General features: G+C 42.5%; 1 protein-coding gene and 1 long non-coding RNA gene across 2 annotated transcripts; one reads left to right on the plus strand and one right to left on the minus strand.

Moving 5' to 3' along the window:
• The first annotated feature begins 1,606 nt into the window (after positions 1-1,606).
• Positions 1,607-47,629, plus strand: cd81a (CD81 molecule a). Its single transcript, XM_030048157.1, has 8 exons — positions 1,607-1,798; positions 19,978-20,092; positions 33,612-33,709; positions 34,329-34,403; positions 35,857-35,973; positions 39,346-39,444; positions 40,921-41,004; positions 44,820-47,629. The coding sequence occupies exons 1-8, from the start codon at positions 1,733-1,735 to the stop codon at positions 44,880-44,882; spliced, it is 717 nt and encodes a 238-aa protein (XP_029904017.1). The 5' UTR covers positions 1,607-1,732; the 3' UTR covers positions 44,883-47,629.
• LOC115356869 (uncharacterized) lies at positions 21,312-35,271 on the minus strand. Its single transcript, XR_003928032.1, has 4 exons — positions 35,259-35,271; positions 34,043-34,048; positions 31,288-31,294; positions 21,312-21,377 (listed from the first exon to the last, which is right to left on the minus strand). It is a non-coding gene; the product is annotated as an uncharacterized LOC115356869 (long non-coding RNA).
• Positions 47,630-56,887: the final 9,258 nt, after the last annotated feature.

Here is a 56,887-nt window from a genome sequence, read left to right on the forward strand (position 1 = left end):
TGATTGTGCTGAACTATTAAACTGTATTAGATTTTACTAAGCTGTATTTTACTGTACTAAACTGTATTTGACTGTATTAGACTGTGCTAAACTATTAAACTGCACTAGACTGTTAGACTGTAGACTGTAATAGACTGTAGTAACCGGTACTAGACAATACTAGACTGTACAAGACTGTATTACACTGTAATAAATGGTACCAGGCTGTAGATTGTACTAAACTGTGCTAAACTGTATTAGACTGTATTAATAATAATAATTCCAATTTTATTTATAGAGCACTTTTCAGAATCAGTGTTACAAGGTTCTTCACAGACTGTACTAAACTGTATTAGTCTGAATTAGACTATATTACTGTGCTAGACTGTATATTGTACTAGACCGTACTACACTGTATTAAAAATGAATGTCTTAAGCTGATCTAAACTGTATTAGATGGTACTAAACTGTTATTGACCGTGTTAAGACTAAACTGTATGACACTGTCCTAAACTGGACTGTATTATACTGTATTATACTGTAGACTGTGGCAGGCTGACATGTACAGCGCCTGCAGCAGCGACATCACAGCCTGACCAGCTCATCTGTTTTGGTGTAATACAGCACAGCTACAGGAAGGTGTCGCTGTTGTCTCCACAGGCCGTAAAACAGGGTTGTAGGCTATCCCATAAATCATCTGACTGCTGCCGAAGGAGAAAAGAGAAGAAAACCGAGGCGGAGTCTGAGCTGTCCGTCAAGCTGTCGCAGTGACACGCAGACAGACAGGAAGCGGTGCCGCGAGGCCTTCAAAATAAAACCCGAAAATCTCACTTTCATAGAAGAAAGAAGTGAATAGTAAGATGCACCGAAAAGCAAAAACATACCACATGTTACACGTCGTCTCTCACAATACAGTCCTGTTCGGCTGCAGCCTGTCCCAGCATGCAAAGGGCTTACAAAGAGATAGACAGACACTTCAATTCACACTTTAAATCAACAGGTGAATAAGAGCACGACCTGCAGACACACTGGAAATGCATTGAAATGCATTGACAAAGACTGCAAATCAGGGACAAAGACCGCAAATTAGCTGAAGCTAGACGTCTTACATACATCACATTTTCCCTTTTTTGTGGCAATGTTGTATGTATCGCCCCTGTCAAATAAATATTAAATAAAATTATAACAAAACAATATGGTGATCTTACTCCCATCTGCTGTAGCTAGGTCTCTCTTTAAAATGTATAATTGGGTATTGTGTATTGTATTGGGTACTGTGTATCTCCGGGAAAAAACATTACTTAAGATCCGCACTAGTCGTTACAATGCTAAACACAGAAAAAGAAGAAATAAAGAAAAAGCTTCAGTGGCTCAAATAATTCAAATCCATGTGGTGATGCCAGGAAAAAAAAAATAAAAAAATAGACAAATTAAAAAAAAGAAAAACCAAAACAAACCAAACATAAAGCAGCAGCGAAAAGCGAAGAAATTGTTTAATTGTTTTTTATTTATTTTGATTTAATTACGTATTTATTTTGTGCGGTGGCCGGAAGTGCCGTGTGTGTGCGCGCGGCGGCTTGACGTCGCCGTTTGCTCGGAGGGGAGGGCAGAAGCTGGGTGTTGCCTCTCCCTGCGAGCACAAGTAAGGATTCTCAGCCGTGACTCTGCTCTCCAGACGCCGCCTGGCCTGCTGCTGTTGTCCCGTTAACTCCGAGCGAACAGAGGAAAAAAAACCGTCCAAAAACCCGCAACCATGGGAGTGGAAGGCTGCACCAAATGCATCAAATACCTGCTCTTCTTCTTCAACTTCATCTTCTGGGTAAGAGGCGCACTGTTTTCCAGCAGATTGTGTGTGTGTGTGTGTGTGTGTGTGTGGCGCTCAGTTCACTGGGCAGCGCCGCCCTCTCTCAGCCCTCTTTTATTATTATTATTATTACCATTATTATTTCTGAGTGGGTTTCTTCAGCCTGCCTGTCTGCCTTTACCGGGCAGCGTTGCTCTAAATCAGCAGCAGTGTACTTCAGCAACATGTGATGTGCACGGTGTGTTTGCTGTAGTTATTATGGAGGTTTTTTTTTTTACCGCAATCTGCCTATTAGGACTCGTGGTCAAAGCAGCGCGAATGAATTTAACGCACATGCTCCCATATGCGCCCTTTATTCCAGTAAGAGCCGCCTGGCCGAGCTGCTTGGGGGGGGTTAAGTCCCACTGTAAAAACACTGGGCTGAGGTGAAGGAGGTTTTAGTTCAACTATAGCCCAAACCATGTGTGAGGTGAAGGATGCTGTCCGGTTTCAAACTACAAATCACGCTGATGAGGGGAGAAATATCCCAGATGAACTATAATAATAATAATAATAATAATAATAATAATAATAATAATAATAATAAAACATAACGGATGGGGTTAAAGCTGTAGAGCTGAAGTGAAAGATTCTCCAGTTTAACTATAAAACATGTATGATTGGGTTTAAAATCGCACTAATGAGCTGCGGGATGTTTAATGTTAACTATAAAACACGGTGGGTGTTTTGTTTGGCTCTGAGTCACAGGGGCTGAGGTGAAAAACAGAGGTAGAAAACACATGCTCAGAGGTTCAGGGGGAGTTTAGTTGTAATTTTTCTGGGCAGATGAAGCCGAGGGGCTGAGACATAAAGGAGCTGTGTGGATGTGAAGTCTCTGCTTGTTGGGCGGCAGTTCAGAGTTTTTTTTTTTTTTTTTTTTCTTTTCTTTTCTGAGCTGGAGGAGGGCTTTGTTTGCATTACATCCTCCTCCCCAGCCCCTCCGTGTGTGTGTGTGTGTGTGTGTGTGTGTGTGAGCGCGCGCACGCGGGTGTGTGTGTGAGTCTTGGTGATTTCCACTGGGTGAGTCAAGGTCTGTTTTGGTGATGGATCATGGAAAGATTTCTGAGCTTTTACTTCACTTGTGTCAGAGCCTTCAGACAGCGTGTTCATCTGTCTGTCTGTCTCTCTATCTGTCTATCTACCTGTCTGTCTGTCTATATATTATATAACCTATATATGTGTATCTGTCTATCTAGTTAAATAACTGTCTGTTTATCTGTCTGTCTGTCTATCTGCCCAATTGTAAAGCAGCATTAGTCCTACTCCATATTTTTAAATAACTCACTTACAGTGTCCAGCTTATGTATATATAGGTTTGTTCCTTTTTTTTTTTTTTTTTTTTTTTTTTTTTGACCAGCAAAGTTGACCAGCCTTGTGATTGGCTGCCAAGAGCGGCCAATCGGAGCCCGTGTTGGCCCCAGCGTCTCTATCTGCTTAAAGGGAAAAAACAAAAAAACAAAAAAGAACCACCCAAGAATAAAACAGGACCGAGAAATGACTGAGCTTTTACTGTCAAGACGTCTTTGTCCTCACAGCGCCGCTGGTCTCAGTCCACTTCATTTAATTTTAGCAGCAAAGGGCAGACCCCTCCCCACACACACACACACACACACACAAACACACACACACACACACAGAGCCCCACCCACTCGGCTAAAAGTGATTGGAGCTTTTTTGGCGACATGTGAGCGTCTGTTTCTGAGGCGCCGTGTTTAGTTTTATGTCCTGGGTCTGTTGGTTAAAGTGAACTCAGATGTCGGGGGAGCCGACCAGTCAGAGGCGATATTGATACGGATCAGTTTAAGCTGCCAATAATCAATCATTTGTTCCTATAATCATGATTGTAACCGTTAAAGCAACTGATGGTTTGAGTAAATAGCTGTTACTGCAGGTTTGAGGAAGGCTGTTCAGTGTTTAGATATTAAAGATGCGCTGTACAAAAAAAAAAAAAAAAACATGGAATAAACCTAAAATTGGTCAGTGAGTCTGGTTGACAATGAGAGCCATGTAGACTCAACTGTCAAATGACGCAAGTTTCTCATAATTTTTTTTTCTCCGTTAAGTCTAATACATAAATCAGGTCTATACCTTTTTATATTAAATTTACAAGTGATTAAAATCGATGTATTGTGCAAAATGATATGAATAAAAAAAAAATACATTTGTCAAAAAAGAAACAACAGCAAAACAAGAAACTTGCAGTAAAAACAACTTGTACATTTTCATGAAACTAAAAACAGTTTAACAATAAAAACATGTACACCTGTAGCGCAGGTTAAAGGCTTCCCATAGACAACCACTGATTGATAGATCGATAGTTTATTGATTCCAAATTAGTAAATGTAGATTGCACAGGAACAACAGCACACAAAAATAACACTAGAGGAGATAAATATATATCTTTAGAAAAATTAAACACAAGAAAACAAAATTAAATAAAGTAGGCATATGATATATAATCATACAAACTTGTTCATATTCGTTCATATTAAAAAAAAAAAAAATGAAGTCCAGGCCGAGATGCGAGCGTCTCCGGCTCCGTCAGGTGCACAAACGGGAAGGAAGAAGCTGATTGGTGCTCGACTTGAGGACTTCCTGTCACATGGTGTGCGGCCCTAATGAGGCCCTCGCCCTGACAGCTGTGTGAGTGTGTGTGTGTGTGTGTGTGTGTCGTGTCGGGGCGGCCCAGCCTCAGATCATCAGCAGGACAGGAATATTCCGGATGAGTCACAGCCGAGCGAGCGAGCTGCGGCTTCCTCGGATGGCTTTCCCAGAGCGGGGCGGGGCCGCCAGCACCGAACCGATTTTATTTACTATTTTATTCCTATTTTCATTACTTTGAATCACTTTATTTTTTATCTCCCCTTTTTTCAAAATATTCTTACATGTTTTTTTTTTTAAGTTTTCAGCATCACATTTTTTTAAAAACTGCATAGATAAATTATAATTAAATAGATTCATAAAAGATAAAAGCACATGCAAAAATGAAGATATATTGCTGTCATGCTGCTGTCAGATGTGTGATACGGACTTCATGATTCAATGCAAATAATAAATAGAAATAGAGTGGAAAGCCTTCATTGTCATTGTGCCAGTAAACAACAAAATGAGCAGCGTTATCCTCCTGATCAGTGCAAATTCACAAGACAATTAAAGACAAGATGACAAGCACGCGTCCAATGAATATGAAACTAAAGTCATCATCATCATTTTGTTTATTGAAAACCCTGGAAAAACATTGTCTTTTTCAACAGTGCTGAGGTTACGTATAAAACACAGTCACAACTAAAATCAAACAGCAGTAACAGGAGAATACGTGGCAATATCAGTGAAAACGAGGTCAAATTACTAAAACAGGAACTGACGGTGAGATTTCCACAAAGTTTATAACGTTCTGTTTGTGTTGACATTGTGCAGAATGTGTCACTTTAATTCTGTGTTTATTACTGAGGTTGTAGTTTGCAGAGGTCTGCTACTGGACTGCATTATACTGAGAGGGGTTTCTGATTTTTTGTCCTTCCGTATTTATATACAATGAGGGGGGACAGAATAGTGGAAACAGCTGTCAGTAAAGTGCAGCACTAACTATGAGCTCAATGCCAAACACAGAAGTGAATGAACACCTCTGTTACCGTGACAACAAGACAAGCTGAGCATTACAGGCAGCAGGAGAGGAAACTTTATGGCACAACAGCTGGATTAGATTAGATTAGATTAGATTGTGCAGGTGAAGATGATGAAGTGGACGCTGAGTGTATAAATAAAATAATAAGAACAATAATAAGAAAAAACAAATACTATAAAAACGAATGGATATTGCACTTGAATGAATGAAATGAATAAAAAGTAGCTGGTGTCACTTTTCATGTTTCGGACCCACTGATACATCCTGTCATGTTGTTGTATTGTGATGTATTGAATTTTTAATGTCTCGCCCCTCCCTGCGCTCAGATCTGCCCGTGTGGTAGTGCACTGCAGCAGAGATCTGACTCCTCCTCCCCGCTTGAACACGTCCCCCATTTTAATTACATTGTGGCTCCTCGGGGAGCCCTGTGGAGAGAAAAAAGCCCTCCTGCCTCCATTAGAGCGGACGGACGAGGCCGATCCGTCTGAGGAGAAGCTGGAGGCGCAGCTCCGATGAAAGTCTGGAGGCCGCGGGCTCTTTAAGAGGGAAACCTCCTGTTTCCATAAATTACATCCGACACTGAGAGGGTGAAGAGGTTAAGGGGGGACGGGAGAGAGCTCTCTTTGTGTCTCTCTCTGTGTGTGTGTGTGTGTGTGTCTGATGGGAGCTGCACCCCCCCCTTCCCTCTAACACGCCCTGCACTCTACAACTCCTTGTCCTCTGGACGGCGGGCAGCAGTGAGAAATAAAGGCTGGAGGCTGCAGCCGCACTGATATCTGCTCTGCTTTTGTCCCTGATCGATCACAAATTTACTGCACGATCGATCAATACCACGCTGGTCAGCTTGTGGTATAAGCTCTTAACCTGGACTGATCCTGAAATGTCTGGATCTCTCCTGAGCGTCCCGTGGTCTCAGAGCTGTTTTCACCGGGGTTTTCGCCAGAGGAACGTCACTAATGTAATTTTTTACTTGTAATGCGGGTAATTCCAGTGGAGCCTTTAAACAGGATCAGAGAATCCAGTGAAAGCACCGACCTCGTCCCATCAGGTCATGTATCGAACATCAAACATCAAACAGTCCATACAACAGGACTTTTGTGAGTTTTTTTGACTTTTTTGAGGTAGGCCACGCCCACGACCCCGCCCCCTGTTTGACTGAAAGGCCTGAAAAGTGAATCTGGTCGTCTTTGGTTCAGGAAATGTGGTGCCGCTGTGGTTCCACCGCTTCCTGACTGATGGACAGCTGAAGAGACGATGGAGAGAGAAAATCCAGAGGGACATCCAGTTGTCCGTACAAATCCACACTGCAAAAACTCAAAATCTTACCAAGATTATTTGTCTTATTTCAAGTCAAAAATGTCTTATTCCTAGTCGAAATATCTCATTACACTTAAAATAAGACATGATCACCTCAGAAGTAACTTGTTTTTAGACAATTGTCTCTTGCTTTGCTTGTTTCATTGGCAAAATTTGTTTCTTGTTTCTAGCTAATTTTCACTTATTTCAAGTGAATTTTCATTTTTTCCACTGGCAAATTTTGCCAATGAAACAAGCAAATTTTCACTTGTTTCAAGTGAATTTTCACTTGAAACAAGTGAAAATTGTCTAAAAACAACTCACTTCTGAGGTGATCATGTCTTATTTTAAGTGTAATGAGATATTTTGACTAGAAATAAGACATTTTTGACTTGAAATAAGACAAATAATCTTGGTAAGATTTTGCGTTTCTGCAGTGCATCCTGAAGTCCTGATGCGTTTTATAGTTTGTTAACAAAAACAAAAGGCTGCTGTGTTGGAATAACTAAAGCGACCTGTAGCGGATGAGATGTGACAGCCAACAGAAAATATCGGAGCCCTCCTCATCCTCTTTGTCTCCATGCCACCGTACGAGTGGATGAACATGTAAATAAGGTGAAACCAGTTACTGGAGGTGGCAGTGACCAAAAAGAACGTGTGCAGCCTGAACACAACAAAACAACAGAAGTCAAGAGGCTTTTTTGTGAACGCCACGCCCGCTTTTCAGGCCAAGGGACGTGAAAATACAGGAAGTTTCTCCTTGGAAGATGAGTAACCTGGAAACCCCAAGCATCTTCTTGGAAGTTATGTCACTGTGGCAGACACTGATTCATTACAGTTCCCCGTAACTTCTAAACAATGGAAAAAAAAAAACCCACAACTTGTAGATAGGTATGCTCAGGTGTCAAGGCGCTTTTGAACAAAGAGCTGTTAAGTGCTTTGAAATGAAATGAGATGAGGCCGGGAGGCACCCGAGCGCATTCCTCCTCCAGCGATCCACATGTCGGATTTTCACTGAAAGCTAATCTCACCTGCTTTGGGCCAATCCCAGCCAAAAGTGAGTCGCTTCCTCTTTGCCACATGACTGATCTTTCCCCAGAGTTTCATACAAATCCGGTGAAAACTTGTGGAGATATTCTGCTAACAAGGAAAAACTAAAAAACATCACCAGCGTCCAACTGTGGTGAAGGTGGTGATCAACAGAGGGATTTAGAGGGAAGGTGAGAGGATGAAATGCCAGCAGGTTATCACCAAACCAACGGAGATAAAGGGAGGAAAGGCCTTGAACGCTGAAAACACAGAGAGCGCAGTAAGAAAGCAGGAAGGGAGAGTTTGTGAAGTGATGAGTGATGAAGGAGGACGTTCATCCTGATCCAGACTCGTTACTGAACGAGCAGCCGAGGGCTCTGGTTCAGGACGGGCCGCAGTTTGTTCTGTTTCTCTGAAGGAGCTCGGTGACGGCGTGGAGTTATTAATAAAAGTGAAAGCATTTTGAGAACAGCATGTGAAGTCCAGATGGAGCCGATGGAAAACACCTGAGGCTTCTCGGTCTTTCTTTCACTTTCTCCTTCTCTCTCTCTCTCTCGATCTGAGTTGAGATTTCGACATCACAGCGGGTCACAAAACACTTTTTTACAAGTCAAAACAGGTCAAAACAGTTTTCCAAAACTCTCCAGGAAGAATGCAGGAAATCTCACTGAGAATCAGCTGCAGGTGAACGGTGCAGATCTCCAGTCCGACCTGTTCCCTTTACTGTCAAAACTCAAAATCTTACCAAGATTATTTGTCTTATTTCAAGTCAAAAATGTCTTATTACTAGTCAAAATATCTCATTACACTTAAAATAAGACATGATCACCTCAGAAGTAACTTGTTTTTAGACAATTGTCTCTTGTTTCAAGTGAAAATTTGCTTATTTCATTGGCAAAATTTGTTTCTTGTTTCTAGCTTGTTTCTATCTACTTATTTCAAGTGAATTTTCACTTTTTCCACTGGCAAATTTTGCCAATGAAACAAGCAAATTTTCACTTGTTTCAAGCGAATTTTCACTTGAAACAAGAGACAATTGTCTAAAAACAAGTTACTTCTGAGGTGATCATGTCTTATTTTAAGTGTAATGAGATATTTTGACTAGTAATAAGACATGTTTGACTTGAAATAAGACAAATAATCTTGGTAAGATTTTGAGTTTTTGCAGTGTTTACTGTCAAAACTGATGTAACACTGAGGAAAACCTGTGAAAATAATGAAGAAAACTGACTTTTAGACGACAGACAGTCACTCACCTGATGCTTAGCAAAATAATCCATTCTGTCTTTGTGTAACTGTGGGGGAGAAAATGGGATTCTCATCACTGTACGGCATGAAAAAAGTAAAATAATCAGTTTTTCTGCTGTTTCACCCTTTAAAACCCAGCAACCTTTGGGCACCCTGTTAACAAAATTCACTTTATTTGTTTTTCTTTTTCTTCACTTTGGGGGCCAATATATACTTTTATTTTTCTGTCATTTTCTGGTAATTTTCTTGTAACATTTTAATAATTTATTGCTTATTTCTTCAACACCTTTTTTCCACATTTTTGATTAAAATCAAGTGAATTTTCTCAGTTTTTAACGCTAATAATAATGATAATAATGTAAAAACCCCTCCGCTCAGGTTTCACAGTGAAACGAGAGCAGAACAGGCTTTTACAGGCAAAAGAAGCAAATTATCTCTGGTGTACATATTTTTCCTTATCAAGCACAAACCCACATAACCCTCGGTGCAGCATCGGTGTGTGTTCCCTGTGTTTTCTGGGTCAGTGTGTAACAGCTGACCAAACACACACACACACACACACACTGTCTGCTGCTTGTTCAGTTTTAGGTCGTGTCTTTGTTGTCGTGAGCGTCTCATTTCGTGCATGACAGCGGCGGCTCGGCCACACGGCGTCTCCATGTCGACCGCCTCCAGGATTTGGACAAAAAAACTCAAATATGCGTTGAGACACGCTCGTAATCGACCATGACGAACTGTAAAGAAAAAAGAGGAGGGGGGGTTTCCTCTTCCTTCTCCAGACAGAATGGCCTGAATATCAGAGAAACCTTGTTGTGAAACATGAAACTGAATAATTGTGGCTTGGTGCAGATCCACAAGCAGAGGCTGCAGCAGTTTTTTTTTTTTTTTATGTCACAAGCTGGGGAAAATGTGACATTCATCTGCGGCCACATACAAAACATCAAACAGATCCCCCCCCCAAAAAAACTAAAACAGCAGCTTCAGTTTCTGCACCAAATCTGATCATCACAGGCTGAGGTAAATATTCCCAAAAGTCATAAATATGCAGAATTCCCATAATCCCTAATCAGTCCAGGTGTGTTCATGCCTCATTTGGCTGTTATTACCTTTCACATATCACAATCACCATCAGAAATACTCCACTGATCCCCAAAGGGAAGTTGGGTCAGTTGAAGGAAAGTAAAATAAGAAATATTAAAATATGTGCATTAGAAATTTGCAAAAAGTACATGTATGCAGTAAAACGTGTGCATTCATTCTACAATAATATGACAACAATATATGCAAAAAATAAGACAACTGAATAAATGTAAAAAGTCCACCTATATACAGTATACTGCACTGTAGCTAAAATTAAATGACTTCTTGACGCCAGTTTCCTCCCAGCTGTAATTGTCGATATTGAAACACATTTTAGCGTTTAGAGTCAAAGTATAAGTTGAGGTGTGAAACAGGTTGAACTTCTGAGATTCTACATTTTTTTTATTGTTAACATGAGATTATGTTCGTTTTAAAGTCTTTAAAGTCGCAAAATCATCTAAAAAACACCCCAAAAATGTCACAAAAATCTCAATCCCATAATCAGCCAAAGCTGTAATCATCAAACTGGGCTGATAAAATGTCACTTTATAAAGTATATCGGTGCGTGCCAGTCTAAGTGTCTCTAATTGATTAAGGAAAGTATGATTGGTTAATGTCCTATCGGGCAACTAATCAGTGAATCGACAAATCGTTTCAGCGCTCCAAAGGTATATCTGATGAGCAGATGAGCTGCGTGCTGGGATTCTCTTGGTTTTAAAACTTGTTTTAATCAATAGAAAAGATCTTTTATGTCTTTAGAAGATGTTAAGTTGTATAAACGCACGTGTTTCTTCAGATATGACGCCGATTCGACCGTCCGCCGCGTGTCTCTGCTGTCAAATCTGAGGAGGAAATTCCCCCCCGGGGCCCAAACGCATGTGTGTTTTCCCTCCGCTGACCCCAACCTGGCAGCGCTTTGGAGGGGAGCTGCCAGCCCGACCCCCGCGCCCCCGTCCCCCCTCCCCCCGCTGTCCCACCTGCCAAATCCCAGTTTAACCCCAACATCAACAAACCTGCCGGGAAAACCCCCCCCTCTCCTCACGTCTCCCTTCCCGTCGGCTGGTGATGAGTTCATTTCCGGGTGGTTGCTGGTCCCGGGTTTTGCTGCCAGGTGTGTGTTGTTGTGTTGATGTGTTGATGTGTTGTTGTGAACCAGCAGGGCATCACCGCCGTGGAAACAGGGGGAAAATCTCCTGCTTGGTTCAGATTGTCCTCCAGCGGCAGGAGACGTTCTGGTGTCAAAACGAGCCTCGGCGGAAGTAAAAACTGAGATTTAACATGCAGAGGCAGTGAAAGTTGTTGAGTTTGTTTTTTAGAAAAGAGAACGTGTGATTCAAAAAGGACGAAAGCACAAAGAGTTCAATCTGGATTCTTGGAAGGAAGAAAAAATGAGATTATTCCACTCCACCAAATTACATTTAAAATAAAGTGAATTACATTACTTCAGCAAAAACACAATAAAAGGGTGCCAATCAGGAATTATGCTTAAATAAAAAACAACAAGTCCCAGTACCTATTTTTAGCGGAAATTAGACACGTCCCTCTCTGAACTGGAAAGTAGATCCGGCTGAACAGAGTAACCTTTCGCCAGGAAGAAATGGCCTGATAAAAGCGTCACAAACACAGTTATAATTACCTGTTGAAAAGGCTGAAAAAACACAACACAACACAACAAGAGCCTTCACCTCTTTTGCTGCGGTTTTTGGGCTCATTTCAGTATAAAACCTTCATCAGGGCATCATGAGCAAATTGTAATTACATGAAAAAAAAAACACGTACTGGGACTTTTATACTGTGGTGATGCTGTGTGTTGGTTTCTGTGATTTTATTTTGGTTAGGGTTTGGTTAAGGTTAGGAAACTTTAGCAGGCTAACTTTAGGAAACACGCTAAAAACAAACTGGTTCTGCTTGGATGTGGATTTGAACTCGTCGACCTGGACTCCGTCGCCCCCTGTAGACCACCTCATGTTACTGCTCTTTCTTCCGTACTTGGTTAAGGTGAGGAAAATGTTGTTGTTAAGGTTAGGGCCAGGGTTAAGCGACATTAGCAGCTGAATGTTTCAGAAATACTGACACTTGTGCAGCACAACTAACGAATATTAGAGAACATTTGCTAATACTAGCTGGCTAATGTTAGCTACCTAAAAGAAAATATATTGTTTAGCTTTATTTGCCTCAGTGAAAGTCATGTTGAAAGTCATGTTTTGCAGTGCAGACGGTCGCTGCACTGCAAAAACGCAAAATCTTACCAAGATTATTTGTCTTATTTCTAGTCAAAATATCTCATTACACTTAAAATAAGACATGATCACCTCAGAAGTAAATTGTTTTTAGACAACTGTCTCTTGTTTCAAGTGAAAATTTGCTGTTTCATTGGCAAAATTTGCCAGTGGAAAAAGTGAAAATTCCCTTGAAATAAGTGAAAATTAGCTAGAAACAAGAAACAAATTTTGCCAATGAAACAAGCAAATTTTCACTTGAAACAAGAGACAATTGTCTAAAAACAAGTTATTTCTGAGGTGATCATGTCTTATTTTAAGTGTAATGAGATATTTTGACTAGTAATAAGACATTTTTGACTTGAAATAAGACAAATAATCTTGGTCAGATTTTGAGTTTTTGCAGTGTGTTCATCAGTCAGTTAGTCCGCTGACAGAAAATCACACCATTATTATTTTTAAAACAAGATGAATTCTATTAGTCATTTTATCCAGTAAAAAAGTCCAAACATTGTGTGATGGCAGCTTCGCTAAGATTCCAAGAGCGTCATCCTCCTCTCCGTTCATAGCTTTTTAAAATTAATATTTCACGTTTTTTTGTGGCTGCTCAGACTGAGGAAGACATTTGAAGAGGTCACTTTGGACTCTGACACTTTTTTCACTTTATACACTGAATGTTTCCTCACGCCTGTCGCAGTCTGGATGTGATTTAAGTGACATTAAAATCTGCCGCTGGTACTCGTCACTGTTTCACGGAGTCCCCTGTGGGAGACGACCACCAGACCTCGGCTTTATTTTGATCAGTTAACACACTGAATGATTAATTGAGAAAATGACTGATAAATTAATCAATCATGAAAACTCTGGCCGTCCTGCCGCTCTGAGCCCTGTCCTGCCGCGTGGACGGGCCCTGCTGACGCCGCCTCGTCCTGTTCCTGTGTGGAAACCTCCACCGGGCCTCGCTCCGTCCAGTTTGTGCCGGGAAAAGCTCGAGAAAAGGGACATCAAACTAGTTAATGAGGTTACTTGAGATTTGTGCGCTTTTATCAGAGACTGGAGACAGAAAAAAAAAAGCCTCCTGTTGTTCCGTTTCTATTATTAATTAACAGGGAAAATGTGCAGTAATCCACCCAAGGCCTCGTTTTGTTGCATCATGGGAACGGAGCTCTCGGGCCGCCCCGTCCAAGTAAACCATGAGCAGCACTTGGGATCATTACTCCTTCGGTGCAGGGAGGTTGTGAAAGCCTCTGTTGCTGCAGGATTAGACTGATTAGAGTGTTTCCTCATTTCCACACTCGCTGTGGTAACTCTGCTCCTCAGCTTGTGGGTTTATTTTGCAGCCCTGATAAGCAAAAAAAAAAAAAAGTTACCTATTACACATTACTTAAAAAAAAGGAATGCACTGCTTTCATTAGGCTCTGTCCTCCCTGTGGAAAGTAATGTGTAACTCTTTGCATTACTTTTGCATTTCTCTGCAACGTCACCTAGTTAACAATACAACAGTTAAAGGAATACGGCCGTGTTTTGGGCAAAATACTCTTTTTCCCACACGACTCCCATAGACTAACATGAAGAGCTGCCCATAGGAACTGAACCAGCGAACACACATTGCAAAAAGTCAAAATCTTACCAAGAGTATTTGTCTTATTTCAAGTAAAAATGTCTTATTTTTAGTCAAAATATCTCATTACACTTAAAATAAGACATGATCAGCTCAGAAATAACATGACACAAGTGAACAAGTAAAAATTTGCTTGTTCACTTGGCAGAATATGTTTCTTGTTTCTAGCAAATTTTAACTTGTTTCAAGTAAATTTTCACTTGAAACAGGTGAAAATTGTCTAAAGACAAGTTATTTCTGAGCTGATCATGTCTTATTTTAAGTGTAAAGAGATATTTTGACTAGAAATAAGACAAATAATCTTGGTAAGATTTGACTGTTTGCAGTGCACAGAGGTGGAAAGGGTGTCTTAGTCTGGGGAAGTCAGGAAAAGGGGATATTGCCCAAAATGTTAGAGAGTTATTTAACGATTGTACAGTAGAAAGAGTCAACTCTTCCTCTGCTGTGTTCGGTGCTACGAGCCTGTCCATCTCTGCGTCTGTGTCCCGTGGGAAGTGGAGCTGGTGCTGCCCGGGTCGGGGTCGGGGTCGGGGTTGGGGTCGGGGTGCTTGCACAGCGTCGCTTGGGCTCCCCTGCGTGCATGTCGCCTTCGCTGGTGCTCGGAGAGTTTTGCAGCAGCGGAGAGCTGTTTCTGGCCTGAGCACGGTGTGCACTTTACCAGCACATTCTTCTCCTTTTACACAACAAACTGGAAGTAATGAGGACATTTGCTCCGCCCCTCAGAAGCTGCAGACCGCTCTGCCATTTTAGCCCCGTCTCCTCCACAAACTCCAGCTACACTCTCTGAGCTTGCTGTGTGTGTAAAGGCCATGTGATGATTTCTTTCTGTCTGCCCGTTATGCAGATAACGCCTGATCAGTAACTGGAGTATGACTGAAATAACGAGCAGCACATCGCTTCTTGTAAGTCTTGAGTTTCATTCTGAGTCGGTTCAGATCAGCTTTGAACACACAAGTGAATAAGTGATTTTATTTGAGTAGACGAGGATTCTTTGATTAACTTCCCTGCTCCACACGTGAACCAAAATCTGTTTTCATGAGTGAGCCTGAAGCCGGGCCACCTGACGCCCGCCAGCCGCAGCCTCAGCGCCTGCGTTTGGTTGGGAAGGAGATGATAAATCAGCCGCTCTGATTGGGCGCGACAGGTGGAGGCGACATGGCAGCATGACTTGAAATAGCCAATAAGGGCTGCTGGAGGTTTGTGCTCTGTGCTGTTAGGAATCCCACTGGAGTTCTGGCTCGGTTAAAGTCGGGGTCCTGACAGGGTGAAGAGTTACGGGCGGCGAATGAGCAACAGGCCAAATAGTTTTATGACTAATCACAACGCTTGTGGGCAAATCTTGGTGGGATACGTAACAACGCCTCTGCAATAGCTCTGTGTGTGTGTGTGTGTGTGTGTGTGTGTGTGTGTGTTTGTGTTTGTGTGTGCACTAGGTTACAGTCATTACAGTAAAGACAGTGTGACTCCATATAGACTCAGAACATCTGATGCCCAAGGCCAGAGATTCCACTTGTGGTCTGTGTGTGTGTGTGTGTGTGTGTGTGTGTGTGATTTGGTTTAGATGTAGTAATGAGCAGAGACACACTGCCACGCCCAGACAGACATTTGAATGCTTCAGTTTCCACTAAGGCTCTAATGTTGATTTTCATTGTCCATTAAGCTCTCTGTGTTTTTTTTTTTTTTTTTGTTGGTTTGTTTTTTGTACGAGTGGTCTTGGGAAGTGCTCAGAGCCCAAAGTGATGCCTTCAAATGTCTTCCTTTGTCTGAGCAGCAGCCAGAAAGTGGCAGCTGTATTTGATAAATGACTAAAACAATTACTTGATGATCAAAATTAAAATCAGTTTCTGTGGAAACAACAAACTGACTCATCCAATTTTTCAGAATAAATCTCAAATATTTAATCAGAAAATGGAAAGGCCGGGTCCAGCAGGATACTGGATCTCAGCACTAGTTGGGCTCTAGTTGGGCTCTAGTTGTGTGCTGGTTGGGCTTTAGTTGGGTACTGGTTGGGTGCTGGTTGGGCTCTAGTTGGGCTCTAGTTGTGTGCTGGTTGGGCTTTAGTTGGGTACTGGTTGGGCTCTAGTTGTGTGCTGGTTGGGCTTTAGTTGGGTACTGGTTGGGCTCTAGTTGTGTGCTGGTTGGGCTTTAGTTGGGTACTGGTTGGGCTCTAGTTGGGCTCTAGTTGGGTGCTGGTTGGGTGCTGGTTGGGCTCTAGTTGGGTACTGGTTGGGCTCTAGTTGGGCTCTAGTTGGGCTCTAGTTGGGTGCTGGTTGGGCTCTGGTTCGGCTCTGGTTGGGCTCTGGTTGGGCTCTGGTTGGGTGCTGGTTGGGCTCTGGGTGGGTGCTGGTTGGGCTCTGGGTGGGTGCTGGTTGGGCTCTGGTTGGGCTCTGGGTGGGTGCCGGTTGGGCTCTGGTTGGGTGCCGGTTGGGCTCTGGTTGGGCTCTGGTTGGGTGCTGGTTGGGCTCTGGTTGGGCTCTGGGTGGGTGCCGGTTGGGCTCTGGGTGGGTGCCGGTTGGGCTCTGGTTGGGCTCTGGGTGGGTGCCGGTTGGGCTCTGGGTGGGTGCTGGTTGGGCTCTAGTTGGGTGCTGGTTGGGCTCTAGTTGGGTGCTGGTTGGGTGCTGGTTGGGTGCTGGTTGGGTGCTGGTTGGGCTCTGGTTGGGCTCTGGTTGGGCTCTGGTTGGGGTCTAGTTGGGTGCTGGTTGGGCTCTGGTTGGGCTCTGGTTGGGCTCTGGTTGGGTGCTAGTTGGGTGCTTGTTGGGCTCTGGTTGGGCTCTGGTTGGGCTCTGGTTGGGGTCTAGTTGGGTGCTGGTTGGGCTCTGGGTGGGTGCTAGTTGGGTGCTTGTTGGGCTCTGGTTGGGCTCTAGTTGGGCTCTGGTTGGGCTTTAGTTGGGCTCTGGTTGGGCTCTGGGTGGGTGCTGGTTGGGCTCTGGGTGGGTGCTGGTTGGGCTCTGGGTGGGTGCTGGTTGGGCTCTGGTTGGGCTCTGGGTGGGTGCTGGTTGGGCTCTGGTTGGGCTCTGGTTGGGTGCTGGTTGGGCTCTGGTTGGGTGCTAGTTGGGTGCTGGTTGGGCTCTGGGTGGGCTCTGGTTGGGCTCTGGTTGGGTGCTGGTTGGGCTCTGGTTGGGCTCTGGGTGGGTGCTGGTTGGGTGCTGGTTGGGCTCTGGGTGGGTGCTGGTTGGGCTCTGGGTGGGTGCTGGTTGGGCTCTGGTTGGACTCTGATTGGGCTCTGATTGGGCTCTGGTTGGGCTCTGGTTGGGTGCTAGTTGGGCTCTGGGTGGGTGCTGGTTGGGCTCTGGTTGGGTGCTAGTTGGGTGCTGGTTGGGCTCTGGTTGGGCTCTAGTTGGGTGCTAGTTGGGTGCTAGTTGGGTGCTGGTTGGGCTCTGGTTGGGCTCTGGGTGGGTGCTGGTTGGGCTCTGGGTGGGTGCTGGTTGGGCTCTGGTTGGGCTCTGGTTGGGCTCTGGTTGGGTGCTGGTTGGGTGCTTGTTGGGTGCTGGGTGCTGGGTGCTTGTTGCTGGTTGGGTGCTTGTTGCTGGTTGGGTGCTTGTTGCTGGCTGGGTTCTGGGTGCCTGTTGCTGGCTGGGTGCTTGTTGCTGGCTGGGTTCTGGGTGCCTGTTGCTGGCTGGGTGCTTGTTGCTGGCTGGGTGCTTGTTGCTGGCTGGGTGCTTGTTGCTGGCTGGCTGCTGGCTCCGTTCGTCACCCACAGAAATAAATCTGATAAAAAAGTTCGAGTGTAATCCGGGATTCTCCCTCTCTGTTTTATTCCTGTTGTGTGTCAGTGGAAACCCTTGTGGTTTAAAGCAGGGAGTTTACATAAAGTTAATAAGTTACTGTGTGGTATCACTCTAGTTCTGTGTGTGCGCATGAGTGTGTGTGAGTGTGAGTGTGTGTGTGTGTGTGTGTGTGTGTGTGTGTGTGTGTGTATGTGTGTGTTGAGTGAAATGCCAACAGTCTTGGCAGCGGCGGTGTTGATCTGGTTGCTAGGCTGCGCTGTCCTCAGCTCAGGAATGGACCTCACCACGAGAGGAGGGTGTGTGTGTGTGAGTGTGTGTGTGTGTGTGTGTGTGTGTGTGTGTGTGTGTAGATGGGGGTGGGGAGGGGCTCGGTGTCTATTTCAGTTCCCGTCTCTACACAGAAACAGTTTTAGGTCGGAGAGGCTCGTCCTCGGCCTCTGCAGCGACGCAGATCTGTCAGGAGTGATAGAGGAGAGTCTCAGACACAGACGGGACAATATATTGAAATTCAATACGTCACAATGCAACAATGTGACAATAACGCGCGGCGGCCCAGAAAAATGACTGTTGACACCAGCTCCATTTTATTCTGCTGTGGTGATCACAAAGGAGACGACTCGCCTTTCACAGTTTCACAATCTCCCCAGCCGCATTACATGATCCGACCTCTGGAATGAAGGCATTTTTTTTTTTTTTTAACTTTACTTCCTAACAACACGGCTGTTTATAGACAGATCTGTGGGTCAGGAGGAAGACAAAGACAAGAATCAAGTTGTTAAACAGGAATCAGATCATAAAATATATTTGTCGTCCCATCACGTGTTGCAGATATGAAAACCCACGAGGAGTGGTCGGTCTGTGGTTTGTTTTACTGTTGCTGTGTGTGTGTGTGTGTGTGCCGAGGTATATGTAAACCCTACATATGTTTAGGATTTCTTTCACCAGTGATAAACCAGGCTATCCTCATGTTTTTACTCATGTTCAATCTCATTTTGCTGGGGACCCCTGAAAGCCTCTCAGGGACCCCTGGTGGTCCCGGGACCCCACGTTGGCCCCCCCGCCGTGGTACACCACAAGAGCTATGGCGGAAGCAGAAAATGCACGGTGCAGCCGAGATCGGAAAACAAGACTAAGAAAAAAAACGAAACGCGCCCAGGAAGTCTCAGCTCCACACGACGTGACACCAAACTGAACTGAACAAACTGAATCAGGACGTGGAGCTGCAACAGTCACTTTTATCATTAATTCATTATTATTTAATTCACAATAATAATCATTTATCACCGTCTGCCTGTAAGCCTGCCTGGCTCTGTAGCGGTTCAGTAAACTCACGGTTTGGTTTGGTTTGGTTTGGTTTGTGGGTTTGGGGTCACGGTTTCGGTTTGCTCTCTTTGGTAACAACACAAAGAGAAAACCACCACCGTCTCTAGTGTCCTGTTCTATTCTATTTTTTGTTTGTTTGTTTGTTTGTTTGTTTTTTATTCAGAAATTGGAGACAACAAAATGAAATTAAAAAATAATCTTTCAAAGGCAAAAGTGCTGCTTAGACTATTTAAAAAAAAACAACATAAAAATACTTTCACCGTGTTCATTAACTCATCAGCTCAGTGTGTGTTGGAGGCTCTCATACAGTGTGTGTGTGTGTGTGTGTGACACTGCACTTTGTTGAGTGTTGTGGATTTAACAGTTGTTTTTTTGTTTTTGTTTTTTTTTTTGGATTTGGTTTTACACCCCTAGTCTATCACTGCCTGTCTGTCTGTCTGTCTGTCTGTCTGTCTGTCGATAACGGATGACTGGTTCCCTAAGATCAGTGAGATGCTAAGACTGCCTTCCTTTTCTCTGTTCACGTCTGTATGAAATGAACTTTGTGTCTCTGGCTGCTGATCAGACTGAGGAAGACGTCGCTTTGGACTTTGATCGCTTCCAATCAGACTTTTTTTTTTTTTTTTTTTTTTTTTTTTAAAACTCCTAAATGTTTCATCATAGCTGCTGCGGTCTGGATGTTATCTCATCAAAGATCAACCAATGATTTAGAGTTTTTAAATTGGCATGGGCCCGCCCTGGGACAAGGGTGGGGCCGTCAAAACGACCAGCCAATCAGCAGCCAGCAGCTCATTAATAATGAATGAGTGTCTCCACAGCAGCTTGTCAGATTCTAGGTTCAACAGGGTGGGTGAGGACGTTATTTCCTCACAGTTTTCTGCCATTTCAGACAACAGTTCATCATATAAATGGCTAAAATGAATAAACGTGGACAGTCGCCTCCCTCTAACCGCTGTGTGTTGTGTTGTGTTGTGTTGTGTGTGCAGCTTGCAGGAGGTGTGATTCTCGGCGTGGCTCTGTGGCTCCGACACGACCCCAAGACCAGCAACCTGCTCGAGCTCAAGTTTGAGGACACCCACGCGCCCAGCACCTTCTACATCAGTACGTATCCCGCCCGCCTGACCCTGCCCCGGCTCTGGCTCCGTCCTGGCACCGGCCTCGCAGCGCCGCCATGTTTCCGTCTAAGGAAAAGTGGAGGCCGGGGCGGTCGCGGCCGCCAGCTCAGTGAGCGGAGCGCTCTGCGGCACGCTCCTCCATCACGGCTCAAACACACCAGGAAAATGTTGCTGTGCTCTTTGGTGTTTTTTCCATCTTGACTAATATCGCCGCGCTGCCTGCACTTTCCATGCAGCCGCGTTCAGATGCTGAACGTAAGTCACGGGTCCCTGTGGGTTTTAAAACATATCGGCTAACCACCGGACACGAGTCTTCATTAGTTCATTAAATATTAACAGAAACTCCTCAAGATGAGCATTTGCACATCCAGGGTTGGATAATGGGGTGAAAATACATCACCATACTCATAAAGAGTACCTTTTTCTGTATGAATACATCTATCATAGTATGACTTGTTTGCAAAATCAGCTGAAAATGAACTAAATGTTTTTGAGGTGATGTCAAACAAAACCCTAAAATAATCCTGGAAATGCGTCACGCTCGATGTCAAGCCCAGGGAAATGAGATCATGTAGAGACGATGTCAAATGTGGAGGAGAAAACAACTTAGAAAACATGATGTCTTTGTTTTCCTTTCTTCTTCTTGGACCCAGCATCATGTCTCTGTCCAGTGTTTATGTATATGTAGTGACTGATCCACATGAATTATGAATAGCCAAAATAAGTGGAGCTCATTCGCTCTATAAGGCCCCTATTGATTAAGATGAATGTGATGTTCAGGATTGATTTGCCGTTCATGCTGTCTCATCCATCATGCAGATGTTTTATTGGATCAGTCCAACAAGCTCAGGTCTTCAAAGCACTTAATGTGGAGGTTAAGACCTTATCAATGTTAGAGCTCTTCCAATATGGCTTTGATGTTGGGACAGAGAGCAGTTTGATGGAGCCCGTCCACGCTGCTCCGAGCTCCGTGTGCAAACACAAACTCGTCCAGGGTTTCCTCCAGGACTTTTTGAAACTGTCCGAGTCAATATGTTAAATTATTATTTGTTTTAAAAATGTAAATTAATTATCAAACAGACCTAACAATTCAACTACCAATGAATGAGCAGTAGTGTGCCTGTGATAACAAAGATTGAAAAATAAGACAAAGTGATACGTCTTCTCTGAATAGACAAGCTAAGCCAGTGTGCTGCCGTTAGCCAGTGAAAATAGAGTCGAGTGGCGACTCTTCGCTTTGATACACAATCTATGTCAGTGCGCCGCTGTAGCTGGAGAGTTTCTCTGCCTTTTGGACTGGTATGGTGCTGGTGCAGGTGTTGTGATGTTTTTTCTTGGTGGTGCAGGTGAAACCACTGGAGGGGTTGTGCCACCCAGATTCGCTTCCCTCCATGTAATTTTCCCCAGACATATGTTCATATTCCACAAAAAAAAAAAAAAACAGCATTTCATTCAAATTATGTCAAATTCTGCGATATTCCGCGTAAAAAATAGATTCCGTTTTATTTGGCTAATTCCGCGATTCCGTGATCGCTGAAATTATAAGCCCTACAATGTTAACATTAATGATAACATTAGGGTCGTTTTCACAGGCTTGAACAAAAAACTGGATTAAATTTAATCTTGCCTAGGCACCTTTCTCTTGCCCTTTTCAAACAGGCGGGTGATGACTCCGGTGTTCATTTTTCAAAATAAAGTTAATTGCAATGTAGTGTAACATTTCATGACATTTAAATTATCATTTCAAACTCTGATTATAGTAAGTATATGTGCGCAAATATAGGCTATATATATGCATATATATATCCATTCATACAATATACTTTAAATTGTTTTAACATCTCAAAAAAAAAAAAAAAAACATCATTTTGAAGGCGTGGCGGCTTTTATTTTGCCGTGGCGGTGCGCCACCATCAATTACATGCAGCGGAAACCCTGTCGTCTCTCTCAGTGTTCGCATCAGAGGCTCAGGCTTTACGTTTCAGACGGATAACACACACACACACTCAGCTCAGAGAGGGGACGCCCGCCGTCCTGCCCGGGATGGACGGGAAGTCGAAATGGACATGGAATGGACTCTTACTTTCTTGTTTTGATGCATTTCCTGTTGAAACAGGAAGTGTGGGCGGGACGCGGCACAGGGACGCGTCACTCACGGTGAACAGGATCTCAGTTTGGGGGAGAAACACACTTTTATTTTGAAGGGACGGGTGGATGAGAGAGAATGTTTACAGATTTGTGAAGGTTTGATTGGTTGAAATTTTAATTTCCAGCCACTGGAGCAGAATGATGATGTCACCGTTTGAGACGCCGTGTTTGACAGGAAGTCGGGGTCATGTGAGGTCGTTTCATGGGGGCTTTAATTAGGGATAATTCACGACGTGGCGCAGCTCCTCGCCTCGAGCCAGTTCTTATTTTTCGGTGTTTGACCGGCTCTGCAACTGTGGCCGCTTTAAAACCCAAGTTACAGACTTTTCTATTTTCCTCTGCTTTTAGCTAATCACACTGCAAAAACTCAAAATCTTACCAAGATTATTCGTCTTATTTCAAGTAAAAAATGTCTTATTATTAGTCAAAATATCTCATTACACTTAAAATAAGACATGATCACCTCAGAAGTAACTTGTTTTTAGACAAGTTTGTCTCTTGTCTCTTGTTTCAAGTGAAAATTTGCTTGTTTCATTGGCAAAATTTGTTTCTTGTTTCTAGCTAATTTTCACTTATTTCAAGTGAATTTTCACTTTTTCCACTGGCAAATTTTGCCAATGAAACAAGCAAATTTTAACTTGTTTCAAGTGAATTTTCACTTGAAACAAGTGAAAATTGTCTAAAAACAAGTTACTTCTGAGGTGATCATGTCTTATTTTAAGTGTAATGAGATATTTTGACTAGAAATAAGACATTTTTGACTTGAAATAAGTCAAATAATCTTGGTAAGATTTTGCGTTTTTGCAGTGCAACTCTTAATGGTGCTTTCATGTATTTAATTGTTTCAGTTTTAAACTTCTATTAAATTGTACTTTCATTTATCTCAGTTAAATTTTTCTTTTTTTAATCCTTTTTTTGTCCTTTTCCTTTTCTTTTGCCTCTAAAGCCCTTTGAATAACCTCTGTGTGATTAGGTTCTATACATATATAGAAAAAAAAAACTTGCTTTTCCTTTCCTCATCACCTTGTTTCCCAAGTTTTTAAAAGGCTTTCAGAGTTTCAAAGAGTTAAATCAGCTGTTTCGACGTGGTGCACGGACGCTGACAAATCGTAGTGAGATCAAACCAGGAAAGAGGAAAATGTTTAAACGATCCCTCGTACATTTTACAACAATTTTAATGAATTTATTGCAGTGAAAATAAACGGTTACTGCTGAGGACGTGCCTGGAAGCCCCTCGAGGGCCCCGGACCTCGCTTTGAAAACCGACCGGAGTTAGACTACAGCTCCTTCCCGAGGGCCAGTGAGCATCAACACGTTCCTGTGAAGCTCGGCGCTCCAGAGATTAGACCTGACCGACGGCCAGACCTCGGCCTCTCAGCATTCAGGCTCGGTATCTGGGGCGCCGAGCGAAGCCATGCAAATTAAAACAAAGGCAGAGGAGAGGAAAGCAGGGCGCTGGTAGGAGAGAAAAGAGGGCAGGCGGAGATAGAGCGAGGAAGGAGGAGGAGGAGGAGGAGGAGGAGGGGAAAAAGAAAGAGGGAGAGAAAGAGAGAGAGAGAGGGGGGAAAAAGAAGCGAGACAGCACAACACAAACGCTAACCACAACCAGATGGGGAAGTGAAGGGGGGAAGAGCAGTGGAAAGAAAGCAGCGAACGAGAGGAAAACTTTCACCAAAGAGGAGGAGGAGGAGGAGGAGGAGGAGGAGGAGGGAGGGGCTGTGAGGAATTTTTTCCTACACTGACCAGGCTTTTTTTTTTTTCCCCTCCCTCCTTGGGAAAGAGAGCGAGGCTTTATGTAACGGCAGGATGTGATCATTAGGCCCGTTGGAGAGAAAGTCCCCGAGAAGCTCGGCGAGGATTTCTCCGCTGAACAACGGCCGCGGAAAAACAAACGCACCAAAACACGAACGCTCCAAAAAACAAGCGCACCCAAACACAGCGCTGCCCTCTTCTTCTTCTTCCACTTAGACGTTGCTCAGAGAAATCCTCCTCCGTCACGATGGTGCAACCGTCCTCTGTCCTCATACTGACTGTCTTCACCGCTCCACCTCGCTGCCTCTTCTTCCTCTTCTTCTTCTTCTTCCTCTTCTTCTTCTTCTTCTTCTTCTTCTTCTTCTTCTTCTCTTCCTCCAGTGATTCAGCAGGAGGATGAGTCAGTGCGCTGACGCAGACACGAGCGCTCGGTGTAACGTGGGTGTGATGGAAAGGTAGCCGAGCGGCCAACTTGACAACGTCGCAACACTTGACTTGTGGTGGGCGTGTGTGTGTGTGTGTGTGTGTGTGTGTGTGTGTGTGTGTGTTAGGGCCCCTCACGCCCTCACTGTGAGGGTGTGAAGTGTTTTTTTTGTTTTTTCTGTCCGAGCGGAGCAGGGTCGGGCCGCCCTGCTCTTCATCACAACATACTTCACACCAGGCTGGCACCGTGCAGCCGGGGTCACTGCAGGTCACACACACACACACACACACACACACACACACACCGCCCCGTCACACTGCTACTATGGTTTTGTAGTTTTCATTAGTTTTTGTTTTTATGTCATTTTAATTTTAGTTTCCAGTCCAGTCCAGTCTCCAGACTGGGTTCACTGGTCCCAGTTCAGTTGTTGTTGCTGTCAGTGTCAGTGGGAGTCAGTGGTTTTATTCTAATCTGGCCGCTGTTTGTCAGATTAGCTCTTCACTTTGTAAAGGCAGAAACTCCCAGTCATGTCCATAAACATCACACACACACACACACACACACACACACACACACACACTGAGCTTAGTTCAGTTTTGTAAGAACACAAGATCATGTAGGCTAGTTTTGTTTTGTTTTTTTTATCTTTTTTTTTTTTAAAATAAAGTCTAGTTTTTATTTTTATTTCAGTTAAACTGAAATGTTTTCCACTCCCAGTTTTAGTTTTTAGTTTCGTTTTAGTGAACTATATGTGGCTCTCAAATGGGGGTACACATCCCCCTGGTGGTACGCTGGAGAACTGCAGGAGGTACATGAGATTTTTTTTTTTTTTAAATGTTGATTTAAAATTATCAGTCATGCTTAATTTCTAAAATAATTAACCCATGCTATAATAAGTTCAATAAAAACTGTAAATGTCAGTTTGATAAATCCCATGTTCTCCTCAGTTCTCCCTCTGGGTCCCTGAAGGTGTCAGATGTGTGTGTTTGTGGTTTCAATCTGCTGCCGTGGTCGTGGAGCGAGGACGTTTGTTCACTCTGAGACCAAACAAATCCAGAAAGTGGATCAGTGGCTGAAGCGCAGCAGCGATCCCTAATAACCTCGGTCCAGACGCCTTTCACAAACATTTGACTGTGAACACAAAGCAGAGTCCCTCCTGACGTCAGACGGGCCCTCGGTCGAGGCTCCGCAGGGTTTCGGTCCAAAACATGAGGAGGCCTGAGGTCTGAACTCATGGAGCGTTTTGGTGAGACAGCGACAGCACGGGTGTGATTCCTCATGTTCCCGAGTGGCTCAGCTGCTCCAGCACTTAATGAGGAGAACAGCTGCACACACACACACACACACACATGCAGGGCCACCAACTTTCCAGTGGTAAAATATCTCGCCTCCCTGGTATTTAACCAAAACTCAAAACATCAACGCTCAGCTTTTCTGTCATTTAGCCTCAAACTGACGGAGGAAAAATCAGCGACTCGAGCCGATGTTCGAATAACACACACACACACACACACTGAGTCAAACTGACTTAATAAGAACTAACTTAACTTAACTTAATTAGACAGTATAAGCAACATATTCGTCAAGGATAACACAGTAACGTCCCTGAACTGCTTCCTTCAGGGTGACAGAAAAGTGAAACAGAAAAGATAAGAATAAAAACCATAAAAATCTGCGTACACACAATAAAACACTTTAGTGATCCATAAAACTCAACTCCAACTCAAAGAGAGATAAAGGTACTGTAAAAATATTCCATAAAATCATAAAGTATATATATATGAAGAGTTCATTTGCAAAAACAGATATCTCCATTTGAATTTATTAAACCTTTTCAAACTTTTTTGAATTTTATTACAATTTACTTTATATTTATTTCTATTTTTTATATGTTTATTTAGCCTGGCATAATGTTTATTGTCCTAAATCATGCTTTGTGTGTGTGCATATATACAGTACAGGCCAAAAGTTTGGACACACCTTCTCATTCAATGCGTTTTCTTTATTTTCATGACTATTTACATTGTAGATTCTCACTGAAGGAATCAAAACTATGAATGAACACATGTGGAGTTATGTACTTAACAAAAAAAGGTGAAATAACTGAAACATGTTTTATATTCTAGTTTCTTCAAAATAGCCACCCTTTGCTCTGATTACTGCTTTGCACTGCAAAAACTCAAAATCTTACCAAGATTATTTGTCTTATTTCAAGTCAAAAATGTCTTATTCCTAGTCAAAATATCTCATTGCACTTAAAATAAGACATGATCACCTCAGAAGTAACTTGTTTTTAGACAATTGTCTCTTGTTTCAAGTGAAAATTTGCTTGTTTCATTGGCAAAATTTGTTTCTTGTTTCTAGCTAATTTTCACTTATTTCAAGTGAATTTTCACTTTTTCCACTGGCAAATTTTGCCAATGAAACAAGCAAATTTTCACTTGTTTCAAGCAAATTTTGGAAAGCTTTTGCGTTTTTGCAGTGTGCACGCTCTTGGCATTCTCTCCATGAGCTTCAAGAGGTAGTCACCTGAAATGGTTTTCACTTCACAGGTGTGCCTTATCAGGGTTAATTAGTGGAATTTCTTGCTTTATCAATGGGGTTGGGACCATCAGTTGTGTTGTGCAGAAGTCAGGTTACTACACAGCCGACAGCCCTATTGGACAACTGTTAAAATTCATATTATGGCAAGAACCAATCAGCTAACTAAAGAAAAACGAGTGGCCATCATTACTTTAAGAAATGAAGGTCAGTCAGTCCGGAAAATTGCAAAAACTTTAAATGTGTCCCCAAGTGGAGTCGCAAAAACCATCAAGTACATAACTCCACATGTGTTCATTCATAGGTTTGATGCCTTCAGTTAGAATCTACAATGTAAATAGTCATGAAAATAAAGATTGAATGAGAAGGTGTGTCCAAACTTTTGGCCTGTACTGTATATGTGTGTGTGTACTCCAAGCAGTATCAGTGAAAAAGGTGTATTCATTTTAAGGATGGCTTTTATCTGTTTTTGCAAATGAACTCTTCATATGTCTAGCCGTCCATAGCTTTTAATCTGCATCAGAATGAAACCCAAACCCGGCCTGGATGTTTATCGAGTCGTCTTCCTCGCAGGTGAGCAGGGCCAAGACGAGCCCCTGGAAGTAAATATTTGAAGGAGGAAAAAACCTGCTTGTCTATTTAGTCCGGCTGTGTTTCCCGGAAAGTCACGGCGAGGCGGTTATTGTGTCTCCCAGAATACCAGAAAACACACGCGAGGACGAAGCGCGGTGTCAGCACAGCACAGCGTCGCACAGGAAGCCCCACGGCTGCGGCGCTGGGTGCTCCGTTTATAGCCCCGCCTCGCCGAAACACAAGCACAGACAGCAGAAGCGCAGCCGAGGAAAGGCTTTTGTGTGTTTGTGTCGCTCAGAGCCGCTGCAGCGTCCAGGCAGCCGCACGGCCTGATGGGAGTCTGACCGAGACGAACCCTCCGGGGTCACTTTGACTAAAACCGCAGGAATAAGAGCCGTGCGTTTTGGCTGCGATAACCTCGGTAATGTTAAATGGTAAATATGATAAAAAGCATCACAGCAAACAGCGATAGACCAAATCTGATGTTTGGGATTTTAGAAAAAACAGTGGAAAGTGGAGGAGGAGCCGACGAGTTCAACCCCTGAGAGCCTTAATCCTGTTTCAAAGGCAGGAACATTTTATTGTGTTAAGGGAAATTCCCCAACGTTTTAGGGAAAAAAAAAAAAACAACTTAATAAACACAATTAGCATAAAGACGTGAGGTCTGCAGGAGTCGTCAGCCTCCCAGCAGCTCTGAGGCTCTCTGATGTACACAGAGGATCCTGTGGCTTTGAAATACATGTCTTGGAATTTAAAAAAAAAAAAAAAAAAAAAAAAACGCTAACGACTCCCATAGGCTTCAAGTCTTCATGCTAAGCTAACAGGAAATGGTACAAAGATGGTGTCCAACATCTGGTCTCAGTCTGAGGAAGTCGGGGGAAAAAAAGGGGGATTTTGTCCAAAAACATTGGGATTATTCCTTTAAATCGTCTAAAGAAGGCCCTTAAAGTTGAATCCTGCGTTCACTTCATTCAGGTCAAGATGTTTAACATGAAAGATCGAAACGCCTCTTTTCATTTTCTCATGAAATTCAGAACCAGAAACTTTCTCGGCAGCTATCAACACTGCAAAAAGTCAAAATCTTACCAAGATTATTTGTCTTATTTCAAGTAAAAATGTCTTATTTCTAGTCAAAATATCTCATTACACTTAAAATAAGACATGATCAGGTCAGAAGTAACTTGTCTTTAGACAATTTTCACTTGTTTCAAGTGAAAATTTACTTGAAACAAGTTAAAAGTTTTTACTTGTGACACAAGTGAACAAGTAAAAATTTGCTTGTTCCACTGGCAGAATATGTTTCTTGTTTCTAGCAAATTTTAACTTGTTTCAAGTAAATTTTCACTTGAAACAAGTGAAAATTGTCTAAAAACAAGTTACTTCTGAGGTGATCATGTCTTATTTTAAATGTAATGAGATATTTTGACTAGAAATAAGACATTTTGACTTGAAATAAGACAAATACTCTTGGTAAGATTTGACTTTTTGCAGTGAAGAAAATGACACATGCTTGGTGACTGGCTTCTTTAAAGCGGCTTCCTTTTCTCTGATAAGGAAGTTTATGTTCAAGCAGTTAGAGAGATAAGATAAAAATGTTATGTTAAAAAACATATTTACTGATCACACCTTCTGCCGTACATGTGCAGTTGGATTTCTGCCATATGTGTGGTATACTTTCATTTTGAGACTTTTTACCTTCATAAAGTGTTTGGGGAAAAGACAAGAAGGCATTCCAGCGTGAATGCCGTTCCTGTGTGTTTTTTCCTCCTCAGAGGTTTGACTTTGAAAGCAGCATCGGCGTTATAAAGCCGGGAACAGGAAGCAGCAATAAAGAAAGGAAGGGTTTGACTGCTGGGTGCACAATGGAGGGGTGACTTCACCGCCACCGCCGAGGAGCGCAGCTCCGAGGAGCGTTCCTGTACCTGCTGGGACGTCCACGCTCTGCCCCAGCAGCACAGAGGAAGACACAAACACACGGCTTTCCTCTCAAGAAAAGAAAAGACAGAACAAGAGTCGTCCTATTTTCATATTTTCATCGCAGACAAGACTCCAGATCCACTGGCTATTATTGTCATTATTGATTTATCAGTCTAAAACTATTAATTTGATAAAGATATGAACAGAGAAAAGGACAGTCTGAGCCTCGTCCACTGATCTTCTGATTAATAAAAAAAAAAAAAATCAGCTTTTCTTTAGTTTTTGAGTGGATACTTGACCGTTTAAATGTGAAATATATATATGTGTATCATCAGTCAAGCTGATATTCCAGCTTTTTGTAGCATCGTGAAGTGAAGATAAGGCAAAACAGTTTTACAAATCCAGTGAGTTTCAGGATAAAATACTGAGAATGATTTTTATTACCTCTGACAAACAGGTGAAACGTCTGTGATTCCGACCAATCGGCTTCAAGGCGGCGATGCAGTGGGCGGGGCTTAGCACAAACAGGGCAGGAGCGGTAACCTGACGGGACGGGTGGGCGGGCGTGGGTCAAGGCGGCACCGACTACATTTCTACACTGTGTGGCAGAAAGGGGCGTGTCCCGTGACGGCAGCATTGCTTAAAGGGGGCGTGGCCTATCACAAACAAACCACACCCTCTTCCTTCCCCCCAAAGCCACCACGAGTTTGTTTTGTGAGCACACAGCGCCGTTTCCGTTAGTCGAGTTTTCATTTTTATTTCCGTTTCCTAAAATGTTTTTTCACACCTGGTTTCTGGTTTTAGTCAACTACAGGAACCTTGACTGTGATTGGTTGAAGGGGGCGTGTCCTATGACCTACAGAAAGGAAGTGGGCGTGGCTCCGTGCTGACGGAGCTGTAACCCAGCTGTGACTTTAGCATCGGTCACAGACTGCGGCTCGCTCTGTGGCTCGGCTCGAACGTTTCTGATTCCCTTTTCACTTGGTAACGAGCTCAGAAATGTCCCGACAGACAGACAGACAGGCAGGCAGACAGACAGGCAGGCAGGCAGACAGGCAGACAGAACAATGTGGACGTAAAGAGCAGCAGTCACTCTGGCTGAGCCGCCTGTCAGCTTTTATTTACAGCCGAGCGATTTAAATAAATATCCTGACAGCAACAGACAGATGGAGGACAGACAGAGAGACAGACAGACAGACAGACAGAGAGCATGATGGGAGACGAGGCCTGAGCAGATGAAATCAAGATAGACAGGAAAAGACATTCAAGTAAATGGAATTATTGAGAACATTTTCCAAGAGAGCAAATGGATGAGAGAGAGAGAGAGAGATGTATCAGAGGAGGGAGGAGGTGTGAGGGTGTATTGACCCACCGCCGCTCCCTCCTCCCCCCCTCCCTGCCCCGCCCCGATGATGTCATCTTCCAGGGACCTCCATCTTTGCGCCGCCGCCCTGTCAGAGCCGGCCGCCGCAATCAAGGAGATGGAGGGAGCAGTTGGTCAGTCGCCAAGATATCGATTTATAAATTAGGCCAAGTGTGTGTGGAAGTGTGTGTGTGTGTGTGTGTGTGTGTGTGTGTGTGTGCGTGTGAGGCGGCTTTAGTGGCCCACAATCTAATTATGTGTGAGCTGACGTTAAGCAGGAGTAACGACGCGGCGCCGCTCGGCCTCCACCCAGGAGCTGCAGCACGACGCTCTGCTGCCAGCCAGCGCGCCGCTAATCTGTAATCTGTAATCTATAATCTATAAGCATGATTGCACCATGTCAACGTTGCAACATGACGTTTCTCAGCACACAGGACTTTGGTGTTGCGGCAGAGGCCCCAACCCAGGAACTGGTGGTTTTATCTGCAGAAATCTGTTCTTTTTTTTAATTCATGTCATTCTTTTGTAATAACTGGCGGTGGCCGGGCTGCAGGGAGGAGGAGGCCGTTAGACGCTCGTGCACGTGGTGTGAGCGTGCACGTCGCTCTGAAAGCAGCAGGAAAAGGCTCGGGGTCAAAGGTCTCCTGGATTATTCGAAAAGCCCGGCAGCGCTCGGCGTCTCACTGACTTCTGATTCAGCAGCTGTTACTCCCCTGAAACACCGAGACGACAGAGTGTGTGTGTGTGTGTGTGTGTGTGTGTGTGTGTGTGTGTGTGTGTGTGACCCCAGCAAACACATCAGTTCATTCACAAACATCTGATGGAGCTTTTCATTGGGACGACCTGCCAGCATCAGTCAATCATCATCAGTGATATCTACATACTGTCTTTATCTCTGTTTCAAAAGCCTAATATATTATTATTATTATTATTATTATTATTGCTATGGCACAAACTGTGTATATTACATTGCCAGAGTTATCTTCCCTGAGGGGTTTTTAGGCAGCTCTCCCTCACGTTTCCCTGCTGATTTTATTGTGTAGCTTTTATAAAGTGGTGTGTGTGTGTGTGTGTGTGTGTGTGTGTGAGAGCGAGGGAGAGAGAGAGAGAGAGACAATGGGTGAGAGGATTTAGGTGAAATTATTTCCCAGAAGTGTTTTGTGTTTTGTGTTGAGTGGTGAGGCGGCTCCCCGTGTAAACGAACAGCAGAACTGCTTCCTGTGAACACGCCGACGCCGTGACTCACCTCGTCCTGCTGGCACACACACACACACACACACACACACACACACACACATGCAGCGCAGCGCCCCCCCTGCTGGCCGCCGGCCGCTACTGCGCGAGGAGACGCCTGACCTGAGGGTGAGGATGACTCTCTGAGTCTCTGGGTTAGGGTTTAGGGTTAGTTCCTGTCAGGACAGACGACGTTAACCCTTTAAAACCTGAGCAGGTGCATCTGGTTTCTTTTAAAAACACAGAAACAGGCAGCAGAAGAAAATGACCCAAAAAATAGAAAGAGGTTAGTTAAAAGGTACAAGAACATGATCAGAAAATCAGACCAATAAAAGATTTTTTTTTTAAGTAAAATGAATGAATGAATGAATGAATGAATGATTGTTTATTTGGTATGAATGACAGACATACAAATGAAAAGGAGAGGTAAGAAGTCAAAGGCTTATGGTAAACCTGCCCCTTGCAACTATTACATTTACAATCAGTCATGGTGTTAGAGACAAGATCAATAGGCTGCTTTGTGTATAATACAGAGACCAATTTGAAACATAACTAAGAAAGCAAATGTAATTAAATAAGTCAAACAGACAGTAAAATAGGATGTTTTTGCAGAATTCTTACATTCATATCACAGTTCATGAGAAATGAGGGAGAGCTTACTATAGCTCAGTAAAGCAATTATATAAACAAAGATAAACAATGAAAAGCGAGAAATTATTGATAAGTTAGATTCACCAATAAATATTATAACTTAGAATACGATAGTTTAAGTCTACATGGAAACTTCAACAGCCTTCAACACATCGAAACCCACAAAACCTTCATACTCAAAAATATAAAAAACTTCATACCCAAATAATTTTGTTCTGGACTTTTTTCTCTCTTTCTCATCTCTCTCTCTCTCATGCTCTCGTTTTTTGTCCTTTTCCAGTTTTTTAGATCACTTTCTTTCTTTTTCCTGTCTTTCTTTCTTTTCTTTTTTCTTTTCTTTCTCTCCTTTTTTTCTCAGCTAATTTCCAGGTCATTTTCCTGTAACCTTTTTCTAATTTCTTGCAAATTTTCAGCTTATTTTTTTCTCTTTTCTGTTTTTTTTTTTTCAGTTCATTTATTAATTTCTTGCAGATTTTCAGGTTATTTCTTGCTAAGTTGCTCATTGTCTTTTTTCCCCCATGCTTTTGAAAGAAATCAAGCCAAGTTGCTTCATTAATATGAAGAGTGTTTCCTGTACGTGCACCAAAACTACCAAAAAATAGAAAATTAAATACAAAAAAAATAATTCAGTGTTCTTCAGGGATTACAGGAGGAATCCCCTGCTGGTTTCATGTTTGATCTGTTAGTCTCTCCGTTTTCAGCCGATCCAACTTTTCTTATTTTCCTCTTTAATTCACCAGTGAAATCTGTTGAGATGGAAAAAAAAAAAAAAATCAGCGTCTCATCCACAGTTTCAGTTTGAGCTGAGACCCTCTCTCGTTATGCAATATTATTTTTTTGACTTACTAATTTTTTGCATCTCTCTCTCTCTCTCTCTCTCTCTCTCTTTCTCTCTCTCTCCAGGTGTTCACATCCTGATCGCTGTCGGCGCCGTGATGATGGTGGTCGGCTTCCTCGGTTGCTATGGTGCCATCCAGGAGTCCCAGTGCCTGCTGGGAACTGTGAGTGTCACCCATCCAGCTGCAGCTCCAGTTTTCAGTTTTCAGTCAATCAATCAATGTTCTGTTAATTGATTAGCATGTGACGTGTGGAAAAATAAGGCAAAGTCTGATTGGAAGTGATCAGAGCCCATAGTGATGTCTTCCTGAGTCTGACCAGCAGCCAGAAAAAGGAAGAATTAATTTTATTATGATATTTAGCTTTTTTTTTTCTTGGTAACAGAAAATAAAATTGTCAGTGGGCATCACTTTAAAACGTGACATAAACCTCAACTTGTCCTCAAATGAGTGTAAAAGGAAAAAAAGTACTGTTTTCACGCAGAGAGCCAATGAAACAACCCACTCTGATGTGAGTGAGACTTTCAGAATAAGGGCCCTCCTCCTAAAGGTCTGTTTTCTGTTAGGTTTAACGGTGCAACGGCGGTTTTGGATTCGCTCCACAGCTGTGAGCGCGCTGGCTTCTCAGAAATGTGGCCTCTTGTGGTTCACGTCTGTCGTTACGCAACCTTTTTAATGTCCTTATTTTACACATGTAGCTTGTTTCTCATGCACACACACACACACACACACACACACACACACAGGGTGCTGTTGATGATGTTGCTCTCTGCTCTGTGTGCAGTTCTTCGCCTGCCTGGTCATCCTGTTCGCCTGCGAGGTCGCCGCCGGCATCTGGGGCTTCATGCACAAAGATACTGTACGTCTCACACACACACACACACACAGGTTGTTTATCTTTGCTGTTAAGTCGGAATCAGAGTCAGAGTCGGAGTCAGAGTCAGAATTGGAAATGCTTCCTTGATCCTTGAGGGGAAATTGGGTCATTTCCAGTGACTCAAATTCTCCAGAAAATTCTCCAGAAAAATGTCCACAGCCTCTCGTTTCCTTAATGATTCTATTCCTCTGGTATTCCACTTGTTTCTGTCTTTCATGTTTCAGTTCTGACTTCAGTGCCGTTTAACACAGAGAGGCAGCTTTATTTGATGGCAGAGGTGTTTAAAGAGTTTTACTGGTTGAATTTTCTTGTTCACACCTTCTGGTTCAGCATGATGTCACTGCTGAAGACGCAAAGAACAACAAGTAATGGGATTTAGATGTAAAAGCACCAAAAAACAAAAAAACAAAAACAAAAACAAAAAAAATCCAAATTTACAAGGATACAAGGAAGTTTATTGGTCATCATACAACAGGTTGTATAATAAAATTAAAATGTGGTTCCCTCTTGATTGATTTATTAAACATGGCCTTTCTCACAGCATCAGCACATTTGCTGATGAATGACGTCACTGATGTGTATTGTTTAAGGTCGATATGGTTCTCCTGGGTAGCAGCATTTTTGAACATTTTGTTTTATTTTTCAAGTGAGCAGACAAAATATTAGTAATGTAAGAAGGATAGGCAAAATAAGCTAAGGCTTCTGCCTATACCTTTTCGGTCAGTGTTTATTTGTATATATTATATATTCACTGCAAAAACTCAAAATCTTACCAAGATTATTTGTCTTATTTCAAGTCAAAAATGTCTTATTCCTAGTCAAAATATCTCATTACACTTAAAATAAGACATGATCACCTCAGAAGTAACTTGTTTTTAGACAATTGTCTCTTGTTTCAAGTGAAAATTTGCTTGTTTCATTGGCAAAATTTCACTTATTTCAAGTGAATTTTCACTTTTTCCACTGGCAAATTTTGCCAATGAAACAAGCAAATTTTCACTTGTTTCAAGTGAATTTTCACTTGAAACAAGAGACAATTGTCTAAAAACAATTTACTTCTGAGGTGATCATGTCTTATTTTAAGTGTAATGAGATATTTTGACTAGGAATAAGACATTTTTGACTTGAAATAAGACAAATAATCTTGGTAAGATTTTGCATTTTTGCAGTGTTTGTTTTGGTTTTCCACTGAAAGGAAATGAAATGTTATTTATTGTTTAAATATTTGTGCATAAGTAATTGTCTATTCATAGGTGTATTTGATTTCTGCCGCTTGAAAATGACCGAAATAAAACATTCATTCATTCATTCAACATCTGCTTAGTGAATTCTGTGGCATTTGTTGTTAACCAGGTGAATGAAGCCTTTTCTCTTTTTGTCGCTGTGAGCTGAAATGGCGGCTGTGCCCTGAATCTCCGCTCTGCTCCTGTTCCAGGTGTCGAAGGAGATGATCAACTTCTACGACTCGGTGTACGACAAAGCCGTGTCCGACTCCATCATCAAGGACAGCAGGCAGACCGCGCTCTCCGTGCTCAAGGTCTTCCACGAGACGGTACGCACGCAAACCGTGAAAACAGTGCACACTTTGACGTGAAACTCGACAAAGAAAGTGCTGCTCGTTTGGCCTGCTGGCGCTCCGCTCGCCTTTCTCTCCACTACACTGCAAAAAGTCAAAATCTTACCAAGATTATTTGTCTTATTTCAAGTAAAAATGTCTTATTTCTAGTTAAAATATCTCATTACACTTCAAATAAGACATGATCACCTCAGAAATTACTTGTCTTTAGACGATTTTCACTTGTTTCAAGTGAAAATTTACTTGAAACAAGAAACAAATTCTGCCAATGGAACAAGCAAATTTTTACTAGTGACAAGTAAAAATTTGCTTGTTCCATTGGCAGAATTTGTTTCTTGTTTCAAGCAAATTTTAACTTGTTTCAAGTAGATTTTCACTTGAAACAAGTGAAAATTGTCTTAAAACAAGTTATTTCTGAGCTGATCATGTCTTATTTGAAGTGTAATGAGATATTTTGACTAGAAATAAGACATTTTGACTTGAAATAAGACCAATTATCTTGGTAAGATTTTGACTTTTTGCAGTGTATCGTCCGTTTAAATCGGTCAGAGCAGCTCTCGGCACGCCCAGGTTTTTAAATCTGGGCAGAAAGTCGAAGCGGCTGAGCTCTTCCTGGACGGGCGGGTTTCATCGGCATCTGTTGAACCCGTTAGAGCCGCCGTCGCCTTTTGTTCTGGCGGCGAACGCGGAGACAATGCAGCGCGCGGCTTCCTGTTGTTGCGGGTCTCATCGTCGCAGGATCAGAAAAACAAAGACAGAAGTGGAGAGAGAGCCTGGCCACACTCTCTCGCCGCAGATTGTTTTTTCCCTCTGAGATCTGCCGGCACGGCCTCTTTTCCTCTTTGCTCCGGGCGTCTCTGCAGAAAACGAGAGTGTTGAACGTAAAAGTCGGCAAGACGCATTTTGGAACTGAAAGTTTAAAATGCAGAAGTTCAAACGGTGAGCAGAACCGAGACGGAGGACGAGGCAGACAGGTAGTCGGGTCGGTCTGTGGTGCAGGACGGTGAAAACCACCGACTCTCGCAGATCTGACGGCCGTGTCAGGCTCGCCAAGACTCGCCTCGCATCGTCTCCTTTCTCGCTTCCTTTCTAAACTCGGCCCGAGCTTTTCAGACCAGCAGCCAAAAATATCCCACTTTCAGTTCCACGTTTCAGACGAGCGAGGACCGAGGACTTAAAAAACAAAGGCGGACGGGTGACTAACACGCTTTTTTCCACCACCAAAAAAAAAACCCGGTTCAAACACCAAATTTTGAGCCGTTCTTTGCATTTCCACCAAATATAGCCTGGTTCCCGTCCAGTGTGAACCGAGTGGGTGTGTGTTAGTCTTCTGCAGGGAAAGTAAAACTTTGAGTTCTGGTTAAAAATGTGTTCGCCAAATCTGAACAGAGATGAGCTCACACTTAGGAACACGTCTGCAGATAATAAAATAACATAAAAAAAAACATAAAAAAAAAAAAAAAACAAGTTAGAGCTTATTATTCTCAATCTGAACAAGTTACAAGACGCAAAATTACACCAGTGATGCTCTCTTAGCCCCTTTTCCAGCAACAAAGAGCCGGATCCGTTCTGGTTTGTGCACCAGATTTTTACCTGTACTTTGAATTTCCACCAAATATATTATTATTATTATTATTATTATGACAGATTGATTCTCTGAATGAAAAACTGATGCTCAGCTGGAAGCAGAGAATAGAGCAAACCGTGTGTGTTATTCTACAGGGAAAGATGAAGACGGCTACCGAGAGACTTATCAGGCTCAGACTATGAGGGTTAATTATTCCGTTAATTATTCTGTTTTTTTTTTTTTTTTTTTTTTTTTTTGTGCACGCCCACCATCGATAGTGAGACGGTTCCCCTTCAGAAACTGGTGGAAATGCAGATCAGTTCTTTAATCTGCACCTTGGTTCCAAAAATCTTGAACTTAGAACCAGAACTTCTTTGGTGGTAAAGGTGGATGAGCTGTCCGAAGCCCCGCCCCGTCCTGTCCTGTCGTGCGCCTGTCAATCAATCCGCTGATGAGAATCGATTAAACTTTATTGACCCCAGTTGGGCGATCAGGCCGAAGCCGCAGCGAGCGGTAATAGGAAGCAGCAAAGAAGAATAGGATATAAATAAGAGCAGAGGAAATGACCCTCATTTCCTCTGCTCTTCCTGCACAGCCGACGGCCTCGACATGAGCAGACACGCTCAGCTGACGGGAACAAAAACATGTGGATCACACCTCGTCATAACTCTCCCTATCAATGAATCTGTCGATGATTTTTTTTTTACTATGAACCGATCAATCATTAAGTGTATAAGGTGTTGAAAATAAAACCAAAGTTTGATGGAAGTGATTCCAAAGTCATGTCTTCAAAATGTCGTCTTCATAATAATAATAACAATATTAATGATAATGACACTAATGGTGATGATGATAATGAACTTTATTTATATAGCACCTTTGAAAACAGGAAAGCAACAGACACAAAACACAGCAGAGAGGAAAACAGCAGGAAGTTGAAAGATAAAGACGTGGAAGAGATAAAAAGGTAGTAGAGGAGAACAAAGCAAATATAAGATAGATAGATAGATAGATAGATAGATAGATAGATAGATATACTTTATTGATCCCAACCTGGGAAATTCTGGTGTTCCAGCAGCAACAGTAGAAACATATAATAAAGTTAAATAAAGTTAAATATAAATATAAATTAATAACTACAACTGCAAGAATAAAAGCACTCATAAATAAATAAAATAAAAAAGACGACATCATATAAAGGTTTTAGTCTGACCAGCAGAAAAATAAGATATTCATTTGATTAATTTTATAAAGACTTGAGTGGAGAAAAGGAAGACAGTTGAAGCTTTCACGAAGCTGTAACCTGCAAATATTTGGAATTTGTTTCACTTGAATAATGACGAATTATATTTAAAGTTCAATTAATCGATTCATTTGTTTAAGCAATTAATCGACTCTTCATTCCAGCGCTAATCTGGATTAAAGCATTAAGCTGAGCTGAGCGGAAGAAGGATAATATTTGATTTTGGTACAGAAATATCACATGTGTGCAGCGGGAACCACGTTTAAAATATCTGCCTCTGAGAAATGCATAACGGGGAAAAATGAAAACATGGAAAAAGTGTTTACAGTTTAAATGCATCGGAGCGCTGAACGCACCGCAAGCGCTTTTTCAGATTCACTGCAGAAAAAACAAATCAGAGCGTCTTATGGAGAGACATGTTGAGGTAACGAGCTCAGATCGAGGAAAGAGCTGCTCGCTGCAGGTGTCTGGTCTCACTGTGTTCTTCAGCCTGCCTCACATGTGTGTGTGTGTGTGTGTGTGTGTGTGTGTGTTTCAGCTGAGCTGCTGTGGAAAAGACCAGCTGAGCTCCGTCATCACCGCGGCGTCAGACGCCCTGGGCTTCTCCAACGTCTGCCCTCAGTCTGGAGCCCCAGTGGTGAGTCTGCAGACTCGGACACGCCGGCCTCGCTCACCGTTTACAGACCAGACGTCACCGTTTACGGTCCAGACGTCACCATTTACTCAAGAAAAGAAAGAAACAGGACTTTAATCTCATAATTCTGACTTTTTCCCTAGAATTCTGAGATTAACCTCAGAGCAAAATCTACCTCTCAACATTAGAAGACAGAAATATATACGTTTAGAAAAAATTACTGAACACAACAAAATAAATGAAGTGGATAAATATAAAAAAATATACGAAAAAAGAAAAACCTTTGCGTACCCTGTAAGAGTAATAAAAATTAGAATATATTAATATATACCAATAGAATATCTACAGACCTTTCACCTTTGAACCTTTGCATAGACTGTATGTCTAATGAAATATACCTGCAAAATAAAACCACAAGAAAATGTAATAAATAAAAGTTCCACAGCAAGACAGATTTCAAAGTAAAATAACACTTTTAGCACAGAAACCAACACCAACAAAGAAGATTATCACAATATAAACAACAACAAGTCTCGGTTCCCATTTTTTTCTGATTAATTACAATTATTTGTCAAAGTACTACCAGGTTGTTTCCTCCTGGCGGAAGGTTACAATGCAGATATCTGCTGCGGACGCTTCCTGCCGGATCTACTTTCTAATTCAAATAGGAAAATGACATGAAAACAGCTGTGTAATTTCTTCAGAAAGTGGGAACCGGGACTTGTTGCTGTTTATATTGCCATAATCCAGTTTGTTGGTTTCTGTGCTAAAAGTGTTATTTTATTTTGGAGGCTGTTTTGCTGTGGAAGTGAATGGAGAGACACAAACACAGGGCTGTGGATCAGCAGCTAATGAGGAGATTTCAGCAGCATTGGACTCACATCACACCCAGGAGACTAGACAACACACATACACACACACACACACACTCACACACACACACACACACACACACACACACACACACACAGACACACAGGGAACTACACAACACACACACTACAGCAAACGACAGGGTTTGCTTTAAAACTGTTGTCATTGCAAAGTTAAAATAATAAATAATAATATTAGTGGGGCTGTATCCAACTCAGAATTCCTCAATGAAATCAGATTTTGGCTGTTCAACATGAATATTCATTGCTTTGTTTTTAAAGTCTTTCCTGCAATCAGAAAACACTTTGGTGCAAGTTTTAATAAAAGCAGGTTGAAACAAGGCAGAACAGCCCACTAGAGTAAAAAAGAAACAAGTTGATTAGCATTGGGAACAGTGTGTGTTAACTGTTTAATTATTATTTAATTTTATTTATTTGAATTTAACTTGATTGGGACGATGCAGTTCAACAGTTCCAATACAAAGCGTGAAACTGGCATGTTGAGTTTATCGATCATTTTGACTCTGCAGCAGCAGGTTTTGCTCTGGTTTGGTCGAGTGTTTCTGCTCACCGGTGCTTTTGTGGTTTTGCTTGTCGTCCTGTGCAGAGCTGCCACAGCAGGATCAGCCATCTGTTCTCAGATAAGATTTACCTGATCGGCATCGCCGCCCTGGTGGTCGCAGTTATCATGGTGAGTACCTGGAGCCGCTCAGTCGCCCTCTTCCACCAAAGAAGTTCAGGTTCTCCATTCCAGATTCTTAGAACCAAATGAAAGAACCGGTCTGCATTTCCACCAGTTTTTGAAGTGGAACCGTTTCACTATTGATGATGGGTGTGCGCAACAAAATTTAACACCTGCTGGAATAATTAACCTACATAATCTGAGCCTGGTAGGGTTCAGATTGAGATTAATAAACTCTAAATTGTGCCGGTACCTCAGCCGGTGTGCTGGTTCTGTCCCGGGGAAAAGCTCAGCTGCTGCCCACAGAAAGACAGATGTCAAATGTTTTTAACTGCAGACACTGCAAAAACACAAAATCTTACCAAGATTATTTGTCTTATTTCAAGTCAAAAATGTCTTATTTCTAGTCAAAATATCTCATTATACTTAAAAATAAAAAGACATGATCACCTCAGAAGTAAATTGTTTTTAGACAATTTTCACTTGTTTCAAGTGAAAATTCACTTGAAACCACTGAAAATTTGCTTGTTTCATTGGCAAAATTTGCCAGTGGAAAAAGTGAAATTTCACTTGAAATAAGTGAAAATTAGCTAGAAACAAGAAACAAATTTTGCCAATGAAACAAGCAAATTTTCACTTGTTTCAAGCAAATTTTCACTTGAAACAAGAGACAATTGTCTAAAAACAAGTTACTTCTGAGGTGATCATGTCTTATTTTAAGTGTAATGACATATTTTGACTAGTAATAAGACATTTTTGACTTGAAATAAGACAAATAATCTTGGTAAGATTTTGAGTTTTTGCAGTGGATGTGTTTGCGAGTGTGAGGGGGGATCTCTGGTTCCTGCTGGCAAAAACAGTTTAACCAGAACACAAAGTTTCTCCCTGTAGAAAAACACTCACCCACTCGGTTTGCACTATTTCCCGGTTCCAGCTGAGAACCAACTTTTCCGTGCAGGAACCAAACTGAAGCGGTGGAAATGTAAAAAAAAAAAAAAAATTGGTGTGCAAACCAGAACAGAACTGGTGCTTTGTTGGTGGAAAAAGGGTTCAGGGAGCATCACTCGTGTAACTCAGAAAAGGAAACAGCAGGTGTGAAGGCTTTCCATAGGTGGCGTCAGTCTGTCACAATCAATCAGTCAGTCAATAAATCAATCGGTCGCACGGACACGGTTTATTTCCCTGGTGATGGACGGCAGGGATGTGTGCCTGTAAAGAAGCCCGAGTGCAACAGGGTGTTTGTGTGAGCGGGCGGCGGGCCAGTGGGCGGGCGGCGGCGGCGCGGGGTGACTCAGGGTCAGTCACGCGGCGCAGGGATGAAGGATGACGGGGAAATGGGTTTGTGCCGCCCGCCTGCTCAAACGGGGCAAAGGTTCATGGCACAAAGGGCAGGGAAGTTAGATCCTGTGCAAACACTTATTTTTAGATCAGAGGTCAGTGAATTTGACTTGAGGCAGCAAAAAAATATGATGCAAGTCTTTTCCACAGCGGTCCCGGTTCGATTTGAGCGTGAAGCCTCTGCTAAAAGTCGTCCCCGCTCCCTCCCCCTGCCTTTCCTGCCTCTCTGCCGTCACCACCAAATAAAGCAGCGGGACCAAAACATAATCTCAGGGAAATAAAAATAAAAAGTGACTGCCGTCTAACACAGAGCTGTCAGTATGCGCCGTGATGCATGGGGAACAACACTGAAGCGAATTCCCCCGCCCAAAAACTCCCCTGTGCTCGGAGTTGGGATGTGGAAGCAGCCACATCCTCTCCACATGGCAGATTTATCTGGAGCCGCCGAGGTCGGCACAATCCTCGGCTCTCAAAGCCAAACTGCACCAAACCTGCAATTTGTCTGCAACTTCTGTTTGGTTCTTTGCCTCGTATCACTGAAATGCGTCTCGACAGTGGGAAACAGCTTTCCCCGTCCCGGAGGACCAGGCGAACCGAATGTCCCGACTCTGACCCGACTCGCGACCTCGTCAAAAAGCCGGAGCGTGACCTGGATTTAGTCTGCAAGTGTAGAAGAGGCAGAATAAACTCTTTAAGCCACATCTCATCATGGATTATCTCTGGCAGGCGGCCGGACCGACCATGAGACCTTCATTTTTATGATTTTACAGCAGCAAAACGCTCTCAAAAGCTCAGTTTGAACAGCTCACACCCGTCACGTCGTATCTTGCAGGTTTCCATTCCGATAACGCTGCAAAGAGCACTTCCACTAAATCCCCTCACATGTGGTCATGAAGCACGCGGGCACAAGCACGTGAGAGGATTTGGGTGAAGTGTCCCTTTAAAGGAATACGCCAGCATTTTGGGCAAAATCCCCTTTTCCCGACTCCCCCAGACTGAGACCAGATGTTGGACACCATGTCCACCTCTGGACAGATCTGGAAGATGTGCATTTCAAATCCACATGACCCACTGTGTAAATAAGACCGCTTCACATTTCCCTTTTTCACTTTGATGGAGCCAGGCTAACGACTCCCATAGACTTCAAGTCTTTATGCTAAGCTAACAGGAAATGCTACCCATAGGTTGAACGACTGGATGTACAGAGGTGGAAATGGTGTCCAACATCTGGTCTCAGTCTGGGGAAGTCGGGAAAAGGGGATTTTGGAATATTCTTTCAAACTTCCTTAACGCCGGCTAGCGGGTGGTGGCGTTGCCCCTCTCCAGCTCCGTGGCTCCGTCTCAGGTGGCGGCTCCGTCTTCCTCTGTGAATCTGACGCGAACTTGTCGTCCCTGAGCGGCAGCGGCTGGAGCGTCCGAGCAGACGGGGTTCACGTGTCCGACCTCAGAGTGTAAGCCTCGCAGTGTTGCCAGGTGTACGATAATTATCGTATTTGTACGATAATTTGGCCCTCTGTACGATGTGCGATCAATAATCCCCAAACAGGCCAAATGTACGATAATTTGACCATTTCAAATTATTGCCTGCCGCAAGTGTCTGCCGGAGAGTTTTTTTTTTTGTTTTTTAACCCTGAAGGCATCTATCCACATGTGACGTGTTTCCAATGGTCAGCTGCGCCCGCCTCACGAGACGCTCACAGTCAGGTCAGGAAGTCGAGCGAGCGCGATTCAAAACGGAAGCAGCTGGCGCCGTTAATCCGTTCCGTACTGACGCCACTGAGTGCCTGCAGGACGCTATTAAACACTAGAGCACTGCAAAAACGCAAAATCTTACCAAGATTATTTGTCTTATTTCAAGTCAAAAATGTCTTATTACTAGTCAAAATATCTCATTACACTTAAAATAAGACATGATCACCTCAGAAGTAACTTGTTTTTAGACAATTTTCACTTGTTTCAAGTGAAAATTCACTTGAAACAAGTGAAAATTTGCTTGTTTCATTGGCAAAATTTGCCAGTGGAAAAAGTGAAAATTCACTTGAAACAAGTGAAAATTTGCTTGTTTCATTGGCAAAATTTGCCAGTGGAAAAAGTGAAAATTCACTTGAAATAAGTGAAAATTAGCTAGAAACAAGAAACACATTTTGCCAATGAAACAAGCAAATTTTCACTTGAAACAAGAGACAATTGTCTAAAAACAAGTTACTTCTGAGCTGATCATGTCTTATTTTAAGTGTAATGAGATATTTTGACTAGAAATAAGACATTTTTGACTTGAAATAAGACAAATAATCTTGTTAAGATTTTGCGTTTTTGCAGTGAGTGACTATATTTGACAGTAGCGTATCATTGGGCTTGTTATTTTGGTTATCACATGTGTACAATAATTTCCCTCAAAATACGATAATTTCGAGCCTCTGGTACGATAATCCGACATTTCCCGCCTTGCAACACTGAAGCCTCGTGTCTTTGTGTTCCTCCTCCAGATCTTCGAGATGATCTTCAGCATGGTGCTGTGCTGCGGCATCCGCAACAGCCCCGTCTACTGAGGCCCCGGGCCCCCAGCTGGCCCCCGATGGAAGGACAACCTCTCCCTCCCTCTCCCTCTCTCTCTCTCCCTCTCTCTCTCTCCCTTTCTCTCTCTCTCTCTCTCTCTCTCTGTATCTCTGTCTCCTGTTTTATAACCAGTCCGTTTCTCACATACTTGCTTGCTGGATTTAGTCCGTTTTTTTTGAGAAGACGATATGAATCATCGTCCGTGGAGCTTCGTGCTTCCCTGCTGAAGACTATACTCTTTTATCCCTCTTGGTTTTATGGATGTTTTTTCACCGTTTTATGTATAAACTGTATATAAATATATATATTAACAGTGCTTTATGACTGCCTGAGCATGGATGTTGTATTAGGTCCCTCGTACATTTCTCCTGCACTCTCTGCTTGTTTGCCTTGCTCTAGACTGAACTAGATGACGGTGTATATGACCAGCAGTACAGGCACGAAGCTAGCTAGCATCCCCTAGTGTTGGTCTCAGCCATGCCACCGAGGGGTGAACACACACACACACACACACACACACACACACACACACACACACACACAGATATACACACAGACTATCCCATAGGTTCACGTCCACTTCGTCACGTCACGTCTGCAGGAAGTGACTCGATGAGGGAAACGTCTCGATGGGTCACTCGAATCGAAGCCAAAGTCAAAGTGATCTGATTTTCTTTTTTCCGTCATTTTGGCTCCATCGTTTTTTTTGGGTTTTTTTTCTTTTTTGATTCGTTTGTTTTCGATTTGTGTTTTTTAGCGCCGTGTTCCTCTGATTCCTCGTCTCGTCCCTTCCCCCTGTCCCGTGTTTAGTGTTCCGTGTTAAAACCCCACCTCAGATTTAAATATTTAAAGCCATAATTTCGCCCGCACGGCGTTCACACTGTGAGCAAAACGGTTCATCTGTCGTTCTGGCCCGACTTTTTCCAGCTCATGACGCTGTGTTGTTCTCCTGAGAGTCGCGCACACACTAAATGAGTCTGTAATTGAAAAAAAAAAAAGCCCAATTACGTGACTGTAGAGCTTCTTAACGAGCAGGACGATGGACGCAGGTTTTCTGCAAGTGTCGTTTTCGGGAGGTTTCTTCCTGTAGTCTCTCAGCTCAAAGCTGCAGAGAAAGCTGGGATTATTATGCTGTTTTTTGTTTGTTTTTGTTTTTGTTTTTTTGGTTCATTTTGCACTTGGCAGGTGAAGCTGCTCCTCGTGAAATTAAACCACAGATCAGTCAGGAAGAGCTCTGATTGGCTGTGGTTTGGCGTTTCTCGGCCGTCCCGCCTCCTGCTGTCCGTCCTCACAGCTGATTAGACGAACCCGTCGCGTCTCACAGTGTGAACGTGCAGCCGGACTCACACACACACACCGAACGAACGAGCCGGTTTGGAGAGAGCGCTCGTTCTGGACGTGGGCCGCCCGGCCCCGTCCGGTCTGACCCGGTTTAGAGCGACTAACACACACACACAGCCGCCTCCCGCTCACGTCGCCTCCATGTAAAGCTTCAGCCCCGTGCGCACTCCAGAGCAGTGGGAGCCGGTGTGTGTGTGTGTGTGTGTGTGCATGTGTGCATGTGTGTGTGTGTGTGCGTGAATGTGTGTGCACATGCAGCAGTGTGTCTCCCTTCCTGCCTCCTGTGGTTGCAGTAGCGGTGTTTGACCAGCAGAGGGCGGTGGAGTCACACTGAAGGCTGATCGGATGCACAGCGCTCCAAGTTTCTCTGTCTCACACACTCGAGTCCTCACACCACTTACACACACACACACACACACACACACACACACACACACCATATCATCTTGTGTAACCCTTCATATTCTTATTACGGCTCTTGCCAGCCGACCTTGTCTTGTTAACATGTTATACCTATTACCGAGAACCAGAAAAAGTGTCTTGTAACATGTACAGCTCCGTAGTATTCTACTAATGAAAACCATGAAGGCTGTGGAAAGACAAATGTATGCCTTTTTTGCCTTTTTATTGTGATATCTTTGTCTGGTACGTCGTCAGAGGTGTCTTGACAGAAAGGGTGGCAGATTGCGTGGCAGTGTCGCTGAAGAGAAACGTGTCCGGCTGTCCGGTTCCCCTCCAAAAAACGTAAAATCACTGAAATTGGATACAGCCGGTACCCGAGTTGAGGGGGGATGAGGGTAGATGGCATCCCCCCTGAAATAAAAACGGTCAAAGTCACCCCCCCTGTAAAACTGCCATCCTCACTTTTCATCAAGTGAAAAAAATTGATCATCCCCCCTGAATTTTTATTACAAAAATTTTTACAAATGAAACAAGGTAATTAAAAAAAAAAAATCTAAATATCATGAAAGTATAATTGTGCAGAATTCTGGATCTTTCTAAGTCACAGAAACATGTTGTAGTTCCCAAAGTCAGAGGATATCATTTGGACGGAGAGCTTGTGAAACTTGTTTGTGATCAGAAAAAAATCAAGACGAGATTCACTTCTCAGCCTCAGCGATACGCAGCGTCTCGGTTTTTGTATCGCGATATATTGAATTCTGCGATATCGTCCCGTCCCCGTTCCACATTATTTGCAAAGTTGATTATGGTTTGGCTTGGCTCATGATAAAACGGTTCGGTCCGGTGACACGGCGTGCCATGCTCCTGACAGTATTCCTGTCCATGTTGCTGCCTTCCAACATGGCGCCTGACGCTGCCACTCAGATCTCAGCCCTTTCTACTCCTGTAGACTTTGGTTTGCCCAAATATTAAGGGATTAAATGTATTTTACAAATAACAAGTTGAGTGCTCCTGTCTCGTTTCATTCTTCTTCTTCTGTCTCTGCGAATGTAAAAAGAAAAGATCCTGTCGGCGTTTCTGAGCAGATTCGTTCAGTGTTTGTTAGATATCAGATGTAAATGGACTTTGGCTCCATGCTAGCTGCACTGCAGCATCAGAGGAATTATTTGGAGTTCAGCTTTGAGCATTCAGTTAACAGGTGATGCCAACTAGAGTTGCTTGAATATTAACCAGCAAAGTCAAATAAGTAGATAATAATGCAAGTGATTCCCAGACCATTCATCATATCTTCTGCTACTTTAAAGAACACATCTAAAATTAAAAAGTACTCCAATGTTTTAGACAAAATACTCTTTTCCCGACTTCCCCAGCCTGAGACCAGATGTTGGACACCATCTCCACCTCTGTACGTCCAGGGGTTCCGTTCCTATGGGTAGCGTTTCCTGTTAGCTTAGCATAAAGACTAGACGTCTATGGGAGTCGTTAGCCTGGCTCAGTCAAAGTGAAATCATAAACCTAATTAAGTTTAAACCCAAATCCACATGATCCACTGTGTGAATAAGACCGCTTCAGAGCTACTGGAAGGTTTATTTTTTCACTCTGACAGAGCCAGGCTAATGACTCCTATAGACTTCAAGTCTTTATGCTAAGCTAACAGGAAATGCTACTGTAACCCCTGGTTACTAGAGGCATTAAATGCAATAAACATTAAATAAATATTAAATTAATACTATATATATATATATATATATATAGGCTATGGGTTAAATTAATAAGTAATTATTAATTTGAGAACTAAAAATATTAGAACAGTAACCATGACAACTGTCCCATTTAAAAAAAAAAAAAAAAAAAAAAAAAAAAAAAAAAGCCTGTGTGAGAATGGAATTCTCACTCTCACAGCTGCACCTTGAGAGACACTGAGGCTGTGTCCGAAATCACTCACTCACTCCCTCCTCCCTACTCCCTATATAGGGAATTCAGTGTAGTGGACTATATAGTGACTCAATAGCGGACCGTTTCGGACACGACTTCGCCCGTTGTTCGGCGCCGTTCCGCAATGCATGATGGGATATATTGCCTGGTTAGTGACCATCGGATGTCCACTGCATTTCGCGGTGGATTGTGGGATACATCCAGTGGACTATATAGTGAACATTAATAATCACTAAACATTCAGACACCCCTACAAAATGGCGTAACCACTATATAGTGCACTATATAGTGGTTAGGGAGTGATTTCGGACACAACCACTGAGACAGACAGAGACAGAGACCAACCGAGGGAATCAAAATAAAAAAAGAAAAACATCCTGAAAAGAAAGAAAGAGAGAGAGAGAAAAGAAGAACAACACCCCTTGAACAGTTACAATACTGCTGTTACAATTCAAAGTAAACTTGGTGAGTGGAAACACATCAGTAACCTGTCAAAAGCCATTAGGCGTAGCAGCTGTTAGCAACAGTTAGCATTGTTTTTAGCTGGCTTTATGCAGGTGCCGTGGATCAGCTGATTATCAGCTGATCCGGGTTGTAAATATAGATCGGTGTTCTCTGGTGTGTTTTTATGTTTACATTTGGGCCGTTTTAAAATACTAGCAGCTGTTAGCAACAGTTAGCATTGGTGGCCATTGCTGGCCGTTTGTATTGGTGTTAACTGAAATAGAATTTAGAATTGTTTTTAGCTGGTTTGTGTGGGTTTAAAAAAAAAATGTTTTAACTGACAATATGAATGACGATTGTAATAGTATAGTGTATAGATATGTATATTTTTTTCTTTTGTCTGTCTTGTTTATTTAAATATTAATAATATAAATAATATTAATCGTATGATAATAAGATAATTTAGAGAATTTAGAAACAGCGTTTAGCATATTAGTGATTATTTGTACTGGCTGTTGTGCTTTCAAGGCCAGGAGTGAGCGAGCAACTGAGCGAACGAGTGAGCGAGCAAGCAGCAAGCTTGTGTGTGTGTGGGCCTGATCATGATCGTCCTCATCATTACCCTCTTCATCGTCACCCCCCCATTTATTTTGGTTCGGTCAGGTGGTTTTGTTGTTGTTGTATGTCAGTTTGATAGAAAGAAATCAGAAAAAAGAAAAATAAGTTGAGAAAAATAAATTGCATTAATTATGTACTTTTAAAATAACAGTGATTTCTTGTTTGTTTATTTTTTTATTTTTTTTGCTCGCACCCATTTCTCCCGAGCGAACTAAGTCTTCTGATAAATTGGTCCACATTTAGATTATAATTTTATTTACTTTATTTTAATAACTGGTTCTATCATAGCAACCGGTTGTTAGACTACCACTGGACGTACAGAGGTGGAGATGGTGTCCACCATCTGGTCTGAGTCTGGAGAAGTCAGGAACAAGAGACTTGGCCCAAAATATTGGAGTATTCCTTTGAGAAAGTTCATTTTCATCAAAAAAAAGAAGTTCAGTATTTTCTGAAGACTTTCCCAGAGATGAAATACCTCAAAGCAAACTTTTTCAAATCTTTTTTTTTTTTCCACTTTGAAGATAATCTTCCTCTTGTCTTCCAGTTGTTGCAGAACAGACAAATAAGCAGGCACGTTCAAGTCTCAGCAGTCACTGAATGTCATGAGAGGAGGCTGGCAGACTGGACTGCTACATTTAAAGGGATAGTCCTGATTTTCTGACCTGAGGTTGTTCAGTTCCTGACCAACAGCGACATGTTTGTGTGAAGGTAATCTGAGGCGGTGAGCTGTCTGCCGGCCAACAACAGCAAACAGTGTCAAGAGACCAAAAAACATTTTCAACCACAATAAAACACCAAAAAAACATTTCCAGAAGAGAACAGGCCTGCATTGTGTTGTGTGTATTTTCACTTCTTTGCTGTGCTCTAAGGCCACCCCTTAGACTGGAACTATTTTGTTTGTAGACGCCTGTATTACTACACACTGGAGCCTGTGGCCAGCCTGTGCGGTGGTATGAAATGTAAACAGGCTTATATATATATATATATATATATATATATATATATATATATATATATATGTATGTATGTATGTATGTATGTATGTATGTATTTAAAAAAAACAAACAAAGCATTCCTTTAACAGGCCTTTAGCTAAAAGGCAGATGTCTGTGCATTTTTTTGCAGCACTTTGATTTATTTTCCCAAGAAATCACTGGAGAGTTTCACTCGGTGGAGTTTGCATGTTCTTCCCGTGTTTGTGTGGGTTTCCTCCAGGCGATGTGGTTTCCCCACCAACAAAAACATGAATGTTATTTCAATGTCCGTGTCCACAACCAAGTCACGTGTTCTGCAGAGCTGGAGGCACCGCTCCGTGGCTCCTGGCATCCAACACGAGTCAAAACGCAGAGCATGAATTAATGAAGTGTAATTAAACTGAAAGGTCCACACCTGAGACTCTGAACGTTTGGTCCATTTACTGCAGATTCCCCACATTTCTGTGAATGTCTGGTTGAAACAGCCGCTTTATAACATTCAGAAACCACACAGCTGATAATTGGCTGTGGAAAGCAAAATGTTTCCCCACTTAGGGACTATTTTCCCTGGCGGAGGAGGAGGAGGGAGCGTTTCAGTGTGAAAAAGTCCTGAAAAGCCAACAGTGCTGCTGCTTTTAGGAAAACTCATGTGGAGGACTTTATTGCGCTGATGGAAAACTGGAGTGAAGAAAGTGTGAAGGCTCTGAAAGTTCATGTTCATATCGTAGTGGAATGAATGGAAACCAGCGGCTGGAGGAAAGGGAGGAGGAGTGATGTGGCAGCTCTGAAACCCCACTGAAGATCAGCAGGAACATGACATTTATACATTTTGTGGATATCATGCCAAATATGAAGAATCACTGGTGCTGTGTTGTCTGGTCTTGGTCTAATCCACAGCCCTGTGTTTGTGTCTCTCCATTCACTTCCACAACAAAACAGATTCCAAAATAAACACCAACAAAGAAGATTATCACAATATAAACAACAAGAAGTCCTGGTTCCCATTTTTTTCTGCTTAATTACAATGATTTGTCAAAGTACTATCAGGTTGTTTCCTCCTGGCGGAAGGTTACTGCTGCAGAAATCTGCTGCAGACGCTTCCTGCCGGATCTACTTTCTAATTCAAATAGGAAAATGACATGAAAACAGCTGTTTAATTTCTTCAGAAAGTGGGAACCGGGACTTGTTGTTTCCTTATATTTGTCATGCTGTGTGTTGGTGTTGGTCACACCCAGGAACCAGACAACACACACACTACACACACACACACACACACACTACAATAGAGCTGAGGTTTTGTGTTACAGGTTCTTTAGTTAAATGTCTGTTCAGTTCTTCAGATCAGGAGCTCTGTATCTCCTCTATCAGGAGCTCTTTGGTGAACGCAGCCCCTGATCTCATCACCATCCCACCGGCTTTCTCTCTGCGAGGCACGTAACCCGGGACACACAGCCTCGGCCCATTTCTCCCACCAAACAGCACAGCAGCAGCTTTTTACTGCTCCTCACTGCCTCACCACACAGGAGCGGTGAACCAGAGAGGGTCTCCACTGGACTGGAGGCCTGCAGAGCCTCGGCCCGGCCGCGACCTGCACAAACACCGGCTGCCCCCTCCTCCTCCTCCTCCTCCTCCTCCTCCTCACCCTCACCTGCTCTTTTATAACCGAAGACAATCACATCCAGATGAGCCTTGAAAGTGTCTCTGGAGTCAGGAATGCTTTTGAAGAGGAGCAAACCCTGGAGAATAGGGGTTTGGTGAAACACAGAGAAGATGCAGAATCACAAACAGCCTGCAGAGCAAAAAAAAAAAAAAACGTGGTAAATTTACATGGAAAAAACACAAATTTATGACCAAAAAACGAGAAAATTCTGAGATTCTAAAGTCTAAAGTCTAATTTGCGAGGAAAAAATTTGCAAAAGTACTTTCTCTTACACTTGTTTACAAACCACACCGACAAATCCTGCTCATCCTGCCTTTGACTTTGACTTTTATTTGACTCCATCTGAAAACGTGTTCATTCCAGAGAACAGATTTATCCTCAGAAAGTGACAAACTGTGTTTCCGTTCCCACAGAGGAGAGCAGGAATGTACCGTCACTTTATTTGTCGCCTTTATTTTATGATTTCTCTTTTTTTTCCATTGCAAAGATTCCAGTTTGAACTCTCTGCTTGTGTCCTTTCAGAATAAAATGGAAAAGATCGACGTGGAGCGCTGTTGTCTTTTTTTAAAAACTCATCGACGGCTGCCACTGAGACACATTTTTACACCAGAAACTTGAAATATCAGCAAAGTAACGGTGCGTCTGCCTGACTGGGATGTTTTCGTCTCCCTGCACCTCGGCTGTTTTTGTGCAGTTTGTCTTCAGGTTTCACTGCCAGTCTGTGTGATTTATGCCTGAAAGCTGTCAGCTTCTGTCAAAAGTTTTGGCAAAGTCGTCCTCTGAAAACCAGCAGCAGGTCTCTGCCTCCCAGAGGAGAACCATCTCTGCTCCACCAGCAGAGCAAAAACAAAGCACAGACTAGAGATAGTCCTCGTAGCACGCAGTACATCAAAATACCACAGAAACCACAGGGCTTACCCAATCTAGGATTTTATTTCTACGTGCTGCCAGGCTGCAGATCTGTTTTCGTGAGACACAAAATCCTGGATTTACTCAGCGTGAGTGGAGTCATGACCTCTGAGTGTGCAGCAAAAAAAAAAAAAAAAAAAGCCAGCAAGACGCACTTCTCATCAAACTCACATCCTGCACTGCAAAACAATCTCCAGCTCAACAAGACAGCATCAAGATAGATAGATAGATAGATAGATAGATAGATAGATAGATAGATAGGTAGATAGGTAGATAGATATACTTTATTGATCCCAACCAGGGAAATTCTGGAAACTTCATTAATCAACTTCACAGGTCAAATCTTGCTCCTGTTGTTTTTGCGACTGTATAATCTCAGATTTTTCAAGTTTTTTCTCGTAAATTTACAACTTTAATCTGCGAAATTCTGAGTTTTTTTTTTCAGAATATTCCCCCTCCTATGGATCCATAAATCTTATTTCCCCCTGCAGTGGCCCTAACACACTGTTATAGATTAGTGTCTTTTTTTTTATCGTGTTTGAGGAAAAACTAGATTTGACCACTGAAGATGAGGTGAGTTGCCGTGTTTTTTCTGCAGTGACTTCCAGGCCCTTCAGCAACATCCACGCCAACAGGAAAACATCTGTATTCAAACGCCTCGGCTCCCTTTTTCTCTGTGTTTTTGTTTTAAAGTCAGAAGGCAGTGCAGGGATTGTCATTGGCTGCAGGTCACCAGTCACCCTGTTAAAAATGTAACAACTAATGTAACTAATTTAATGACTTTATCAGAGGAATGTAACTTATTACTAACAAAAGTTTTAAAGTGGGCAATAAAGGTGAAACGTTTGGATTTTTAAATGAATCAAACTGCTTGGTTAAACCGGCCGCTTAGAGCCGCACGCTTTGATGTGATTGGTAGACGAGCGGCGGTGAGAACCAATCAGAAAGCAGGCTGTCTGCCCGTCTGGACGCAGAGACGCTCCGACTTCGCCGAGCCGCGTCGTCTGGAAATCTGCCGGAGGAAAACGTTCCTGCACACAGAAAAAAAAAAAACACAAAGCAGAAAGAGAGAATGCTGCTGTCCAACCAAAACCTCGTATCTCCATAATATCAGCTTCTCCGAAACAAAGGAAAACAGAGCTGTACCTCTGTCAGTTTATATAATTAGAAGAACTTTGTGAACCCACAGAGCAGCATGAAAATACTCAAAATAAGTTAAAACATGAAAATCATTTCATTGGAGATACAAGGTTTTCACCGCACAGGGACGATTTTTCCAGTAAAGAATATATTCAGATGTAAGATCTTTGTTATCACCAACATTTTAGTTAGTAACTGTAATTGAACTGCATTTTTTTTTCTCAGTAACTGCAACTGATTACAATTAACCTTTATTTTGAAATGTAATAACCTGTAACTAGTTGCTGTCCAGCTGTGGTTAGAGGAGACGTGAGGGCCAGATGTTGGCAGCTCCAGGTGAGTCATTCTGCATCAGACTAAGTGAGTTTTGCAGCTGCAAGACGTGCAAATGCTTCCAGATTAGATTTAATGCTTTGAAAACATTTGCATGCACTGTAAAAAAAAAAAAAAATCAGCCACTTAACTCATATTCAGTTTTTATTTTCAAACAAAAATGTAAAGAAGTGGGGAAAAAATCTCACAGGTGTATGAGATAATCCCAGTTGTTTCCGATAAAAGCTGAGTATTTTGTCAGGAATTTGCTGGTGTGAGTAATGTGGAAACGAGGCAGATCAGCCACTCAAGGAAATGACACACGACTCCTTCCAGAAACAAGTTAATTGACGTGGGATTATCTAATCCCACGGGTGGATTGTTTTTGCCATGTATTGAGAACATTTGGGTGCTGAGTGAGGTGAGTGAAACATGAAAACAAGTTGACTGTACACACACACACACACACACACACATACTGAAACAACACCGCCCTGGCTCCGCCCTCTGCCCGTCGTCATGGAAACGTCACCCCTCCGTCTCATCCCCATATCTGGTTCAGTTTTAGCTGAAACAGAAGTGCCAGGTCTCTGCGGTCTTATTTAAAGGTGCAGTACGCCAAACTGAGGCTCGACTGAAGCGAGGACTGATTTTAATTTTGTGTGTAATTTTTTTGTTTTTTCATTTTTTATTTTTTTTTTTTGGAGTCTAAATGGTTCTCACCTCAGAAGACCCTCTACAGTTTTGCATGGTGTAGCTTTAAAAAATAAATAAATAAATAAACGGCCTCCAGTAAATACTGCAGTAAAACGAGAAGGCAGAGTGGAGACAGACATGATGCCGTTTCATCACAGAGTTTGTACATTCAGCTTTACGTAACTCTGTTTTCCTGGTTATCGTTATATGACGGCACATCAGGGCCATAAGACTGTTGGTAAACTCTGCTCATAATGTCTCATAAGTGCTTTATGGGTGATAGATAGATAGATAGATAGATAGATAGATATGGATGTAAAATGAAAATAGTGAAGGAAGGACCTGGTTAATAGCACCTGGTGTGTGTTTCTGGTGTGTGTTTCTGGTGTGTGTCTGCTGGTTTTTTGTCTCATCCACGCTGACCTCCAGTCAGCTGATGACGAGACGTCACACAGCGCTGTGATGTCACTTCCTGCTCGTCTCACCACAGCTTCCTCCAGCTTTCTCTCCTCAGTTTGACCTCTGGCTCCACCCAGCCTGCCGTCGTCACCACACACATTTATAACTCTGTGTGTGTGTGTGTGTGTGTGTGTGTCAGCAGGTCATTTGGTGGTCAAGTGGCATGAAGTAAGCCAGTATAGACAGACAGACAGGCAGACAGACAGACAGAGAGTCCTTCAGGTCTTAGCATCTTACCTTTTTACTCTTTTATTTTATTTATTTTCAATTTCTTCCTTTATTTATTTTACTGTAGTTACATTTGGATATATTCTGTCTTGATGCTGTTTTCATCTGCAGTTTTTTTTTTTTTTTTGCCTTTAATGTGCATGTATTTATGTGTTTTAATTTGTACAGCACTTTGGTCAGCCCCTGTTGTTTTTAACTGCTGTTGTTGTGTGAATGTGTGCTGCTCTGTTTTAAAATGTTGTTTCAAATGTTTTCTGAATTTCAAAAATCTATCAATAACTCAAAATATGATTATGGACGTAGTAAATTGCAGGGTTTTTACTCATCAAAATAACAGTGTTGATGTCAGGAGTTACAATTTCTGCCTATAAAAATGTGTCAAATGATCTATATCTTTAACTATATCTTTATCTGAATTATATAAAACAGACTGAGATTATGGATATGTGCCTCTGGAAACTATAGTCCAAATCATTGTATAGATATGTAGACATTTAATTTTATCTATCTACCCATCTATCTGTCTGTCTATCTATCTATCTATCTATCTATCTATCTATCTATCTATATACAGATATACATATAGTTTTGTGCAGAAGAATGTTTTTCAGACTTGTCTTCGAGACTCTGTTTTAAATAAATAAATCTGAATCTGAACCTGTGACGGGTAAAAACTGCATTACACACAAACTAAAGTCCATGTTCTTTGAGTTTTAAATGAGTAAAATCTGAGTTAAGACTTGTAATGCTCCTATTTCAGACTAAAAAGGCTTCTCAGGGTCTCACACTGTTGTTATCGCATTTCAGTAATAATCTCTTTATTTATGGAGCTCTTTTTGGTTATGAAGTGTTTCTCAGATCAACAGGTGAGAGATATAAA

This window comes from Myripristis murdjan, chromosome 3 (genome assembly GCF_902150065.1).
Source record: "Myripristis murdjan chromosome 3, fMyrMur1.1, whole genome shotgun sequence".
NCBI classification, from domain to species: domain Eukaryota; kingdom Metazoa; phylum Chordata; class Actinopteri; order Holocentriformes; family Holocentridae; genus Myripristis; species Myripristis murdjan.

What these genes read in the sequence shown, in the direction of transcription:
- cd81a (XM_030048157.1), top strand. Translation starts at nt 1,733, where the DNA reads ATGGGAGTGGAAGGCTGCACCAAATGCATCAAATACCTGCTCTTCTTC. An exon ending in TCTTCAACTTCATCTTCTGG is followed by an intron (nt 1,799 to 19,977) that starts GTAAGAGGCGCA and finishes TTGTGTGTGCAG; the next exon opens with CTTGCAGGAGGTGTGATTCT. An exon ending in GCCCAGCACCTTCTACATCA is followed by an intron (nt 20,093 to 33,611) that starts GTACGTATCCCG and finishes CTCTCTCTCCAG; the next exon opens with GTGTTCACATCCTGATCGCT.